The sequence below is a fragment of the Nyctereutes procyonoides genome, unplaced genomic scaffold, assembly GCF_905146905.1.
Source record: "Nyctereutes procyonoides isolate TBG_1078 unplaced genomic scaffold, NYPRO_anot_genome, whole genome shotgun sequence".
In the NCBI taxonomy this organism is placed as follows: Eukaryota; Metazoa; Chordata; class Mammalia; order Carnivora; family Canidae; genus Nyctereutes; species Nyctereutes procyonoides.
In genome coordinates, this window is record NW_026575146.1 from 81,366,111 (window position 1) to 81,438,183 (window position 72,073).

The 72,073-nt window shown below is 39.0% G+C and overlaps 1 protein-coding gene across 2 annotated transcripts; it reads left to right on the forward strand.

Moving 5' to 3' along the window:
* The first annotated feature begins 12,380 nt into the window (after positions 1-12,380).
* Positions 12,381-38,999, forward strand: ZNF527 (zinc finger protein 527). 2 transcript variants are annotated; one of them, XM_055310658.1, is made up of 5 exons: positions 12,381-12,548; positions 15,064-15,138; positions 20,177-20,303; positions 21,116-21,199; positions 36,817-38,999. In XM_055310658.1, the coding sequence occupies exons 2-5, from the start codon at positions 15,106-15,108 to the stop codon at positions 38,388-38,390; spliced, it is 1,818 nt and encodes a 605-aa protein (XP_055166633.1). In that variant the 5' UTR covers positions 12,381-12,548; positions 15,064-15,105; the 3' UTR covers positions 38,391-38,999. The 2 variants fall into 2 exon arrangements, with proteins under 2 accessions (XP_055166633.1, XP_055166634.1); XM_055310659.1 differs by lacking the exon at positions 21,116-21,199.
* Positions 39,000-72,073: the final 33,074 nt, after the last annotated feature.

Here is a 72,073-nt window from a genome sequence, read left to right on the forward strand (position 1 = left end):
CTAGCTACCATTGCCCCATATTTCATATCCTGAGATAATCGTTTTAGATGTTTAAAACAAACAGAAAAAAATGCCCAAACTCAACCACTGCCCATCCTACCACTCTTATGCTTTAAGTAATAGACTATATACTGCATGGAGAAAATTTTGAAAAGATGATGAACAGCATGAGACAATATCATGTCAAGTCCAGAAGCCTGTTATGGTCACCATTGAAATCTGTTTCAAAAGGGGGTAGCAGGGGTGCCAGGCTGGCTCAGTCAGGTAAAGCATGGGTCTCTTGATTCGGGATCATGAGTTTGAGCCCCATGTTGGATGTAGAGATTACTTAAGAAAAAAAAAAAAAAGAAAAGAGGTGGCAGTAAGTTTTAATATAACTATTATATTTTAACTTATTATGGATCAGTGTTTCTCTGAGTGTGGTTAGAGGATGTTTGGGAGCCCTTTCATGTGATCCACAAGGTCCAAAAAAAATTTCATTATAACACTAAGGCATAATTTGCTCTTTTCTGTTGTGCTGAAATTTGCACTGATTGTACAAAGGCAATGGTGGGTAAATCTGCTGGGCCTTTAGCTTGAATTGGGACAGTGTTATTAAACTGTTCTTGTGTCCTTTACCACCACACACTTGTAAAAACAGGCCAGTTCCCACTTACAAATGTTCTTCATAAAACAGTTAAAATTAGTTTTGTTAACTTGACCCTAAGTACAAGATTTTTAAATTATAGTTTTATTTTGAGATTATTTTATTTTATTTTATTTATTTATTTTTTAAAGAGTTTATTTATTTATTCATGAAAGCCACACGGAGAGAGAGGCAGAGACCTAGGCAGAGGGAGAAGCAGGCTCCCTGCAAGGAGCCCGATGTGGGACTTGATCCTGGATCCTGGGATCATGCTCTGAGGCAAAGGCAGACGGTCAACCACCGAGCCACTCAGGCGCCCCTTATTTTGAGATAATTTTAGATTCATCCATTTGTAAAAAAATTAGGTAGAGAGACCCCATGAGCTCTTTGCTCAATTTATCCCAATGGTAATGTCTTGCAGAACTATCATATTACAACCAGGATATTAAAATGCACATAAAGTTTTCCTTCATGTTGAAGTATCAAGTTGTTTCCAGGAAATGCGCTTTTATGATTGAGTGGTGAGCTGAATTAGCCCCCTTTTTATGGACACCAATTTTATTTGAAAGAATAACTGACACCTTTTGGATAAGAAGATAAAGACTTGTATGTTTAAAAAAAAAAGACTTGTATGTTTGGTAAACATTTTGTCAAGAATGAAGTGATTTATAAAAACTGACAGTAAAGAAAACTAGTAGTAATTTTTGTTAATTTGACTTTCAAACAAAAAATTAGCGTATTGAGAGGATCCCTGGGTGACTTGACAGTTTGACGCCTGCCTTCGGCCCAGGGCGTGATCCTGAAGTCCCGGGCTCGAGTTCCACATCGGGTTCCCTGCATGGATCCTGCTTCTCCCCTGCCTCCCTGCATGGATCCTGCTTCTCCCCTGCCTCTCTCTCTCTATGTCTCTCATGAATAATAAAATATTTTTAAAAATTAACATTGAGGGATCCCTGGGTGGCGCAGCGGTTTGGCGCTTGCCTTTGGCTCGGGGCGCGGTCCTGGAGACCCGGGATCGAATCCCATATCGGGCTCCCGGTGCATGGAGCCTGCTTCTCCCTCTGCCTGTGTCTCTGCCTCTCTCTCTCTCTCTCTCTGTGACTATCATAAAAATAAATAAATTAAAAAAAAATAAATAAAAATTAACATTGAAAAACAAGCATCTATCACCATGAACTTGACAGTTTTCTAATACTTAGTCTTTTGTGATGAGATTGCTGACGTTACTAATGAATGTGATTTTGTAATACCATCTAATGAAATATGTCAGTATTTGGAAGATCTGCCTAACTCATTGAACCAATATTTCCCAAATGATTACTGTGTGATGGTACAAAATCATCTGTTGCAATATTATAAAGTATAAGATAGACAAATGGATTTTAATTTAAGAGACTGAGGCTAGGGGTATCGGCTGGCTTATTTAGTCAGTGGAGCATGTGGCTCTTGATCTTGGAGTTGTGAGTTCAAGACCACTTTGTGGATAGAGGTTACTTAAAAAAATACAAAAAATTAAAATTAATACCAATCTTTAAAAAAAAGGACAGAGAGATAAAGGCCAGATTCCACATTACAGTAACCTTTAAGAAATTACCAATTGTTGATTTTTGGTGTGGTATTAAAGAATAATATTGACAAATATCTGAAAAGGCTATTAAATACTTCTTCATTTTTAAATTGTGCATGTATGAGGCCAGGTTTTCTTTATTTATCTCAGCAGATTAAATGCAAGAGCACATAGGGGCACCTGGGTGGTTCAGTTGGTTAAGTGTCCAACTCTTGATTCCAGCTCAGGTCATGACCTCAGGGTTGTGAGATCAAGCCCCAAGTCAGGCTCCAGCTGTGTGTGGAGTATGCTTGGGATTCTCTCTCCCTCTACCCTTTTCCCCACTCCCATAAATAAGTAAGTAAGTAAGTAAGTAAGTAAGTAAGTAAGTAAATAAATAAATAAATAAATGCAAGAGCACATATAAAATACCAGCTGTATTCTGTTACACTTAGGATGAAAGAGATTTTCAAAACTATAAAATAATGCCACTCTTCTCACTGATTTATGTAGTTATTTTTTGGTGGAAAATATTCAAACTCAAGTGAATGTGAAACACTTTACTTTTCATTTTAACTGCATCATTTCTGGATGTTTATGGTCTTGGGATGCCTGGCTGGCTCAGTCAATACAGCATGCAACTCTTGATCTGGGGGGTGTAAGGTTGAGCCCCATCTTGTGTGTAGAGATTACTTAAAAATGAAAATCTTGGGATCCCTGGGTGGCTCAGTGGTTTGGCGCCTGCCTTTGGCTCAGGGTGTGATCCTGGAGTCCCGGGATCGAGTCCCGTATCAGGCTTCCAGCATGGGGCGTGCTTCTCCGACTGTGTCTCTGCTCTCTCTCCTCTCTCTCTCTCTCTCTCTCTCTGTGTGTGTCTTTCATGAATAAATAAATAAAATCTTAAAAAAAAAGAAAGAAAATCTTCAGGGGTCCTTGGGTGGCTCAGTTGATTAAGTGTCCAACTCTTGGTTTTGGCTCAGGTCATGATTTCAGAGCCATAGGATTGACAGCCCCCCCCCCCCCATCAAGCTGCACACTGGGCTCCATACACTCAGTGCAGGGTTTGCCTGGGATTCTCTCTCCTTCTCCCTCTGTCCCTCCCCCTGCTCTACAAACAAACAAATAAATCATTTTTAAAAATTTAAATTTTTAAAAAGTTTAGGGATGCCTGGCTGGCTCAGTCCATACAGCATGTGACTCTTGATCTCAGGCTTGTGAGTTCAAGCCTCATGTTTAGTGTAGAGCCTGTTTACAAAAAAATAAATAAAAACTGTTTAGATGTTTATGGTCTATATCTCACAGCAAACAATACTTCACATACATTTAAACACCAGGAAAAAAAAGTCACACATCACAATATCTAACATACTATTAACATCTATGCTTTATATAATTTAAACTAGGTGTGGGGCACCTGGCTAGCTTAGTCATGGAGTATGTGATCTTGGGCTTGTGAGTTCAGGCCCCATGTTGGGTGTAGGGACTGAAAAAAACAAATTTAAACTAAACAAATTTAAACTAAACAAATTTAAACTAAACAAATTTAAACTACGTGTAGAAGAAAATTACCACATAAAACAAATGCAGAGAAAATGCTTGTTAATATCCACTGACAGATGTAAACCTACAATCTGAAGTATTCTGCTCTATCTAGACAAAACACAGAACTCTTGGGGAATATTTATTGCTAGAACTAAGTTATATAATTACTTAGTCTCCTCTGTGTCTATAGACATATTCTGAATAGTCTTGAGAATTATTTTTCTATTTTTTAATCAAAAAAGCTTTCTTTTAATCACCTTTTCAATGTATCTTTTTATATTTTGTTAATTTCTGTTAATATTTACTAATCTCTTGAAGCTTATTTTTATTTATTGCTCTTTAAAACTTATTTAATCTTATTTAAGGCTTTTTAACCTTTTCCTTTTTTCTTCTGAAAGTTAAGTCAGTTTGATGTATTCATTTTTACCATCACCTACTGTTTAGTTTTTTTTTTTTTAAGATTTTATTTATTTATTCATGAGAGACACAGAGAGAGAGGCAGAGACACAGGCAGTAGGAAGAAGCAGCCTCCCCATAGACAGCCCCACGCGGGACTCCCATCCCAGGACCCTGGAATCACGACCTGAGCTGAAGGCAGATCCTCAACCATTGAGCCACCCACATGCCCCGGTGTTTAGTTTTTAAAATTTTATTGCATTATAGTCAATATATTTTGTGATTTCTTCCATTTTATTTCATAAGGTTTAGTTTTAAATCTAATGAAGTTCTATGAATTTTCACATTACCTTAAAAAGCAAGTGTTTAACATATGTATATATATATTTTAACAATATTATACCAAAATTAAAAGGTTGCAAACTTTGATGTTTTTATATATATAGTTACCTCATCATTCTCCTGTTGTTTTTTTATTAATGATGTCTTTTACTTATTAATTTATATTATATGTTTAACACATGTAAAATTAGATTTGTAATGTAAATGTAGATATAAGTAATATTAATAGAACAAACACCATTGTATTCACCCCAGCAGAAGAAATAAGCCTTAATTATTTTTAAAAACTTAGCACTTCCATTTCTATAATAAATAAATTTATGATCTTGTTAAGAAGCTTTTATCCATGTATTTCCATCAAGCTTAGCTTTCAAATCTATCTTATTTAGGCCTATAGAAATTAATAACATTTCTTCTTGATGGATTTTCTTTTTTTTTTAAGATTTTATTTATTTATTCATGATAGTCACACACACACACACACAGAGGCAGAGACACTGGCAGAGGGAGAAGCAGGCTCCATGCAGGGAGCCCGACGTGGGATTCGATCCTGGGTCTCCAGGATCCCCCCCCCGGGCCAAAGGCAGGCGCCAAACCCCTGTGCCCCCCAGGGATCCCCCTGGATTTTCTTTTTTAAAACCATGGAGCAACCTCAGGTCCCATTCAGTACTTCTAATTAGTCTGTTTTTAATACTGTTTGCACTTGCCTTATTTGGTAGTATTTGCTTTACTCACTGTTTCATTTCATCTTGGTATTCTTGTTTTGTGAATAGTGTCCTATTCAAGTACTGGAAACCACAGTCAAAAGAAGTAGATAATAAAGAGAAATAAAAGACACTTCAATTGGAAAGAAATAAGTAAAACCATCTCTATTTGCAGACATTCTATATATGGAAAATCCAAGTGAACTTACAAAGAAACTACTAATAAATTGAGCAAAGTTATAGAGTACAAGATCAACAAACAAAAGTCAGTTGTATTTTCATACAACAGCAATGAACCATCTAAAAAGGAGAGTAGGGAAACCATGTCATTAACATTAAAGAGAATAAAATACCTAAGAATAAAGTTAATAAAGGAGGTAAAAGACTTGTACACTGAAAAACTACAAAATTAAAAAAAATAAACCTTTAAACCCACAAAATTTAAGAAGACCTTAGGGCACTTGTGATGAGCACTGGGTGTTATATTAGGTGATGGATCACTAAATTCTACTCCTGAAACTAATAAAACACTATCTGTTAACTAACTGGAATTTGAATGAAACTTGAAACTAAATAAATAAATATAAAGACATCCTTTGGTCATGCATTAGAAACCTTACGGGGCGCCTGGGTGACTGAGGTTAAGTGTCTACCTTCAGCTCAGGTCATGATCTCAAGGTCCTGGAATTGAGGCCCACATTGGGCTCCCTGCTCAGTGGGGAGCCTGCTTCTCCCTCTTCCTCTAATCCTCCTGCTTGTGCTCTTCCAAATAGTCATAATAATAAATATACCAATACTACCCAAAGAGATCTAAGATTAACTTCAATTCCTATCAACAGTGGCTTTTTTTTTTTTTTGGATGAAATGGAAAAATTAGTCCCTTTATTATTTATTTATTTAATTAATTAATTAATTTAATTAATTAATTAATTTTATTTACGATAGTCATACAGAGAGAGAGAGAGAGGCAGAGACACAGGCAGAGGGAGAAGCAGGCTCCATTCACCGGGAGCCCGACGTGGGATTCGATCCCGGGTCTCCAGGATCACGCCCTGGGCCAAAGGCAGGCGCCAAACCGCTGCGCCACCCAGGGATCCCCAGTCCCCATATTTATGGAATTCCAAGGCTCCTCTAGTAACCAAAACAATTTTGAAAAAAAGAGAAAGTTGGAGGACTCCCCTCCTGATGTCAATACTAACTAAAATCTATTAATGACTTTGTTGATCATTTCCTTTGCTAGTAATAATCCCCCAATTCCAGGGCTGATAGTCTTTTTTTTAGATTTATTTATTTTGCTGGGGACAGCCTTAAGCAGACTCTGCACTGAACATAGAGCCCAATGTGGGGCTCAGTTCCACAACCCTGAAATCATGGTCTGAGCGGAAACCAAGAGTGGGATGCTTAAATATGGGTTCCATTTTCCCCAATTCCAATATCTGTTGCTTCTTGTGTTGTTGATTTTAGCCATTCTGACAGATACGTATGTCTTCTTTGCAAAAATGTCTATGCATGACTTCTCATTTGTTAGTTGGATTATTTGGTTTTTGGGTGTTGAGTTTTATAAGTTTTTATATATTTTGGATACTAACCCTTTGTCAGATATGCCATTTACAAATATCATCTCCCATTCTGTTGGTTGCCTTTTAGTTTTGTTGATCATTTCCTTTGCTATGCAGAAACTTTATATTTTGATGTAGTCCCAATAGTTTATTTTTGCTTATCTTTCTCTTGCCTCAGGAGACATATCTAGAAAAATGTTGCTATGTCAGAGAGATTACTGCCTATGCTCTCTTCAAGGAATTTTATGGTTTCAAGTCTCACATTTAGGTATTTAATTCATTTTTAGCTTATTTTTGTTTATGGTGAAAGAAGGTGGTCCAGTTTCATTATTTTGCATATGGCTGTCCAGGTTTCCCAGCACCATTTGTTGAAGATAAAAGAAGATTGCTCAGATAAAAGAAGATTAGGTTTAGTAAATGATGTACCAAGGTGTACCATCACAGACATGTGATCCTAAAGAGAAGTAAGTTTGACTCCTATCTCATACCAGCTTCCTGAACTTTTATAAACTGTCACATTTCTGAGTCCCCCAACCGTAAAATTGAATAGGAATATTTATTTAGAGTATTGTGAAGAACAAATGAAATAACATACAGAAAGGAAATTATACAGTTCTTAGAAGTTAGCCATTAAATGTAAATTCTCTTCCCCACAAATTGGCCATGGTTTTTTTTATTTATCTGGATTTGACATTCATGAATTATGGTGTGAGGAGGTTCTTCACTAGCATTAATAGTGGGTTATGGACTCCTTCCAAATGCCTCAATAAGCAGTCCTGAGTAAGCCCTGGTAAAATTGTGCTTTATCCTTCCCTAGGCAAGGTTATAAAAGAACATTCTATTGTAAAGAATATGGGTGACCAATCAAAATAACTAAGACAAGAAATAATTCTTGGTTTCTTCATTCCCAATTTTATTTATTTTTAAACATTTTATTTATTTATTTTAGAGAGAGAGAGAGAGCATGTGTGCAGACATGCACTCAGAAGTGGGGAGAGGGGCAGAGGGAGAGAATCCTTAAGCTAACGGCACTGACACAGAGCCCGACACAGGGCTTGATCCCAGGACCCTGAGATCAGGACCTGAGCTGAAATCAAGAGCCAGACTCAACTGACTGAGGCAACCACATGTCCCCTCAATTTTATTTTATTCTTAATTCAGAATGACTGCCTTCAAATAAGAAACTAAAAAAGCTCACCAAAAGAGGGGCGCCTAGCTAGCTCATTTAGTACAGCATGGAACTCTTGGGGTTGTGAGTCAAGCACCACACTGGGCTTTGAAAAAAATTTCTTAAAAATTAAAAGTTAAAAAAAATCCCACATCAAAGATACAGAACAGATTGGTGGTTGCCAGAGGTGGGATAGGGGGTATAGGTGAAATAGGTGAAGAGGGTCAAAAGGTACAAACTTCCAATTATAAAATAAATCATGGAGGATCCCTGGGTGGCTCAGCGGTTTGGAGCCTGCCCTTGGCCCAGGGCATGATCCTGGGGTCCCAGGATTGAGTCCAGCATCGGGCTTTCTGCTTCTCCTCTGTCTGTGTCTCTGCCTCTCTCTCTCTCTCTCTCTCTCTCTCTCTCTCTGTCTCTCATGAATAAATAAATAAAATCTTTAAAAAAAATAAATCATGGGGATGTAATGTAAAGCATAGTGACTATAGTTAATAATACTATATTGCATATTTGAAAGTTGGTAAGAGTTAAAAGTTCTCATCACAAGAAAAAAAAAACTTTTTAAAAAAGATTTTATTTATTTATTCACGAGAGACACACACAGAGAGACAGGCAGAGACATACATAGGCAGAGGGAGAAGCAGGCTCCATGCAGGAAGCCCAATGTGGACGTTGATCCTAGGATTCTGGGATCGTGCCATGGGCCAAAGGCAGAGATGCTCAATGGCTGAGCCACCCAGGTGTCCTGAAAGAACTTTTATGATGTATAGTGATGGATGTTAATTAGATTAATTGGGGTGATCATTTCACAATATATCACAAGTATTGAATCATTATGTTGTACTCCTGAAAATAATATGTCAGGTATATCTCAATTTAAAAAAGAGATAATTAGGGGATCCCTGGGTGGCTCAGTGGTTTAGCGCCTGCCTTTGGCCCAGGGCGCGATCCTGGAGCACGGGATCGAGTCCCACATCGAGTCCCACATTGGGCTCCCGGCATGGAGCCTGCTTCTCCCTCCTCCTGTGTCTCTGCCCCTCTCTCTCTTTCTCATTAAATCAGTCAATCAATCAATCAATCAATAAACAAATCTTTAAAAAAAGAGATAATTAATATACCTAATAATTTATTTTAAAAAATCACATACCAAAAAAATAAATAAATAAAAAATCACATACCATGATTCTTATTCTTACACGTGTTAGGATAATGAGAACTGTTAAGTCATGGGTACAGTTAGTGATTCACCATGAAATATTTGCATTAGACAACACAAAGTTAGAAAATGTATAAATCTGGGCAGCCCCGGTGGCTTAGCGGTTTAGTGCCGCCTTCAGCCCAGGGCATGATCCTAAAGACCCGGGATCGAGTCCCATGTGGGGCTCCCTGCATGGAGCCTGCTTCTCCATCTGCCTGTGCCTCTGCCTCTCTCTCTAGCTGTGTCTCTATGAATAAATAAATAAAATCTTAAAAATAAAAAAAAGAAAATGTATAAATCTATATTTATTATCAAAGTTACAAGATAGGTAAAAAATGAGTTCCTCCAAATAACTACATATTAAACTAGATGATAGCTATTTCAGAATTTGAATTGCTTTTTTTATTAAGATGCTTTGTTATAAAATATGCACCATTTTTTGCTCATATAATAGGATTCTCTTGTAAGAATTGCTAACATTGTTAAAAAAGTTTCTTTTTTAAAAAATTTATTTATGATAGTCACAGAGAGAGAGAGAGGCAGAGACACAGGCAGAGGGAGAAGCAGGCTCCATGCACCGGAAGCCCGATGTGGGATTCGATCCCGGGTCTCCAGGATCGCGCCCTGGGCCAAAGGCAGGCGCCAAACCGCTGCGCCACCCAGGGATCCCTGTTAAAAAAGTTTCTGAGAAGAAAAATAAACTTGGAAAATTATATGAATTAACTTACTTTCCAGCAAATTGAAAAAGGATCATATATCAATCATTTCCCTCTCATTGTTTCAGTTTCAAACATGCCTTTCTCTATTCTGTGATACTGGAGCTAGGTCTCTGACAAAGACATTTCTCAGTCTCCATTGCCTCTTTTATAGTTTGCCAATGGAGGCATAAATGGGAGGGTGGAAGGAAGAAATGGAAAAGGAACTCACTTTCTATTTTCCAGTTCTTTCATTATCTCTAGCAGCAGAGGAGGGCTATGCTTGGCTGCAAAATCTTTTTGCTTTCCCAGCACCAGATGACTAAATCCAGTTAACAGCCAGGCTGAGACTACTTTTCAGAGCTCTTAAGTTCTAGTAAATCCATCGCTTCCCCTTTCTTCCTCAAGTCCTGTGGTGTAAGCTGTTTCTTGAAGTTACAAATCTGTCCCCTTTTTGCTCTTAATTCATTCAACAGTGTACAATTTCCTGTAATTAAATATTCTGTTTGGAAATGCCAGTGTAGTTCTGCCTTTTTGACTATATCCTGATGGACATAGTCCTACCAGAATTTGTTTTAGCGGCACAACCACTTACCCAATTGGCATGCTTTGAGGACCACTGTCCTGCTGTACGGGAGATGACTAGACTCAAAACAGTGTTGGACTTGGTGGCATGAGAGAAGGAGAATAAACAAAGGACAAAAATATTCCTATGATCAATTACTGACATATGAAGAGATAGTCGTACACATTCAAAGTTTCGCTGAAAGTGAACTATGCCAGTTACGAATGGACTGTCTTAAATTTCTAGCTTTTTAGTCCATGAAATGTCCAAGATGATCTCTAACCTTCACTGATAATCAAATCCAGGGAAGGGCTGTTTGATGTCAAGAAGAAAACCATAATTATCATCCAAAGAACACTTACCTAGTACATTTCCCCATTAAGCGACCCCACTTTTAAATGTTTGTAGAGCCTTAAAAAAAAAAAGTGTTTGCCTTATTCTGAAAGTAACAATGCCCAATTTCACAGAATAAACAGCAAATCACATCAGCCTTATTAGCCAGACTCCGTTTGTCTAAGACTCTCAGGCTTTAGCTATTAGACATCTCTTTGTGGGGAGGGGATTGGAGGGATTATTCTCCAAAGATTGGTTTTCATTTCAAGAACTTCCCCCTTGCATCCACATACCACTACCAAGATCCTGACTTCAGGGCACCTTTTATTTTTATTTTTTATTTTTTTCAGGGCACCTTTTAGATCTTCCAGGGTCTGGGGATAGGGAAGAATATTGCTTTGTTCAGAATTTTAACTGTTAAATACGTTCTCCTTGATCAAATTTTAGTTAGGCTCCTCTGCATCCTCTTCTCAACTAGGCGCTTCATCCTTGGGGTTTCAGTGTCTGTCTTTGCATTACCCAGTTTTAGCAAGAATTTTGTCAACTCAGTTTAGCCAGAGCCCTTGATAGCTGACCACTCTCAATATCTAATTAAATCCCTTATGCATCCAGGCCATATCTGATCTCCTTGGACTGCCCTCAGCAAGAATTCTGTTGGTCAGTCTAGCAAGAATTTCCCCCTACCCTTGAGTCTTAATTTTCTATCCATGGACTACCCCTCTCACCCCCACCGATTTGTTCCTTGCATGTAAACCCTACTAGTTTTTGCTGCATTTGGAACTGAACCCAATTCTTTGCTGAAGTTTCTTCTCCCCTATTGCAATTGTTCCCGAATAAAAAATATATATATTTCAACCTCTTTTAACTACTGTTCAGCTCTGGTTTTCTTTCACATCATTCAGGGGCTCACATGGCTGTCCTCCTGACGGTGGGTAGTTTTCTTGAAGCTGGGCACTAATTGAAGTTGTATAGAGAAAAGGTGGGAGCAACACCCAGAGAACCCCCAGAGCTCCAGCGGATTATCAATATTATGAAGAGCTTGGGGGCAAACGAGCGTCTTCCCAACAAACGGAATCTAATTACCCTTCTGCGGTATCACACTGGGTCCAAGTAGAGAAGGGATCTCAAAGCGAAGGTAACAGTGACCCGGCCCACTGCCGGGGGGGGAGGGATGGTGAAACCTCTCCCACCGGCTCCACACTGCGGGGAAGCCCAGAAACAAATACAGCCCCACCACGTGTCGTAGGTAAAATCCTTCGACCTCTGGGGAAAGAACACAAAGCATGGTTGCCCAAAGTCAGTCTAATACCTCTCGCAAACCCACAAACACTCTCACATCCTCGGCGTCACGCAACGACCCAGAATCACGGGACATGATCCTAAGTACAGAAGCTCACTGCACGGGACAGAAATCTTTGCCCGGTGGTGCGCAGCGCCGGTCACACACAGATCGTCACACCTGAGCATTCAGTAAGAGTCACGGACACGCGGAGCCTCACGGTTTGCTCACAACAGCCGCGCACGGCCACTTGAGCGCCCGAGACCTACTACGAGACCAGCCAGCTCGGTACTCACACGCCCCGGTCCCGGCCGCCTGCGCAGGCGCGGAGTCGAGGCGGGCCTTGAGGGTCCTCTGGGAAATGTAGTTCAGCAAAGAAGGCGGCGGCGCAAAGCACTCTGGGACTCGTGGTTCCCGGGGTCGGAAGGAAAACCTGAGCGGCTTCCAGTCCAGCTGGATGTTTCCCCAGCAGAATTCGGGGTCCCGCGCGCCTCAGTCCTTGCTCTGCTTCGCCCTGCGGGGGATTCTGGGGGAGGGGGGCGTCGCGGGTCTCGAGTGTCTGGGCGGCTTTCCAGAGCCCGGGGCGCCGGGAGGTGAGTTGGGCCTGGCTGCGCGCGGGCGCCAAAGGTCAGGGCCGGGCTTCGGGGGCACCGGCAGGGACAGGGATGGGACCAGGGTGGGTGCCTCGGGTTACGTGAGAGGCCGCCGTGTGACAGAATGTGATCTTGTGTGTCACCGCGTGTGTGCTTATGTGAGACTATATGTCTCGGCTATAAAACTGTTTCTCTGCAGGTACAACTGTGCTACTGTATATGCGTTTGACATTGCGTTTGACTGCGGGTGTGACATTGTGTGTGTCGCTGTATGAATGTGGGTGATTGCGTTTGACCACCTGTCTCTGTAGATAGTACAGTGTTTGAATGTGTGTGACAGCAGGTGTGCTTGTGTACCCGTGTCCATCTTATCTCAGCAGGTATACATTTGTATGAGTAATGATGACAGGGTGTGTGACTTTGTGTGGTTCACACTCTGTGACATTGTGTGGAACAATCTCCCTGTTGGAGTAATTGTGTGTCGTCATCTCTGTCTGCGTTACTGCCACTGCATAGATATTTGACATTACATGTGAATTTGTGGGACCATATACCATGTATGTGTGTGACCGCGTGAGAACTTTTATGTGTTTATGAGACCACAGGCTTGATTGTGTGTGACTGTGGGCATAGAAAGATTAAAATTACTTGCCCAAGTTCAGACAGTTAATTAGTGGTAGAATGGGGTCTCGAACCTAGGCGTTTTGGCTCCAGAGTCCTTGCTTTTAATTATTAAGCTTTCTTGATCTTTCCTATAGTGTGAGAGTGAAAAGTGGGGGCCCTGGGTTCTAAGGGTTTTGGAGAGAATTGTCCCTGGTCTTGGACTAGGAGCCTCCAGGATATGGGATCTTGATATGGGCCTCTTCCTTCATTGTCCTTGTGAGTGAGTCACAGGATCCAGGCTAAAGACATTCTAGTGAGACTGTCCTCAAATTGACTGCCTCTGGAGGAAAGCTTAATCTGAAAGCCCAAGGAGTTTGAGGTTTTAGCTTTGTCTTTATTAAAACTCATCATGTTTGGTGCTGAGAAAGGCTGATCCATGGCTCTTTTTTCTCACGTACCAAGTGAGCTAAATTTTGGTTCTGACTTTCTCCATTAATAAAGAAAAATACTCTCACTTCCTTTCCAAAAGTGTGTATAGAATGCAAATGGGAACAAAGGTAGCACTTCTCTCTGCCAGGAATTGACTCATGCAGTCTCGGCAATGAAGAAAGAAAGGTTCTGAGAGATGGAGTAACTTGCTCAAGGTCATGTAGCCAATGACTGAAGGAATGGAAAGTCATTGCCTGGGGGCATGTACCTGGGGGCTGTATAAAACTCAAGTCTTTAACATCACTTTCTTCAGAGACTGATGTTCATCTTAAACTTGGGAAGGTATTGCTCAAGTGATACACAGCTTTGCAAACAGAAATTTAAAAGACGTTTCTTTTATGCAGATGCTATGCAGGGTTTCCAGATGCAGAAAGACTTCATCGATTCTTCTCTCAGGTTGCAAAGGCTTTTATGGACAATTTCAAGCTGCATTGCACTAATGAAATAACTCTCTTAGACACTGAGTTGGCTCGTGCAGAGTAGCCCAGAATTAGGGGGTTGTAGATCCTAAATTCTAGGTCAAACACAACAATCTTCACTTTCAGAATGAAGAAATGTTGGCTCTGAGAGGACAAGGAGCAATATGTTATTGGTTTGTATTAAAATTTAGCAATGCCTGCCTCAAGCTGTATTTCTGTGAGATAATAAAGGTAACATCTGCCAGCTCTGAAGAGGTTTCGTTAGTAAATATGTGGCATTGGTTCCTCAGGTTATGTTAAATATTTCCCATTCAGACATTGTAGGCTCTTGAAAGGGGGCCAGTTTTTGAGTCTCATTGCATTTTGACTCTTATGACTTTGAGTTAGTTGTTTAAATTTTTTGCACTTTAGTTTTACTTGGTAAGATGGGGACAATAAGGGCAGCCTGGGTTATGCTCAGCAGTTTAGCGCCACCTTCAGCCCAGGATGTGATTCTGAAGACCCAGGATTGAGTCCCACGTCGGGCTATCTGCATGGAGCCTGCTTCTCCCTCTGCCTGTGTCTCTCTCTGTCTCTCGTGAATAAATAAATAAAATCTTTAAAAATTTTGAGCACAAATAGGAATGAAGAGAGGGAGTGAAGGCAACAGCCTTGAAGAAGGAGTGCACAGTGTTTGAGGAACTGTAAGGAAACCCTGTGTTCCTGGAGTAGGGTGAGCAAGGAGATTAAGGGTAGGGAATGAGAGACAGCTAGGGACCAGATCATAAACCACCTTGTTGGCCATTTAGATTATTATTGAGTTTAGGCTACATGTTCTTAATATAGGTCAGGACTTCAGGGCTAAAATTCAGCTTTGACCTTTTCTCAGATCTTGGAAGTGGTAGGGCTGGCCCATGTCAGGAGGCAGTAGAGACCTTATAGAATAAGAGTTCTATCTTTGTGAATCTCAGATCAGCAACATAGGCTGGTTTGCCATTTTTTCCCCTTTAATTGTCCCTTTTCAGGACATTGTTCTCCTAAAGAGAAGATTGAAGAAGGAAGGAAGAATGGCTGTTGGACTTTGTAAAGCCATGTCTCAAGTAAGTTGTTGTTTTCATCTTGTTTCCAGAAATTCCATCTTATTTTTTTGGACTTTCGGACCTCAGAGAGTCACAAGTAGCCCAATGAGCGGCTCTCACCATTTCTTTCAACTACTTCATATAATCTCTCTACAAATGATTTACTATCCTTTTTACTCAGTGCCATGCTCAAATATGTGACGGAAAAGAACTATTCTCTTAGATGGATCATGATATGTTGTGCTGGAGATCAGTGCAAGTGAAATAAAGGATAGAGGTGTGATTATTGAGTGCCCTTTTAAATAAGGAGATCCAGGATGGCCCTTCTGAGGAAGTGGCATTTAAGCAAAGAAAAGCCTCAAGTGAAAGTAGGTGAAAGTAGGAAGGAGGTTTTGTGAAGATCTGGAGAAGAGCTTTAAGAGGAGAAGGAATAGCAAATATGAAGTTACTGTGGTGGGAACGTGTCTGATGTGTTCTAGGAATATTGTTGAGTCAGTATCCTCAGAGGGAAATGAGCACTATGATGCGATCACAGGAGTAGCTGGGGAACAAGTTATCTGGGCCCTTGAAACTCATGACCAGAACTTTGAGTTTTATTCTAAGGGTGAAGAGTCATCTTTGGAGTGTTTGTGATGTAATCTTATTTATATTTTGAAAGGAAAATAGAAAGGAAGTAAGGGCGGAGCAGGGAAATCAGTCAGAAGACTACAGTAATCTAGGAGGAAAATGATAGCTGCTTGGGCCATGATGGTGGCATTGTTGCTGGTGGGATTTGGGGTGTGTTGGAGATAGAAAATAATGGAATTTGGCCAGGGACTGGTTGTGGAGTGTGAGAGAAATAAAGTCAAGGATAACTACAAAGATTTTTGACCTGGGCAACTGTACAAATGGCCTTGGCATTTACTGAGATGGAAAGACAAGGCAGAATAAGATGGGAACAAGAATTGAATTCTAGATCTACTAAGTCTGAGAAACCTGTTGGAAATCCAAGTGCAGTATTGATTATATACTGGGAGTCAGGATTGGAGCTGTGAATTTGAGAATCATTAGTGTATTTGAAACCATAGGACAGGATAGGATTATCTTGAGGGTGGGATTGTGATTGTAGATAGGAAAGATGCCCAAGGACTGCGTTTTGGGTATTCAATATCTAGAGGCTGACCAGAAGAGGAGGAACCAGCAAAAGAGACTGCACATGACTGATGTAGAAGGAAAGCCAGCAGTATGGGTCCTGGAAATCATGAGTACGCAGTCTTTCATGGAGGGTATGATTAACTGAATTAAATTCTTCTGAGAGAGAGTGAAGAAGATTAAGACTGAGAACTGACCATTGGAATTGGTAACATGGAAGCTACTGATATCTTTGACAAAAGCTACTTCATAGAGTAGTTGGGATGAAAGCATTGCAGTGGTTTCACGAGGGAATAGTAGGCCTAAAAGATGGGGAGAGAGATGAGTCTAGACCTGGGCTGTCCAGTAATGAAATGTACCCACTAGCTACATAAGACTGCTCTGAATGAAGATGTGCTGTAAGTATAAAATATATACCAGATTTTGAAGATTTGATACAAAAAATTAAAGCATCTCATTAATAATTTTTATATTGGGTACATGTTGAAATGATATTTTAGATGCAATGGGTTATATTAAATATATTACTAAATTTAATTATAGATATTTACTTTTTTTTTTCTTTTTGCAATATAACCTAGTGATTCAGCATGACATTTGGTCTTAAAAATTTGTAAAATGGGTTTCATCCTCTTTTTTTTTTTTTAACAAGTTTTACAATCAGATTAAGATAATATCTGTAAAATGTTTATTAGGATATCTGGCATGTAGTAATTGGTCAATAAATAGAGCAATTATTCTTATTTTGTTTTAATCATTAAATCTATTTTTTAAAGGTAGCTACTGGAAAATTTTAATATGTGGCTTACATTGTATTTCTATTGGACATTGCTGATTTATTTATTTATTTTTTTGTATTATATTATTTTTAATAAAATAATATTTAAATATTTTATTTGTTCATGAGAGACACACAGAGAGAGGCAGAAACATGGGTAGAGGGAGAAGCAGGCTCTCCTCAGGGAGCTCGATGTGGAACTCAGTCTCAAGACCCCGGGATCATGACCTGAGCCAAAGGCAGATGCTCAACCACTGAGCCACCAAGGCATCCCTACTGCATTTACTTTATTGTGCTTCACAAATACTGTGATTTTACAAGTTTTTAAAAAATATTTTATTTATTTATTCATTAGAAACACAGGGAGAGAGGCAAAGACAAAGGCGGAGGGAGAAGGGGCCGGATACAGGACTTAATCCCAGGATCCTGGGATCACGACCTGAGCTGAAGACAGACCCTCAACTGCTGAGCCACCCAGGTGTTCCTGGACATTGCTGATTTAAACAACTCTTTGAAAGAATTTTGTTTTGAGGAGTAGAAAAATAGGACAATAACTGCAGTGAGATTATGGAAGAGAATTTATCTGTCTGTTTAAAAGATGAAAGATATTGCATCAGTTTGTATACCGGTAGAAATAATCTAGGAGAGTGAGAAAATACTAATAACATAAGGGAGTTATATCTGATATCTCCCTGATAATTACAAGGGAGAGAGGTGACAATGTCTTTGTGTGAAACAAGTAGAGGGAATAGTCATAGATAGGAGCCTGGAGTTTTATCTGTAGCAACAGAAGGAAGACAATATATGAGTATGGATACAGATCAGCAAGGACATGTGGTGAACAAGAAGATGAGGAAGTTCAAAGGAGTTGGTGGTGTTTTGAGAGAGAGGCAGACTCTATGAAATAATCATGGGGGAATGGGAAAGTGAATTTATTGGGGAAGTGTGGTGCTTTTGTGGAATCTATGGTCATATCCCAGAAGTACATTGGTTCAACATGTTTATCAGTCAGGGTTCCAGTAAGAAAATCAAAAGGGGATTGTTTACAAGTTATAAATTGGCATATAGAGAAACTACAAAGGATAGTGCTATACCCTGGGACTCAAAGCAGTAAAACTTAGTCCTGAACCCAGAGACAAAGAGATCTGAGTGGAGAGAAGGCCTCTGACAGGCATTGTGACCAGGATTGAAGGACAGAGGTGACACAGGGTCTTGCTGCAAAGAGAGTCCCAGTGGAGTAAATATCCTTTACTTGCCTCCTTTTCATTTCTTGCATGTGGCTGAACCAACTGAAAATGGGGTCAAGTAAGGGAGTCTATTAATGCAGCCAATACAGGTCAGCCTCCCAGGACACAGAGAAGTATAGAGGCGCACAAGGGAATTACATAACAGTATGCAGTTGTGTAATCTCTTTTCTCTAGCCACATTCATCCATATTTCTGCTATGTAGAATAACCATATTTGTCTTTTTTTTTTTTTTTTTGCCATTTGACGAACAACAGTATACATTTAATTTGAAAGCACAAGCAGGGATCCCTGGGTGGCTCAGCAGTTTAGCGCCTGCCTTTGGCTCAGGGCGTGATCCTGGAGACCCGGGATCGAGTCCCACGTCAGGCTCCCTTCATGGAGCCTGCTTCTCCCTCTGCCTGTGTCTCTGCCTCTTTCTCTCTCTGTGTCTCTCTCATGAATAAATAAATAAAATCTTTAAAAGAAAAAAGAAGAAAGAAAGCACAAGCAAAATATTGTTTTCTAGGTAAAAATAAAATATAAAAACCAGCTCAAAAAGCAGAAAACTAAATAGACCAATGATCAAAAAAGAGTTAATATAGCAGGCCTGAAGCTGCTGTGTTTAGAACCCATTTGCAGGTTGATTTTTGGCTGGCATCTGAGATCTTGGCACTAGATCCATTCTCTGCACGATATTTCATGATTTTTAATTAAAAATAAGACCAGGGATCCCTGGGTGGCGCAGCGGTTTGGCGCCTGTCTTTGGCCCGGGGCACGATCCTGGAGACCCGGGATCGAATCCCACATCGGGCTCCCGGTGCATGGAGCCTGCTTCTCCCTCTGCCTGTGTCTCTGCCTCTCTCTCTCTGTGACTATCATAAGTAAATAAATAAATAAAAAAATTTTAAAAAAATAAAATAAAATAAAATAAAATAAAAATGAGACCATACTCTGCAAAATGGAACTCTGCCATTTTAAGCATTGAGTACTCTTCCTTCCTATGGATATATTACAGAAAAGTTTACTTTTATTTTTCACGGAGTGGCAAATATTTACTGTTTTACAATGTGACAGGTTTTATACTAGACACTTGATATTCACAAGCTTATAAAACAGTTATCCTTCCCCTCATACAGCTTATGGTTCAGTGGTGTGGGCCAAACTGTTATTTAATTTAATTTAATTTAATTAATTTAATTTAATTTTAAGATTTTATTTTGTCTACTTGAGAGAGCGAGCGAGTGAGCACACAAGCAGGGAGAAGAATAGGGAGAATGAGAGGGAGAGTAGTAGACTCCCACTGAGCGCAGAGCCCTATTCAGGGCTTGATCCTATGACCCTGAGATCATGACCTGAACCAAAATCAAGAGTCAGATGCTCAACCTACTGACCCACCCAGGTGCCCCTAAACTTACTTCTTGACATTAATGTTTTTTCCAGATTTTTCAAATAACCTTTCAATGAAAATTCTTTCTAAATGTCTAAGTTTCAGACCATAACCTTTTGTTAAAGCCAATTCAAGGCCTTCCTTCAGTTTTCTGACCCATCTGATATCCCAGTTTGGGGAATATAAAGAAATCATCTCCATAAGAATTTCTTGATACATAATATATGTAATATAAAATAGCCTTGCTCATGTACCTTCATGTTATAAACTCATGTTTCATGCCATAAGCTAATTTTTTCCCTGTTTATATATCTTTTTTTATTCACAAAAATGTGAAATTTTCAAGGGATGAGTCTTTCTAGTATTTCTTTTTCTCTTAAAATATTTGACAAACCTAGGCATGTACTTGCTCCCCAATAATTATTTCCCCTGAGCCACACAGAGCTTTGAACTCTGGCAGAATTTCATCTTTTCTGCTAGGACCATATGGGAGCACTTGGCAAATGAGAATTTTTTTTTTTTTTTTTTAATTTCAGGGTTTGGTGACCTTCAGAGATGTGGCTCTGGATTTTTCTCAAGAGGAATGGGAATGGCTGGATCCATCTCAGAAGGATTTATACAGAGACGTCATGTTGGAGAACTACAGGAACTTGGTATGGCTTGGTAAGGATGTCTCCCCCATAATTCAGAATCTTCCCTCCAGAATATTTTTGCTTCTTCCATTGGGAATATCTAGGTCATGTTAAGTGCTTAGCTGAATTTTTACTTCCAGTTCCCAGGAAATAATTTGAAGTAGCTTCAAGGAGTTAGAAATCAGTGTTCCCATTGCTGTAGAATGAGGTTTGAAATAGCATCAGTATAGCATAGGAATTTGTTACATTGCAAATTATGGGGTCTCTAGACCCTCTGATTCTCTAGACCCACAGAATCAGAAACTCTGGGAATAGGCCCAGTAGGCTGGGTTTTAAAAAGCCCTCCAAATGATTCTGACGCCTATTAAAGTTTGAGAACCACTATGGTTTCCGATTCAGTAAGTCTCTGTTGGGGCCTAAGAATTTGCATTTTTTTTAAGATTTTATTTATTTATTCATGAGACACACACAGAGAGAGGCAGAGACACAGGCAGAGGGAAGCAGGCTCCATGCAGGAAGCCCGATGTGGGACTCAATCCTGGGACCCCGGGATCAGGCCCTGAACCAAAGGCAGATGCTTAACTGCTGAGCCACCCAGGCATCCCAGAATTTGCATTTTTAATAAGTTCCTAGGTGGTGGTGCTTCTGCTCTAGCATTTTGAGAACCAGTGCTATGGAAGAAGTTTCATCTTCATCCTTCATACAAGCTTCATTCCATTCTCTGGCCTTTCCTCTAATTTCTCTTCTTGCCTAATAACCAAGAGATGGACTGAGTCCTAGAAAGCAAGTTGATTGTCTCCCTGTTTGTCTTTCTTGCTCTCATTTTTCTTCTCCTGTAAACAGGACTCTCCATTTCTAAGCCCAACATGATCTCCTTGTTGGAGCAAGGGAAGGAACCCTGGATGGTGGAGAAAGAGATGTCAGATGGTGAGTGATAGGCAACTGGGCAAGGATGGCTGTCATAAGGTGCCAGGCCAGGTGGCCATGAGGAGGCTACCCTGGGCTTGGCGGGGGTGGGTTTCTCCCTATTTCTATCAAATTACACACTCTGTGATTCTTCTGTGTATAACCTGAATCTTAGTCTTTTCCAACTCTTCTTTTCCTTTTAGGGCCAGAAATGTGTACATTTCCAGATTACAATTTAGAGTTTTTATTTTTATCAAAGTTATTATCAAAGTTGTGCATCCACATTGTTTAAAGAGTCAAGTAGTTTTACAAGGCTTATTCTCTTAAAAAAAGGCAGTTGCTTGTCTTCCTCTCCAATTTCCCTCTCCTTAGAAGGATTACCTTTCTTTATTATTGCAGCTTTTTTTTTTAACATTTCCTTCATTTCTATAACAAATATGTTCATGTTACTATTTCATAATTGTTTTTTCAGGTTTAGTCCTCATTTAGTATCTCTTAATAAGAATTTAGTACTTAACCTGAATCAAATATGTATGCACTTGTGTGCCCACACACACACTTCCCATCTGCCCATCTCATTCATGTTGTAATTTTGACTGAAACACTATTCAGTGTTTACAAATTATGTCTATTAAGTGCTAGTTGTAGCTGTGCTATGTATATGCCAAGATTACTTTTTCTATATGATTTTTTATTTTTCCTGGAGTTAATAGTTTTGAGGGGGGTTGTCTGTTTTTTTTCCTTAGTTTTCTATATACATATTAATAACTCAATTCCCAACTCCCATTAATTGTCTAAATCTCTTAGGACATTCAGGCACATTAGGTAATCTATTGATTTTATTGTCCTGGAGAAATCTCTCCCAGAGTCTTCAGATATGCTTCACTGTGATTTAATGTCTTATTACATCTGCTTACACCTAGTTTGGGTTTATCTGATGTTTTCTCATGATTAAATTGAAGTAATGCATTTTTGGAAAGAGTACCACAGGAATACTCTTATGTTCCGCTCACTGCAGCATACCAAAGGATTCATAATATTGATATGTCTTATTATTGATGATAACTTTGATCACTTGGTAAAGGTGGTATCTCTTTGGTTTCTCCATTGTAAAGTTACTATTTTTCTATTGCAATTAATAAATATCTTGCTTTGAGACTTTAATTTCTTCTGAAACTTTTGCATACTAATTTTAGGATCCTTTTTGGCCCAATGGGACTTGTCTGCAAAAGTTATTTTTTATTTGTTTTTAAAAGATTTTATTTATTTATTCATGAGAGAGACACAGAGAGATAAAGAGGCAGAGACACAGGAGAGGGAGAAGCAGGCTCCATGCAGGGAGCCCCACGTGGGACTCAATCCCAGGTCCCCAGGATCACGCCCCAGGCTGAAGGCGGTGCTAAACCGCTAAGCCACTGGGGCTGCCCTGTCAGTTTATTTTAATATCTTGATTCTAGTCCTACTCCACAGGGTTTTTCTTAGCCTTTCTCCTTTACTTAGTAGTTTCTTTTTCTGACAATGAGAAACAATGTATTTACTTATTTGCTCAGTTTTAGTATACACACAAAGTAATTTCAGAATTTCCAAGCTATTCCTCTGTGAGAAACAAATTTATTAACTGGATTACATTATTTATATATGGGTCTTTTTGTCTTTAGTCTTACAGTATTCAGTCAAAGTACTTTTCCAAAGTTACTTAGGTTAGTTCTTTAAGGTTCATTTGTTACTACTTGTATTCTGTTTTGGGTTCCTACCACATCCTGGTTGATTTTAATTATTTATTTATTAATTTTTCTGAAACATTACTATGCTTTTAAGAATGGAGCTTAGAAAAATATGTCTAAAAAAAAAGAATTGTGTTAGTCTCTCTTCATCCCCACTATCTGATTTGTGTTCCCTAAGATTTTTCTTTTTTTCTTTTTTTTTAAAGATTTTATTTGTTTATTCATGAGAGACATAGAGAGAGAGAGAGAGAGAGAGAGAGAGGGAGGCAGACTCCATGCCAGGAGCCCAATGTGGGAGTTGATCCCAGGACTCCAGGACCGCATCCTGGGCCAAAGGCGGCGCTAAACCGCTGAGCCACCCAGGGATCTCCCCTAAGGTCTTTCTACCCCTTTCTTACCCTCTTGTAAATTACCAATCTGTTTATTTTCAGGTTTGTCCCTTTTATGTTTCTTTTGTACAAACGAGCTGACATATCTGTAGTTTCTTGTATCTTCTTGTAGATACTCTTTGCATTTTGCTTTTTTCACTTAACTATATATACACTTCATATTAGTCATGGAGATCTTCATTTTTTTAACAGCTGCAAAATACTCCATTATGTGAATGTTATGGTAACATTTTCTTTGAAGAATGGATTTTTCTTTGACGTGTGGACTTTTAGGATGTTTACGCTATTTTACGATTAGAATCAGTGCTTTAGTAAATAAACTTGTATGTATATATTTTCACATTGTTGAGGCTGTATTTTCTTTTTTTTTAAGTTTATTTATTTATTCATGAGAGACACGGGGGGGGGTGAGAGAGAGAGAGAGAGAAAGACAGAGAGAGAGGCGCAAAGACATTGACAGAGGGAGAAGCTGGCTCCATGCAGGGACCCCAATGTGGGACTCTATCCTGGGGCTCCAGGATCATGCCCTGAACCTAAGGCAGATGCTTAACCACTGAGCCACCTAGACGTCCCAGGGCTGTATTTTCAAGATCAAGTCTTGGGTGAGGGATTGCTGAGTGAGTGCCTATGTAATTTTGTTAATTCCCTTCCAGAAAGGTTGTAGCGGACTACTTTCTATATGAAGTTTTTATTGCTGCTGTAACAAATTACCACAAAACAATAAAGATTGTTCCTTGTACATGTCACAGTCAAATGTGAGGTTATCTGGGGCTTCTTTTTTTTTTTTTTTTTTTTTTAGATTTTATTTATTTATTCATGAGAGACAGAGAGGCAGAGACACGTGTCGGGCAGAGGGAGAAGCAGGCTTCCTGCAGGGAGCCCAAGGCAGGACTTCATCCCAGGACCCTAGGATCATGACCCGAGTGAAAGGCAGATACCCAACCACTGAGCCACCCAGGTGCCCAGGTTATCTGGGGCTTCTCCTGCATGTTGTCATTCAGATATGCAGGCGTATTCATCTGTTGGCTGCATCATCTCTTAGGACTCACCATTGCCTTGAAATGCTGTGCTGAATCCTCTGAAACCAGCCAGTGAGAAAGAGAGGGAGGAGATAGAGAAGGACAAACAACACACACACACACACACACACACACACATACACGCACACACAAAGAAAAAATAGATGGAGATCTCTCAGGACATTTTTAATGGACTATCCTGGAAGTACTATTTGTGAAATCTGTCACTTCTGATTGGCCAGAATTCAGTTACTTCACTGCAAGGGAGGCTGGGAGATGTAGTTTCCTGTGTACCTATGCGAAAAAGGCAAAATATTTGCTGAATGTAGTGACCTCTCCAGTATTTATGTTCCCTCTTACCTTTTCTTATTTACATTTCTACTTTATCAACCACAATTTCCCTATCTGTGTTGAAAAATTGATGTATTTTTTTCTTTCTGATATCACAGTACATTTTCAGCTGTTTTACACTACATATGCCTATATATTTTTTCTATTCCTAGCTCTGTGTATTATATCTATGAATGTTGTATATATTTTAAGCATGAGAGGCTTTTGGATCCTATATTTATTCAGCATTATTCAAGCATTATTCAATTATTTTTTCTTCCATAGAATTTATAGAAGATTCTATAAGAATTTATAGTAAAGATTTCCTATTGCTGAACTATTTTTGTATTTCTTGATTATATACACATATATAAAAATGCTCTATTTTACAATCAGAAAATTGCAAATTATAAAATAATAAGGTACTCTTTACTTATAGGGGCAAAAATTTTAGAATGATACTAGTCAGTATAGAGGAGTTTGAAGACATGTACCTTGTGTTCTGGTAGGAATGTAAATTGATAAAAATTACCTTGGCAGGCAATTTGACAATGGATATTGATATTTAGAATATGTACATTTATAGTTTTATTTAACATTTCTTTTAGAAATGTACTTTATAAAATTATGTGCACCTGGGTGACTCAGTCCATTGAGCATCCAACTCTTGGCTTGGTTCAGGTCATGAGCTTGGGGTTCTGAGATTGAGCCTGGTGTGGGGCTCCTTGCTGAGTGTGAAATCTGCTTGAGATTTTCTCTCTGCCCCTTCTCTTCTACCCTTCCCTCTCCCCTGCTCATGCATGCATGCACATGCTCTTTCTCAAATAAGTAAATAAAATCTTAAAAAAAAGAAATATTATATATATAATATATATAATATAATTAATATATATAACATATATAATATAATATAATAATGCCAAACATGCTGCTTATTTGATTTATAAGTGATTACTTTTTTTTTTAAAGATTTTATTTATTTATTCATGAGAGAGACAGAGAGAGAGGCAGAGACGTAGGCAGAGGGAGAAGCAGGCTCCATGCAAAGTGCCCGAAGTGAGACTCGATTCCAGGTCTCCAGGATCACGCCCTAGGCTGAAGGCAGTGCTAAACCGCTAAACCAGGCTGCCCAAGTGATTACATTTTTAAAAGGTGATCATGAGGGTTCATTAAAAAATACATGTGAGACATTTTATTTTACCTTTATAACATATATATGAATATCCATTAATTTTTTGATATAGTACTAAAGCCTTTATTTGAATATGATCTGTTGGAGTTTAGCATTGTCCTTCTTACATAAGCCACACTCATAGTACACTATTTACAATATCCATTGCTAAATTTTTCTGTAGTGAAGCAAAGCATTTGCAAACCAATCTGAAGGTAGAAACTTTGTAGAGATTTTCTTTCTTTCTTTCTTTCTTTCTTTCTTTCTTTCTTTCTTTCTTTCTTTCTTTCTCTCTCTCTCTCTCTCTCTCTCTCTCTCTCTCTCTCTCTTTCTTTCTTTCTTTCTTTCTTTTTTTTTTTTTTTTTGTAAGATTTTATTTATTTACTCTTGAGAGACCGAGGGAGAAGCAGGCTCACTGCAGGGAGCCTGATGCAGGATTCCATCCCAGGATCCCAGAACCTCAGGATCACGACCTGAGCCAAAGGCAGATGCTCAAACACTGAGCCACCCAGGAGTCCCAGATTTTCTGTTTTTTTTTTTTTAATTTATTTTTTATTTTATTTATTTTTATTTATTTATGATAGTCACAGAGAGACAGAGAGAGAGAGAGAGAGAGAGAGGCAGAGACACAGGCAGATGGAGAAGCAGGCTCCATGCACCGGGAGCCCGACGTGGGATTCGATCCTGGGTCTCCAGGATCGCGCCCTGGGCCAAAGGCAGGCGCTAAACCGCTGCACCACCCAGGGATCCCTAGATTTTCTGTTTTTAATAGAAATTAAAATTCTCTTCCAAATACAAAAAACAGGTTTTTAAGTAATGCACTTTTAGTCTAATTTTCTAAAACTATTGACCTAATTTTTCATTAAAAAACAACTTTCTTAGTTTTTCTTAGTCTGACTTATTTTACTTAGCATAATTCACTTTAGGTCTGTATGATTTCACTCGTGGAATAAAAAAAATGAATAAACAAACACAAAGTAGAATCATACCTATAAATATGGAGAACAAACTGACAGTTGCTGGAGGGAAGGAAGTGGAGGGATGCGCAAAATGGGTGAAGGGGAATGGGAGATACAGGCTTCCAGTTATGGAATGAGTAAGTCATGGGAATAAAAGGCATAGATAGCATAGAGAATATAGTCAATATTATAATAGCACTGTATGGTGACAGATGGTAGTTACTCTTATGCCGAGGATAGCATAAGGAATACAGACTTTGAATTGCTATCTTGACAGCTGAAACTAATGTAACATTGTGCGTCAACTATACTGAAAATTTTTTTATTTAAATATTTTTTTGTGTTTTTTTCCTAATTTTTATTTAAATTCCACTTAATTAACATACAGTGTAATAATAGTTTCAGGTATAGAATTTAGTGATTCAACACGTACATGCAACCCTTAGTGTGCATCACAAGTGCCCTCCTTAATACCCATCACCTATTTAACCCTACCCACCTCCCTTCCAGTTACCATCAGTTTTTTCTCTAAAGTTAAGAGTCTGCTTTTTGGTTTGCCACTCTCTTATCTGCCATCCCCCTCCATTTTGTTTCTTAAATTCCACATATGACTGAAAATCATGTGGTATTTATTTTTCTCTGACTGACTTCACTTAGCATAATATACTGTAACTCCATCTACATTGCTGCAAATGGCAAGATTTCATTCTCTTTTTATGGCTAATATTCCATTGTGTGTGTATAAGCACTACATCTTCTTTTTTATTTTTTAAGATTTATTTATTTATTTATGATAGACATAGAGAGAGAGAGGCAGAGACACAGGAGGAGGGAGAAGCAGGCTCCATGCTGGGAGCCCAACGCGGGCAGGATCGCGCCCTGGGCCAAAGGCAGGCGTTAAACCGCTGAACCACCCAGGGATCCCCAGCACTACATCTTCTTTATCCATTCATCAGTCGATGGACATTTGGACTATTTCCATAATTTGGCTATTGTTGATAATGCTGCTGTAAACATTGGGGTTCATGTATCCCTTCAAATCAATATTTTTGTATCTTTTGGGTAAATGCCTAGTAATGCAATTGCTGGATCATAGGCTAGTTTTATTTTTAACTTTTTGGGGAACCTTCCAGAGTGGTTGTACCAGTTTACATTCCGCCAGGAGTGTAAGAGGGTTTTCCTTTCTCTGCACCCTTGCCAAAGGTTTGTTTCCAGAATTTTAGCCATTCTGATGGTATGAGGTGATATCTCATTGTAATTTTGATTTGTATTTCCCTTATGATGATTGATGTTGAGCATCTTTTCATGTGTCTATTGGCCATCCAGATGTCTTCTTTGGAAAAATGTCAATCTCTGTCTTCTGCCCATTTCTTAATTGGATTATTTGTTTTTTGGGTGTTTTTTGGATACTAACTCTTTATTGGATATGTCATCTGCAAAAATCTTTTCCCATTTCATAGGTACCTTTTAGTTTTGTTGATTGTTTCCTCTGCCGTGCAGAAGCTTTTTAGTTTGATGAGGTCCCATTTATTTTCACTTTTGTCTCCCTTGTCTCAGGAAGGACATATCTAGAAGAATATTGCTATGACCAATGTCAAAGAGCACTGCCTGTGCTCTCTAGGATTTTGATGGTTTCCTGTCTCAGATTTAAGTCTTTCATCCATTTTGAATTTATTTTTTGTGTATGGCATAAGAAAGTGGTCCAGTTTCATTTTTTTCAATGTTGCTATCCAGTTTTCCCAACACCATTTGTTAAGCTTTTCTTTCTTTCCTTTTTCCCTCCCTCCCTCCCTCTTTCTTTCTTTCTTTCTTTCTTTCTTTCTTTCTTTCTTTCTTTCTTTCTTTCTTTCTTTCTTTTTCTTTTTCTTTCTTTCTTTCTTTCTTTCTTTCTTTCTTTCTTTCTTTCTTTCTTTCTTTTGATTCTATTTATTTATTTGAGAGAGAGAGAGAGAAAAAAAAAAGTGTGAGCATGAGCTGGGGGAGGGACAGAAGGAGAGGAAGAAGCAGACTCTCTACTGAGCAGAGAGCTCCATGCAGGGCCTGATCTTGGGTCTCCAGGACCGTGACCTGAGGAGAAGGCAGACACTTAACGGACTGGGTCACACAGGTGCCCCATTTTTTTAAGCCCCCCCCCCTTTTTTTAAGATTTTATTTATTTATTTATTTGAGAGAAAGTGAGCCAACACTGTTTGTTGAAGAGACTTTTTAACCTTGGATATTCTTTCCTGCTTTGTTGAAGGTTAATTGACCATATGGTTGTGGGTTCATTTCTGGGTTCTCTATTCTGTTTCATTGATCTATGTGTTTTTTTTCTAGTGCCATACTGTCTTGCTCACTACAGCTTTGTAATATAACTTAAAGTCCAGAGTTATGATGCCTCCAGCTTTGCTTTTCTTTTTCAGGATTGCTTTGGCTATTTGGGACAAATTTCAGGATTGTTTATTCTAGCTCTGTGAAAAATGCTATTGGTGTTTTGATAAGGATTGCATTAAAAGTGTAGATTGCTTTAGATAATGTAGGCATTTTAACAGTATTTGTTATTCTCCTGGGCTCCTATAATATGAATATTATGTTTGATGGAGTTACTGAGTTTCCTAAGTCTGTTCTTGTGATCCACAATTCTTCTTTCTCTCTTTTTTCAGCCTCATTATTTTCCATTATTCTATCTTCTTGTGATCCACAATTCTTCTTTCTCTCTTTTTTCAGCCTCATTATTTTCCATTATTCTATCTTCTATATTACTTATTTGTACCTCTTCTTTTTCCATCCTTGTGGTCATTACATCCAGTCTGTTTCAGATCTCAGTTATTTTTTATTTGACTGTTCTTTAACTCTTTTATCTCTGTGGTAAGGGCCTTCCTGAAGTCTTCCATTTTTTTCTCAAGCCCAGTCCTTAGGATTGTTGCTTTGAATTCTTCATCAGGCATATTACTTAGATCTGTTTTGATTAGATCTCTGTTCATGACCTTTTCTTGTTCTTTCTTTTGGGATGAATTCCTGTGCCTTGGCATTTTAAAGCTCTGTCTTTTTCTAAATTAGAAAAACCTGTTATGTTTCTTGCTCCTGAGAGTAATGACTTTCTGAAGAAGAGGTCACATAGTATCTGGGGCCTGGCACTTCACGGAGTGTCTCTGGTGTGTGCTACGTGCACTTTGCTGTTGTGTTTTGGCTACTTTATCCTTCAGGCCAGTGACCTGCAGAGGCTCTCCTTGCCTGCAGTGGGCAGTATTTGATCCTTGACCAGAAGTACAGGTGTGCTGTACTGTTTAACTAGGTGTGCTCTGGTGTGCACCTGAAACTAATGTAACATTGTCAACTATAGCAAAACAAGACAAAATTTTTTAAATTTCTCTTCAGCATGCATTTAATTAACTAAATATTTAATTAAAGTGTGTGGTTCTAAACACCAGCTGAACTAAAGAGGTTGCGAACACAACTGAATTTTGGCAAGCAAGTAACTCAGCTTTTGGGATATGAGTGCAATAATCTATTAAGATGCCTAGTTACCTAAATTATGGTTCATCCATTCTGTGAATAGAGTAGCTTTATTTGTACTGACATGGGAAAATGTCTACAGTATTTTAAGTTTTATTTATTTATTTTAGAGAGAGATTGAGAGCAAGAGAGTGCAAGTGGGGGGTAGGGGCAGAGGGAGAGGGAGAAACCGACTCCCCACTGAGTGGGGAGCCTGACTCAGGGCTCAGTCCCAGGATCCCAAGATCATGACCCAAGCCAAAGGCGTACACATAACTGACTGAGCCACCCAAGTGCCCCTAAGTTTTTTTAATATATATATATATATATATATATATAATTTTTTTGGGGGGGGGTAAACTCCATCATCCTGAACACACCTAGTTGAAGGGAATCTCATTGAAAAAACACATGGAAATGTGCAGTTAAGGATTAGCATTAGGGCTGCTCTGTAACATTTTTCCTTTTTTCTTTCCTTCTTTCTTTTTTTTTTAAGTTATCTCTGCACCCAGTGTGGGGCTTAAACTCATGACCCCGAGATCCAGAGTCTTATGGTCTACAGACTGAGCCAGCCAGGCACCCCTTTCCTTTTTCTTTGAAATAGAAATAATATTTATTAGAAAACATTCAAGCAATTAAAAAGTGTATAAAGTAGGAAAGATACTTTTTTTTTAAGTTATCACCCAAACACCACTACTGTTCATAGTTGGATCTGTATCTTTCTAGAATTTCCCTTGCACAGATAAACACACACACACAATTTTTATATGCATCTATTTACAACTTGCTTTTTAAAATAATTTTAAACTTAAAACATTGTACTGATTAGGATGTGGAGGCAGAAGGAACCGTAGTGTACTGTCAGTGGGAATGTAAACTGGTACAACTACTGTGGAAAACAGTATAGATTCCTCAAAAAATTAAAAATAGAAATACCGTATGATCCACTAATTCCACCAGTGAATATATACCTGAAGGAAACAGAAGTGCTAATTCAAAAAGATGTATGCACCCATATGTTTATTGCAGCATTATTTATAATAGCCAAGATATGGAAGCAACCTAAGTATCCATCAATAGACAAGTTGAGAAGTAAGATGTGTATATATATATATACACACAATGAAATATTATGCAGCTATCAAAGGATGAGATCTTGCCATTTATAATAATAGTGATAGACCTGAGAGGGTACTATGTTAAGTGAAATAAGACTGAGAAAGACAAATACCATATGATTTTACTCATGTAGAATCTAAATAAACAAAACAAATGAGTAAACAAAAAAGCGGAATCAGACCTATAAATATGGAGAACAAACTGATGGTTGTGAGAGGGAAGGGGGTAGGGGATGAACTACAGAGCTCTTTGCTCTCTTTTCCTCTGCATCCCATAAATTTGTATGCTTCAGGTGGGGTTCTCTTGACATTTCCCTACCATTATAGAGAATTTTACAAATCACCTTGGTTGAGTCCTTTCATAGGAATTTTAATGAAAGGAAGGTAGAAAATGCAATGCTTAGGTCATATTATTGGTCCTAGAAACTTTTTTTCTTCAGAATTTTCTTTTATATTACTCATCTTTTGCCATGCATCCTTTAAAATAATTTCATAAGTTCAAAGATAAAATCCTTGTGGGATTCTGATTGGAACTGACTTGATACAAATTAAGTTGGGGTAAGCAAGCATGTAAATATGATGTATTTTCTTTTTGTACAGTTATATCTTCCATTTTTATTTACTTAAATCTTCCTTGAAAAAAAACTTTTTGAAATAATTTCATATCATTTCATAGGACCTTTTCAGTGTTTCTGTACACCATACTACCTTCTCTCTTCCAGTTACTTATGCACCAATTATAATCTCCACTCATTGCCTTTACTTCAGATTCTCTTACATTGTCTTACCCATTACCAGTCTGGCCGTATTCCCTCTAACTTGGCTAAATCCAGGTGCCTTTCTTTATTTTTCTGTTCATCAGCTTACTGAGATTTGTAAGATAGTTCTGACCACTATCCTTATTTTCTGTTCAAAACTTTATTCTGTTTCTCTCTCCCTTTAACTGACAGATGCACCTATTTTTCTATCTTCTCATTCAACCATAAGATCTTTGTCATATTACTTTGGATCTCTATTCAATGCTGTCTAGTAGAACATTCTGTGATGATGGATATATTTTGTCTGTACTTTTCAGTATTGTAGCCATTAGCCACATTTGGCTATTGAACATTTGGAATGTGGCTACTTATTGAGAAATTGAATTACATTTTTTTTATTTTAATGAATTCAAGTTGCCATATGTGGTTAGTGGCTGCCATATTGGCATAGTTCTTTTTTTTTTTTTCATATTGGCATAGTTCTATACAACTTTTATAACTTTGTTTTGTTTTTGTTTTGTTTTAAATATTTTATTTATTTCAGGGAGAGCACAAGCACAAGTAGGGGAAGGGGCAGAGGGAGAAGCAGACTCCCTGCAAAGCAGGGAGCCTGATGTGGAGCTCGATCCCGGGATGCTGGAATCATGACCCAAGCTGAAGGCAGACACTTCACTGACTGAACCACCCAGGAGCCCCTCTATATAGTTCTTTAAAGATGGAGATCCAGTCTATAAGTCTATGGGTCATTGGTCAGGCTCTTCATGGGAACATGAATTCTGGGCTTTAGCAGTAAACTTTCTCCTTCTTAAAATTTCTCCTTAGGTCCTGTCCTTTTTTCCCAGACTTTCCACTAGAATCTTCTGGGTTTCATGCTAGGAGATTATTTACTTCATCAGGATATCTACCAGTTTGTATACTACTCATTAGTTCAACATGTGGGAGACTCTACAGTCTAGTAAGACATTTCTTCTTCCAACTCATAATGACTATGCTTACTACTTTCTGTGCAGTTCTGATTGGATTCCAGAGCTGATCATAACTTTGATTTTTAACTTCTACTCATTTATAGATTATAATAAGTTGGAAATTACACATCTTTAATTGTCTGGATATATTTTAACCCCAAAGGGTTTATATCTCCCATTCTTTGTCTTGCCATTTGACTATCAATCTATTTAATAATCTCTTTTTCGACATAACTATAATATCTGGGACTACTAATGATGTAGTAGGTATAAAATAACTTAATGAATACATATTAGTTTGTTTCATTTTATGATATATCACTAAATACATATAATAAACCAGATACTCCTAGATACTTTCTAAATTTATTATTCTTTGTTCTTATACCATATTTGTAAGGCCACCTCATTTTGCCTATTAAGAAACTGAGGATCAAGAGGTGGGTTAATCAATTTGTTAATTTGTTAAAGGTAGAATAACTAGCTAGCTAGATGAAGAAGTAGGATTTAAACTCACCTATGACCTCAAGCTCTGTGTTGTTTTCACTGTGACACATGGATGACCATTCAACTCTCTTCCACTTTGTCTGAATCCCTAACTTCCCTTTTCCCTTCAATCACTGCTGTGGGTGAATTGTCTTATTATTTTTGCTGAATGCCACCATAATACCTTAATACCATTGACTTCTAAGTATTTCTGTACTCCAATCATAATGAATATGTCTTCAATGTGTATAATACTTCCTGCTCTGTACTTTCCCAGGCTATACTCTATACTTTCCCCTGGAGTATCCTATATAGAGTTGTTTCCCTTGTAGTATTCATTTGCATAAGTACAGAAATCTTTTTTTGCTTTTTTTCAAAGAGAGTTGTTGGAGCTCCAGGCATCTCAGAATACCTGATGTTGGAAAATATCTGTAGTCTTGTCCCATCAGTCTTCTTTTACTCAGCATTACAATAGATATTGTATAAAGCTGCCATTTGCCTGGAGTAGAGAAAAGATTTATTCTTGGTAAGAGGGAATATAGTGGCTGTGGGTGATGAATATAGGAAAGGAGGTTCTAAGAGAGTTGGTTAGGGAACAGAATAAATTTCTGCCAAGAAAAAAAAAAGAACAACAGTGTAGAGCTAATGAGGATAAGTGAACAAATCCCTCTCAGGCCTTGGTTGAGATAGAACCTGAAGTAAGAGAAAATCCACGGCTGTGCATAGGAGGGATAGGTAGGGATGAGGCTTTCCTTGGATAGAGGATGTATTGGAAAGAAGATACAGATGCATAATGTGTTCTTTGCTTTTCAGTTTGTGCTGACCTGGCCTGGAGGCAGCTTTTCTTTCAACAGATGAGATGCTGTTATGGAAAAAAACTATCTAGGGCAGCCCAGGTGGCTCAGCGGTTTAGTGCCACCTTCAGCCTAGGGTGTGATCCTGGGGTCCTGGGATTGAGTCCCACATCAGGCTCCCTGCATGGAGCCTGCTTCTCCCTCTGCCTATGTCTCTGCCTCTCTCTGTCTCTCTCTGTGTCTCATGAATAAATAAATAAAATCTTTAAAAAAACCTATATCTAATTAATTGAAAAATGCTAACATGTGCAGTTCTAAAATAATCTCTATGCTTATCAAAACATGAAGACGAGGAGCTCCTGGGTGGCTGTCGGTTAAATGTCTGACTCTTGATTTCGGCTCAGGCATGATCTCAGGGTCATGAGATTGAGCCTTGAGTCAAGCTTCACACTGGGCATGGAACCTGCCTAAAATTTTCCTTCTCCCTGTCCCTCTCCCCTCACCTCATGCTCTCTCTCTCTGAAAACAAAACATGAAATTGTTACTAGAATAATCACTGTATTTTGAAAGTGTGATCATAGCCCTGACAATCAAGCTCAGTTTCTCCAGGAATTATTCCTTAACTAAACTAGTAGTTTTGATCTCTGTTTTTCTGACACTTAAACTACTAATAATCTATATCATATTAACTAATCCTTCATTATGTGTTATAGTGAATTTTTGTATGTACAAGTTTTATTTCCTTAAAGTTTAAAAAAGAAAGAAGTGGGTACCTGGGTGGCTCAGTCGGTTAAGCATCTGACTCTTTTTAAAAAATTTTATTTATTCATGAGAGACACAGAGAGAGTGAGACAGAGACAGAGACATAGGCAGAGGGAGAAGCAGGCTCCCTCTGGGGAGCCCGATTAAGCATCTGACTCTTGCTCTCAGCTTAGGTCTTATCTCAGAGTTGAGAGTTTGAGCCCTGCATTGGCCTCCATGCTGGGGGTGGAGCCTACTTAAAAACAATTTTTAAAAAAAAAATTTATAAAAGGAGAGAGAAGGACTTGTATCTCAGACTTTTTTCCTTCTGCTAGATGCTGGACACATAGTAGTAGATTCTGTATAGTTGAATATATGGGCTGATTATTTCCTCTTTTTTTTTTTTTTTTTAAAGATTTTGTTTTTCAGTGAATTCTGTACCCAGTGTGGGGCTCAAACTTATAACTCCAAGATCAAGAGTTGCATGCTCCACCATCTGAGTCAGCCTGGTGCCCCTCATTTTCCTTTTTGAGATCATTTTTTAAAAAGATTTATTTATTTATTTGAGAGAGAGAAAAAGAGAATGTGTGGGGAGGGGCAAAGGGGGAAAGAGAGAGACAAGCAGATTCTGTGCAGAGCCCAATGCAGGGCTTGATCCCAAGGCCTTGAGATAAAGACCTGAGCCGAAATCAAGAGTCAGATGCTTAACCCACTGAGCCACCCAGGTGCCCCTTTGGGATCATGTTTTATTTTTTATTTTTTTATTTTTTTTGGGGGGGGTCATGTTTTAAACTTTTTTTTTTTTTTTATTCATGATAGTCACACAGAGAGAGACAGAGAGGCAGAGACATAGGCAGAGGGAGAAGCAGGCTCCATGGACCGGGAGCCCGACGTGGGATTCGATCCTGGGTCTCCAGGATGGCGCCCTGGGCCAAAGGCAGGCGCCAAACCGCTGCGCCACCCAGGGATCCCGGGGGTCATGTTTTAAAAAATAGTTTTCTTTCCATCTTATCTCAACCAATATCCTCTCTTGAAAGTATCAAGTATTTATTTTGTAGGTAGCATTTTTTCCTCAGGGGTAAGCAAAGCTGACCTTCAAATTTCTTCTAGATACTTAAATATATATATATATATATATATATTTTATCCTGGTCCCTGATAAAATCTTAGAAATTGTTGAGCTTTCTGTCAGCATTCATTCATTTAACAAAGTGCTACCATTATCCTAGGCACTAAATGCAACAGTAAGAAGAAAAAGAAGTAAACATTAATCTCTGCCTTCATGGGGCTTTTAGTCTTAAGAATAGGACTGGAGAGTGCAGAGTGGACTTGAGACTTTAAAGACTAGAGGCAGGGAAACTGTGATTATGATCTGGTCATTCGTTCTTAATTCCTTATCTTCCCAGCATTTAGCTTTGACAGCATCTTGATACCCACCCTATATTTTACCTATCTATAAACGTGCTTCATGCCTTATATTTCCCCTATCACCTCCTCCCCATCACCAACACATGTGTCTTCCTTTATCAGCTCCTATCATTCTTTGTTCTTTCTTTGTATTTTTTCATATGTACTTGGCCATATTTGAAAGGTGTCAAAACCATATACTTTCTCCCCTCCTTTCCCCAATTAAACCATATAGTTTCTAATATAACAGTTTTTTCCTTACAAAGGAAAAAAGGACACATTTGCTTTCTTGATATTTTTCAGACTGGGAGTCTTGGTATGAAATCAAGGAATTATCTCCAAAATGGTACATTGATGAAGAGGAAATATCCCAGGGGATGGTAATGGAAAGACTTACAAGTATTGACCTTGAATATTCCAGTTTCAGAGAAGCTTGGAAATATGAGGGTGAATTTGAGCAGCATCAACGAAATCAGGAGAGGCATTTCAGGCAAGTTACAGCTCTTAAGGAAATCTCTACTGTGAAAAGAGACAATAAATATAATAATTTTGAGAGAAGTGTTCTGTTGAAATCAGTACTTTCAACACAAGAGAGAGTTCCCACAGTAGAGCAATTACATAAATTTGATATTTATGATAAAGTGTTTCTTCCCAATTCCATGCTAATTGAGCATAAAAGATTATCTGCTGAGAAGGAATGTTTGATAGATAATGAATGTGAAGAATTCAACCAGAATACATACCTTAGTAAAGATACTGGAATTCCTCCTGGGGAGAAGTCTTACAAAAGTAATGATTTTTCAAATCTCTTAAGTTTCCACTCATTACTTACTCAACATCAAACAACTCATTTTGGAAAATTTCCGCACAGACTCAGTGAATGTGATGATGCCTTTAGCTGTTATTCATTCTTTACTCAACCTCAGACAATTCACAATGGAGAGAAACCATATGCATGCAATGACTGTGGAAAAGCCTTTAGCCATGACTGCTTTCTCAGTGAACATCAAAGAACTCATATTGGAGAGAAACCATATGAATGTAAGGAATGTAATAAAGCCTTCAGACAGAGTGCGCACCTTGCTCAACATCAGAGAATCCACACTGGAGAGAAACCCTTTGCATGCAGTGAATGTGGGAAGGCCTTTAGCCGTTATGCCTTCCTTGTTGAACATCAGAGAATCCACACAGGAGAGAAACCATATGAATGTAAAGAATGTAACAAAGCCTTCAGACAGAGTGCACACCTCAATCAACATCAGAGAATTCACACTGGAGAAAAACCCTATGAATGTAATCAATGTGGAAAAGCCTTCAGCAGACGCATTGCCCTTACTCTGCATCAAAGGATTCATACAGGAGAGAAACCCTTTAAATGTAATGAATGTGGGAAGACTTTTGGCTATCGCTCACACCTAAATCAGCATCAGAGAATTCATACAGGTGAAAAGCCTTATGAATGCATCAAATGTGGGAAGTTTTTTAGGACTGACTCACAACTTAATCGACATCACAGAATACATACCGGAGAGAGACCCTTTGAATGCAGTAAATGTGGGAAAGCCTTCAGTGATGCTTTAGTTCTAATTCATCATAAGAGAAGTCATGCAGGAGAGAAACCCTATGAATGTAACAAATGTGGGAAGGCCTTCAGTTGTGGCTCATACCTTAATCAACACCAGAGAATTCATACTGGAGAGAAACCCTATGAATGTAATGAATGTGGGAAGGCTTTCCATCAGATCTTGTCCCTTAGGCTACACCAGAGAATTCATGCTGGAGACAAACCCTATAACTGTAATGAGTGTGGGAATAATTTTAGCTGTGCCTCCGCCCTAAGACGACATCAGAAAATTCATAATAGAGAAACTCTCTGATTATAACAACTATAAGAAAGAAAACAATTAGTCACCACTCAGTCCTTATTAAATATATATCAGTGAATTCTTTGGTTAATGATTCTATGAATGTAGTAAATAAGGAAAAGCCTTCAGTTTATGAGCACCCTTTATTTGAAATAGTTTGAATAGTAGACATCAGTTACTTTTGGATCTGTTCTGTGCCCCATTTGAAACTTATCTTACCTTCAGTGCATATCATTCTGATGACACTTAATCAGGGAGCAGTGGATTGGTCATAGCCTGGCCACCATCTGGTTAATAAGGGATTGGCAAATGGCCCTATTTGAGCAACTAGAACTCTAAGGGGGTATTGTTATGGATAGTAAAAGAAGATCTTTTTTTTTCCTGGAATTGCAAGTTTCAAGGATTTAAAGGATTTTTCAAGGTTAAAAACTCACCAGTAGCTTTTTGCCACCACTTAAGGAAAGCCTTCCCAAGATCAGTCTAACACAGAGGAAAATGCAAATAAGATATAGAAATCTGATGACATTGTTTGATCTTCTGAATTCAATCAAGCCTGAAGTCTATACCATCTTTTACTTTTTAATTTTTGTGATCCAATAAATTTTGTTTGCTTAATTTGAATTGGATTTTTGCCTCATGGAATTACAGTCCTGATTCATACACCCTATGTTCCCTATATAAGAAAGCCTTAATCTTTTATATGGCACAATTATCCTGAGAAACCTTTTGCTAAAACAAGTATATGGAAATTGAATACATAGACTTCATAAAGCTGAGAGAATTACTACATTTTATTTGTTGATAAAAATTAATTTGGTATTTATTAGACTCATAATAAGGATAAATTTTTTAAAAATTCACCTAGTAAAACTCCTTAACAAGCTTTCCCATAAGGAATTAAAATCATTTGTGGTGGTGACTCACCATAGGCCTTTAAAGAAAGAGTGGCAAGCTAAAAGAATAATGGATCTGTCACATTAATGAATGGTTCTTCATCTTAAAGGAATTATTTGATTTTCTGTTTTCAGTATGTGTTTAAATATACTGGATAATAGAATGAAATAGAATTGTAAATGAGGTCTTCTTTTGTAGGTAGATTGTAAACTTGGCTTAAGAAGTTTATGGGTAACTTCTTTGGAACTAGAGATTCAGACAAAGACATTACTAGCAGATAGAAAGGATGGCATATTTTCTATTCATTGTAGAAGTAAGAGAGTTAGAGCCTAAAATTTTTAGGTTATAAGTTATTACCATTCTTCAAAGGAGTATGAGTGTATAGAGCAGTATAATCCTATTTTATCTGAGTGAATGTAGAAAGGGAAACTGATGATATGGTAATTGGGCCACCTTGAGTAGTTAGAACTGTTAAAATCTTGGACATTGACTGGAAAGCATCTATAAAAACAACAGAACAAATGAATTAGGAAAGAATAAAGGATTTATATATGTGCATCGAGTGAAATAATTACTATTATAATTTATTAGTCAATTTATACTTCTATCTAATACAAATCTAAAAATTTCCTAAATATTAAGACAGATTCCCTTAAACAACTTAAACTGCAAATTTAGTAAGACTTAATACTTCAAACCTTGAGCAGAAAAAAATGTAATGATTATAAAACATTGCCACACATATTACATCTAAACTAAAAAGTCAATATTATACGCTGGAAATCCATTTCATTTCTTTATTATTTCTTATGTTTCCTAAAGGTCTAGAAATGCTTATTTTAATACTTTTTAAGAGTTGAATAGTAACTTATTTTGGAAAGCTCCCCAAGGTTACAGTAAACTTACTAGGCCTAAAGAAAAAGAGTAATGACTCAGACCAGTGAAGAGTTCGAGTTATTCACTAATTGATTCTAAGTATGGCACCTGATTTCTTCCTCTAAGGTGACATAAACCCAAGCCACTGATCCATGCTCTAGTTTTTTTTTTTTTTCAGTTAAACTTTACTTGTAATGTTAGCAAAATCTTTTACACATGCCTTTAGCATGGGAGTTTGTACTTTACAATCTGGTGTTTCTCCTCAATAAGGTATTAAATTTTATTTATCAAAAAAAAAAATAAATAAATTTTATTTATCTGCAACTATACAATCTATTGTCTTATTGCAGTATAGTGATTTGATCTTTTAGCATTATTAAAAACTTATGCTTAATAGTATCTTATAGTTATTAGGGTCATCTAGAAGTTTCTTGTCCTAAAGAGATGAGGGTTTGAGTTTGTTCAGTTAATTCTCTTTAGGACATGGACTAATTCATTTAGAACACTGGCAAAACCCTTTCCACTTGGTTATTGGGTATGCCAGTGGTGATGGAACTGTTGGGTTCCTTTTTTAATCTGGTTATTATGCTAAACATATCTTTCTGCCATGTTAGTTGCAGTTTTTGCTTGTATATGTAAAAATTTTCTTTTATATACTCTTAATTAAGCAGGTGTGTGTGTGTTTTATTGAAAAATTTTATATAGAGTACCTACTGTGTTCCAAGCTTTGTTCTAATCTAGGCATTGGAGATACGGTAGTGAACTACACAGAAAAATCACTGCTTTTTTATAGAGCTAATTTCTAGTAAAGAAGACCAACAATAAATATATATATACATATATATATATGAAAAAAATATAATATGTAAGAGAATAAATTCTAAGGAGAAGAAAATGAAGGAAGAGGTAGGGGACAAGATTGATATTTTAGATTGTATGGCCAGGGAAGGAAGCCTCTTTTGAAGTTGACTTTTGATTAAAGAGATTAAAGACCTAGGAAAGGTAAGAAATTTAACTATACTATGTATATACACACACACATTTATATGCCTATTGGAAAGGTAATCCATGTATATGAATGTTACATATATATGTGTGTATATGTATATTAAATATTTTTATATATACATATGTGTGTAATTCATACATGTACATATTACATTTTGAACTAAGTTCATTCTTACATGTATCATTCTATATTTGTGTATTTCATTTTAACATTTTTCTTTTTAGTTTCATGAATTCATGGCCTTTTACAATCTTAACACATTTCAATTAATTATAATGGAATTATTTGTGATGCTCAAATTGTCAGAATGAGCCACTGGGGGCCAATTTAGGCTGACTCTTTGCTTCCTTCATCACTGCATTGATCTTTGTAAGCATCTTTACTTCCTGGCAATATAGGATGTTCCAGACCAATCCTCAGTGTTTCTTGCCCAAAGCTATGAAGTTAGCTACCTTGCAAAGAATTTAGGGAGAAAAAAAAAACAAGCATATGTATTAAAAAGGGGATATGAGGGATCCCTGGGTGGCGCAGCGGTTTGGCACCTGCCTCGGCCCAGGGCGCGATCCTGGAGACCCCGGATCGAATCCCACGTCGGGCTCCTGGTGCATGGAGCCTGCTTCTCTCTCTGCCTGTGTCTCTGCCTCTCTCTCTCTCTGTGTGTGACTATCATAAATAAATAAAAATTTTAAAAAAGGGGGATATGAAACCAGAAATGGAAGTTTCCCTCTTAATAAAAAATAATTTCTCTCAGGTAAAGATCTTGCTAGCCTAACAAAGAGTCTAGTAAGATTGGATTTTCCCATTTACACTGTATTTTTTGTTTTCTAACATTCCTGTTACCCAAGAAGAAAAAGACTGCCCAACTCCATGGTAGTTTACTTTGGTAGGTATATATTAAGCTCACACTAATAAGAACCATATATTAATTACTGTTTATAAAACGAAGTTGTTTCAGGATTTTTGAAACACTATTTTAATAAGTTAAAAATAGCTAGTTGAAAAATAATGATAATTTAAAATTCCCTCAACTGATGTAAATGAGTCAGAAGGAAATGCTGCTGAGCTTCTAAAGATGTATTATGATTCCAGGTGTTCTTTTACCTACAGAAGATTTTCTTCCTTTTTGTTTTTTTAAGATTTTATTTTTTCATGAGACACACACACACACACAGAGAGAGAGAGAGAGAGAGAGAGAGAGAGAGAGGCAGACTACACAGGCAGAGGGAGAAGCAGGCTCCATGCAGGGAGCCTGATGTGGGACTTGATCCTGGGACTCCAGGATCATGCCCTGAGCTGAAGGCAGACGCTCAACCATTGAGCCATCCAGGCATTCCCCAGATTTTCTTCCTTTTAAAAAGTTTTTTATATCTCTTTCTGAGCTTTAAGCTTTGTGTAATATATAAATAAGTTTCTCACAGAGTTCTGTACCCTTTTAGTGGTTACTATATTTGGGTGCTAGGACTTTGGATGAATTTTGGGCAAAATTGCTGACATTATGATTGGGCTCCTTTTAGAGACACCTGGAAAAAAATGTTTCCTTTTTTCATTATGATTTCACATTGATTTTGAGTTCTTAATTATCATATTAATTTGCTGTACCCTACTAAGATCTTCTACTTTGTCCACAAAGCTCAAGACAGACAATGGTATGTCCCCTGTGGTAGAGAAAAGCAGATACCTTGAAGTCATGAGGTGAGGATACTTTAGAGACATGGAAATGACTCATCTTCCTTGTCAGCTTTCTTAAAGGCATTTGCATGGTAATTCATCACATAGTCTTCCAGAAAGAGTAGTGAAAGTATCTGTTATTTTGATTATTGGCACAAGTAGAGGTGTTGGAATTAGACCTTCATACGGATGTCAACCCTTAGGAGAAACTGAAAAGTGATTATACTTCTTTCAAGCTTAGTTATCTATAAAACTGAAGTAATAATTCCAGCCTTTTTGTTTTCATAAGGATTACTTAACAGAATGTAATATATATAACATTTAATGTGGCATTTTTTTTAAAAAGATTTTATTTGTTTATTCATAGACACACGGAGAGAGAGGCAGAGACACAGGCAGGGACAGAAGCAGGCTCCCTGCGGGGAGCCCAATGCGGGACTCAATCCTGGATCACCAGGATCACACCCCAGGCCGCTGCGCCACCGGGGCTGCCTAATGTGGCATTTTTTAATCATGAAATCAAGCAGGAAATGAATTGCCTGCCCGAAAGCCAGCCTCTCATGTAAGACAGAATTGTAAATTCAGCCCCTGTGAATTTGCAGCTTCAGAGTCGCAGAGCTTCCTCTGTCTGGACATTTGAGGCTGTTAGACTCTGCCTTCTATTACGAAAGAGATCAGAAGATATGGCTTTTGGTTTTATTTATTTATTTATTTAGATTTTATTTATTTATTTTTTAAGTATTTTATTTTTATTTTTTTATTTATGACAGTCACAGAGTCACAGAGAGAGAGAGAGAGAGAGAGAGAGAGAGAGAGAGAGAGACACAGGCAGAGGGAGAAGCAGGCTCCATGCAGGAAGCCCGATGTGGGACTCGATCCCGGGTCTCCTGGATCAGGCCCTGGGCTGAAGGCAGCGCTAAACCGCTGAGTCACCCGGGCCACCCCTGGCTTTTGGTTTTTTAAATCTCCATTTATATTTTTGGACTTCAGTTAATACTATGTAATCAACATTGTTTAGTCCAACACTCATTTATTGGTTTATTTTTCCCCAAATAATTCCCAATTCCTGTTCTTCCCCATAGGCATGCACACAGGTATGCATCCTTTAATGTATATATATCTCATAAAATCAGTCATATGTTGTATGTTTGAAATTTATATCAGTGATATTATGCTATAAAAGTGCCATTTTTCCTACTTAGCACTTTTTATTCGTGTATGTATGTTTTAAGGTTTTTCACTTTAATTCCAGTATAGTTAACATGCAATATTAATTAGTTTCAGATGCTCAATACAGTGATTCAACAATGCTATACATTACTCAGTGCTCATCATGATTAAGTATACTCTTTAATACCCATCACCTATTTCACTCATTCTCCATCCCCCACCTCCCCTCTGGTAATCATCAGTTTCTTCTATATAGTTAAGAGTCTGGCTCTTGGTTTGTCTCTCTCTCTTTTTCCTTGGCTCATTTGTTCTGTTTCTTAATTTCTACTTAGGAGTGAAACCATATAGTATTTATCTCTCTGATTGACTTACTTCGGTTAACATTATACTCCCTAGCTCTGTTCGTGTTTTTGCAAACGGCAATATTTCACTCATTTTATGGCTGAATAATATTCTAAATACCAAAATACCACATTTTTATCCATTCATCTATCAATGGACACTTGGGCTGGTTCCATATTTTGGCCATTTTAAATAGTGCTGCAATAATCATAGGGGTGCATGTATCCCTCTGAATTAGTGGTTTTGTATTTCGGGGGTAAATACCTAGTAGTGTGATTACTGGATCATAGGGTAGTTCTATTTTTAATTTTTTGGAGAATCTCCACATTGTTTTCCCAGTGGCTGTACCAGTTTATGTTCCCACCAACAGTGCATGAAGGTGCCTTTTTCTCCACATCCTTGCCTACACTTATTTTTGTGTTATTTATTTTAGCCATTTTGACAGGTGTGAGGTGATACCTCATTGGTCTTTTGTGGTTTTCTAAAATCTTTTTAGAAATTTTATTTTTTTTTGAGAGAGAGAGTGTGAGAGCATGAGTGGAGGAGAGAGGCCGAGGGAGAAGTAGACTCCCCACTGAGCAGGGCTTGATCCCAGGGCCCCAGGATCATGACTTTGGCTGAAGGCAGATGCTTAACTGACTGAGCCACCCAACCGTCCCTTATTGGTGTTTTGATATGCATTTCCCTGGTGATGAGTAGTGTTGAATATCTTTTCATGTGTCTTTTGGCCATCTGCATATCTTTGGAGAAATGTCTGTTCATGTCTTCTGCCCATTTTTAATTATATTATTTGTCTTTTGGGTGTTGAGTTGTATTAATTCTTTATATATTTTGGATACTAATCCTTAATTGGATAGTCATTTGCAAATATCTTCTCCCAGTTTGTTTTTTAACTTTAAGTAGTGCCATGCTCAATGTGAGGCTTGAACTCGTAACCCTGAGATCAAGAGTCACATACTCTATCAACTGAGGCAGCCAGGCTTTCCTTCTCCCACTCAGTAGATTGCTTTTCAGTTTTTGTAGATTTTTTTTTCTGTGCAGAAGCTTTTTATTTTGATGTAGTCCCAATAGTTTATCTTTGCTTTTATTTCCCTTGCTTCAGGAGACACATCTAGAAACATGCTATGGCTGATGTCAGGGAAATTGCTGCTTGTGTTCTCTTACAGGATTTTTATTGTTTCAGTTTCAAGTCTTGCATTTAGGTCTTTAATCCATTTTGAGTTTTATTTTTGTGTATGGTGTAAGAAGGTGGTCCATTTTCATTCTTTTCTATTAGCTGTCCAGTTTTCCTAACACTATTTGTTGCAGAGACCTTTCCCCATTGCATATTCTTGCCTCCATTGTTGAAGATTGACCATATAATTGTGGGTTTATTTCTGGGTTTTCTATTCAATTCTGTTGATCTATATATCTGTTTTTATGACAGTACCATACTGTGGTGTACTGCAGCTTTGTAATATAACTTGGAGTCTGGAATTGTGGTATGTCTAGCTTTGTTTTTTTTTCAGGATTGCTTTGGCTGTTCAGGGTCTTTTTTGGTTCTATACACATTTTAGGATTGTTTCTTCTAGCTCTGTGAAAAATGTGAATATTTTGATAGGGATTGTGTTAAATCTGTAGATTGCTTTGGGTAGTATAGACATTTTAACAATATTTGTTCTTCCAATCCATGAGCATGGAATATCTTTCCATTTCTTTGTGTCATCTTGAATTTCTTTCACCAGTGTTTTATAGTTTTCAGAGTACAGGTCTTTAACCTCTTTGGTTAAGTTTATTTCTGGATATTTTATTATTTTTGGTGTAATTGTAAATAGAATTGTTAATTTCTCCTGCTGCTGCTTTGTTATTAGTGTATAGAAATGCAACAGATTTCTTTTTTTAAAAAAGGGTTACATATTAGAGAGAGAGTATGAGTAGGGGAAGGGCAGATGGAGAGAAACTCAAGCAGACTCTATGCTGAATGTGGAGCCTGGTGCAGGGTTTGATCTTATGGCCCTGAGATCATTACCTGAGCTGAAATGAAAAGTCAGATGCTCAACCAACTGAGCCACCAGGTTCCCCAGAAATTACTGGGAAATTGATTACAGAATCAATTATACATTGATTTTGTATCCTGTGACTTTCCTGAATTCATTTATCAGTTTTAGTAGTTAATTTTTGATACATTTATTAGAGTTTTCTATATGTAGTATCTTGTTATCTGCAAATAGTGAATGTTTGACTTCTTCCTTACCAGCTTGGGTACTTTTTATTCCTTTTTGTTGTCTGATTTCTGTGGCTAGGACTTCTAGTACTATGTTGAATAAAAGTGGTGAGAGAGGATAATCTTGTCTTGTTCTTGTCCTTAGGGGAAAAGCTCTAAATTCCCCCCCCCCATTGAGTATGATGTTTACTGTGGGATTTTCATTTTCACATTTTCATGTGTTCCTGCCTCTTTCTCTCTCTGTCTCTGTCTCTCATGAATAAATAAATAAAATCTTTAAAAAAATTTCAACTTCTTCCTGCTTCAGTTTTGGTACATTAGATGTTTCTAGGACTTTATCCATTTCTTCTAGGTTGCCCAATTTGTTGGCATATCATTTTTCATAATATTCTCTTACAAGTTGCTTGTGTTTTCTGTAGGGTTGGTTGTTATTTCTCCTCTTTCATTAGTGATTTTGTTTATTTTCATACCTTCCTCCCCCCCCCCACCCTGATGAGTCTGGCTAGAGGTTTATCAATTTTGTTGATCTTTTCAAAGATCCAGCTCCTGGTTTCATTGATCTATTGTGTTTTTTTTTAAGATTTTATTTATTTATTCATGAGAGACAGAGAGAGAGAGAGAGAGAGAGGCAGAGACACAGGCAGAGGAAGAAGCAGGCTCCATGCAGTGGGCCCAGCGTGGGACTCGATCCCGGGTCTCCAGGATCAGGCCCTGGGCTGAAGGCAGTGCCAAACCGCTGAGCCACCCAGGCTGCCCTATTCTATTGTTTTTTTTTAAATTTCTATATCATTTACTTCTGCTTTAATCTTTATTTATTCCTTCTGCTAGGGTTGGGTTTTGTTTTTCTTTTCTAGGTCTTTTAGTGTAAGATTAGGTTGTTTGAGATTTTTCTTGCTTCTTGAGGTAGACCTATATTGCTATAAACTCCAACTGAGAACCACTTTTGCTGAACCTGAAATATTTTGGACCATTGTATTTTCATTTTCATTTGTTGCAATGTAATATTTAATTTCTTTTTTGACTTCTTGGTTGACTCATTTATTGTTTAGTTATATGTTATTTAGCTTCCATGAATTTGTGCTATTTCCACATTTTTTCTTGTGGTTGATTTCAAGTTTCATAGCAATGTGATCAGAAAAGACACATGGTATGACTTCAGTGTTTTTGAATTTTTTGAGAATGTTTTGTGGCCTAACATATAATCTATTCTGGAGAATATTCTATGTGCATGTGAAAAGAATGTGTAGGGATGTCTGGGTGGCTCAGTTGGTTAAGCATCTGCCTTCAGCTCAGTCATGATCCCAGAGTCGTAGGATTGAGGCCCATGTTAGGCTCCCCACTTAGAGGGAGACCTGCATCTCCCTATCCCTATGCTTACTGCTCCCCTGATTCTGTTCTCTCTGTGTCAAATAAATAAAATCTTTAAGAGAAAAAGAAAAGAATGTGTATTCTGCTGTTTTAGGATGAGATGTTCTGAATATATCTGTTAACTCCATCGGGTCCCATGTGTCATTCAGAGCCACTATTTCCTTTTTGATTTTTCTGTTTGGATGATCTGTTCAGTGTAAGTGGGATGTTAAAGTCCTCTATTATTATTGTATTACACTATCAATTATTTCCCTTATGTTTGTTATGTTATGTATTTGGGTGCTCCCATGTTAGGTGCATAAATATTTACAATTGTTATATCTTCTTGTTGGATTGTCCCCTTTATGATTACATAGTGTCCTTTTCTCTTGTTACATATAGTCTTTGTTTTTTTTATTTTTAAAAGATTTTATTTATTTATTCATGAGAGACAGAGAGAGATAGGCAGAGACACAGGCAAGAGAAAAGTAGGCTCCACACGGGGAGCTCGATGTGGGACTCGATCTTGGACCTCAGGATCACACCCTGGGCCGAAGGCAGGTGCTAAACTGCTGAGCCACCCAGGCATCCCTAGTCATTGTATTAAAGTCCATTTTGTTTGATATATGTAATGCTACCCTGGCTTTGTTTTGACATTCATTTAGTCTACATGGTTTTTAGATCTATCTTGTTCCTCTGTGCAGTCACCTAAGGTTATTCATCACTTCTAACACTTGCATAGTAATTAATAGTATATATTTACTATGTATTATTTATTTATTTTTTGTCTGAAATGATGGATACAACTCCTGGCTGTCACAAAGAACATCCTAGTATGTATCCCCTTGCAGACCAGAACTAGATTAGAAAACTTACCCTGGAAGGCAGCCTGGGTGGCTCAGCAATTTAGTGCCTGGCTTCAGCCCAGGTTGTGATCTGGAGTCCTGGAGTCCCACATCGGGCTCCCTGCATGGAGCCTGCTTCTCCCTCTGCCTGTGTCTCTGCCTCTCTCTCTCTCTCATGAATAAATAAAATCTTAAAAAAAACTTACCCTGGAATATTGTAATTGTGTTTTTGCACAACTTTACTAGGTACAACCAGTTTACTTTCTAGAGTGGCTGCATCTGTTTACATTCTCACTAGCAGAACCTCTTTCTATGTGCTGGTAAACACCTGATATTATCTTCCTTGGATTTTTTTGGTTTGTATTGTTATTATAGACTACTAGTGAGTTAGAGCATATCTCCATATACTTCTCAGTCATTTGGACTCTATCAAGTTTTTTTTTTTTCTTACCTTGTTTGTCTCCTCAAATTGTCATCAATCCATTCATAAAAGTTTGGTTAAAATTTACTTGTGGGGACGCCTGGGTGGCACAGCAATGGACTGTCTGCCTTTGGCTCCGGGCATGATCCTGGGATCGAGTCTGGCATCCGGCTCTCTGCATGGAGTCTGCTTCTCCTCCTCCTTCCCCCTTCCTTCCTTCCTTCCTTCCTTCCTTCCTTCCTTCCTTCCTTCCTTCCTTCCTTCCTTCCTCCTCCTCCCTCTTCTTTTTTTTTAGATTTTATTTATTCATAAGAGAGAGAGAGCTTCTTCTTCTTCTTCTTTTTTTAGATTTTATTTGTTTATGAGAGAGAGAGAGAGACAGAGACAGAGACACAGACAGAGGAGAAGCAGGCTCCATGCAGAAAGGCTGGTGTGGGACTCGATTCTGGGACTCCAGGATCACACCCTGGGCCAAAGGCAGGTGCCAAACCGCTGAGCCACCCAGGGATTCCGCTGCCCCCCCTTCCTATGTCTCTCTGCCTCTCTCTGTGTCTCATGAATAAATAAATAAAATCTTTTAAAAAAATTTACTTGTGAATCCATCTAGGCTTTAGGCATTGTTTCTTGAGGATATGTTTCTATACCATTTCAACTTATTGGGTTTTATTAAATTTTTCTGTTTCTTATGCTAATTTTGTGGGATATTTTTTAAGAAATATGTTCATTTGTCTAGGTTGTTAAATTGCAAATAGTCATTCATAAGATTCTTTTTTTTTTAAATTTTGTTATTTATTTATCTATGATAGTCACAGAGAGAGAAAGAGAGAGAGGCAGAGACACAGACATAGGGAGAAGCAGGCTCCATGCACCGGGAGCCCGATGCGGGACTCGATCCCGGGTCTCCAGGATCGCGCCCCGGGCCAAAGGCAGGCGCCAAACCGCTGCACCACCCAGGGATCCCCATAAGATTCTTTTATTATTCTAACTTCATTTGGTTTCTTACTCATTTTCTTATTTGCATCTTTGTACATTATCAGCCTTGACAGAGGTTTATATAGCTAATTGATCATTGATCTTTAAAACCTATCTTTTGATTTTGCTATCCTTTTATCTCTTAATTCTGTAATGATTTCTGTCTTTTATTCTTTATAATTTAATTCTTTGAGTGTGCTCTGTCCCTACATTTTGAGTTGACAATTTAGTTTTTGTTTTTCTTAATAAATATATTCGAAGCTGCATGTTTCCCTCTAATATGTAAGTTGTGTTCTACAATTTTGCCAGTTAGTGGTTTCATTGTTATTCATTTCCATGTCTTGTAACTTTAGGTGTTTTCTTTTTTTTTTTCCTTTTTTAACAGCAAAACTAGATTTATTTGGGAATAATAGAGAATTGCAAGTCAGGACAAGCAAGCCATGGTAAAACCACAGGCAAGTCCTAGGTGTTTCTCCCTAACTCAGAAGTCTTGGCTTTTTGTTATATGTTTCTGATGCTATTACATTATAGTCAGACATTGTATTGCTTCTCTAGAATTGAATGAGGCTTCCTTTATAGCCTCATATATAATCAATTTTTATAACTGTTACAGGTATATTCAAAAAGTATGTTTTCTGAACTTTTTGAGTGTAAATTTCAAGTCACTGAGGTCAAGCTATCAATCTAGTGGATGTTTATCAATCTGATAGGTGGAAAATGATAACCCAGCGTAGTTTTAATTTGCTTTTTTCTTATTGTGAGTGACTTTGGGTTTCTTTTCTGTGAACTCTATCTTTTGCTCAATATTCAATTGGATGTACTTTTTACTTATATGGTAAGGAAATCACCTTATGATTTACAAATTTTTTTCACAACTTTTTTTAAAATTTGTTTAGGGTCCTCTTTTGCCATGCAAAATGATTTTTATGTTATCTAATTTATGAGTATTTTCTTTTAAGCCTTCTGAATTTTGATTCATGTTAAAAAGGCCCTCTGCATCTTGAGATAATTTTTAAATGTCCCCATGATTTCTCCTATTACTTTTGTCTTCATTTTTTTGTCTTCATTTTTTTACATTAAAATTTTTTGTGTAAGAATCTACTTTTGCCCCAATGTTATACTCCATTTCTTGCACCATTTACAAATAATCCATCTTTTCCTACTTAGTTGAAATGTTACCTTTAGCATATACTGAATTACCACATGTATTTGGGTACATTCATGTATTTCCTATTCTGTTGCATTAATTTGTTTGTTAAGTCTACCATCTCTAATTGTTTTGACATTGCTAGGTATAATTGTGGATTTGTCTATTTCTTTTTTTTTAGTTCTAGCAGTTTTCACTTTATGTGTCTCGAAGCTCTTGCAGGAAATGCAAATATTTGGGATTGTTACATACTGTTTTTTTTCTTAATTACATTGCTATCTATCTATCTATCTATCTATCTATCTATCTATCTATCATCTATCATCACCTCTCTATTATGATCAAATAGGGTTTACTATAAAAATTCAAGCCTAGGTCAATCAATATCTGGAATTTGTCAACACTTAGCAATATGATTCATAATAATAGGGAGCTTGTAACAGAAATTAAAAGAGAAACTCTACAGGATTATCTAAATAGAAACCACAATTTTGATAACATCTGGCAGTTCTAATACACTTCTTTTTTTTTAAATTTTTAAAGTAGGCTCTAGGCCCTGACATGGAGCTTAAACTCATGACTCCAAGATCAAGAGTTGCATGCTTCACTGACTGATCCAGGCAGGCACCCCAATATACTTCTTTAAAAAAAATTTTTTTTTTCTCTGTGTGTGTTGTATGTGTGTGTTTGGTTAGTTGGTTGGTTGTTTTCGTTTTTTTTTTTTTTCCAGGAGATATTGTTGACATATAATGTGTTTTTTTTAAATTTTTATTAATTTATGATAGAGAGAGAGAGAGAGAGAGAGAGAGAGAGAGAGAGAGAGAGAGGCAGAGACACAGGCAGAGGGAGAAGCAGACTCCATGCACCGGGAGCCCGACGTGGGATTCAATCCCGGGTCTCCAGGATCGCGCCCCGGGCCAAAGGCAGGGGCCAAACCGCTGCGCCACCCAGGGATCCCTGTTGACATATAATGTTACGTTAGTTTCGGGTATATAAACATAGTGAGTCAACAGGTTTATACATTATATTCAACAGGTTTTTGCATTCACCACAAGTGTAGCTACTATCTGTCTCCACACATTGCAGTGTCATTGACTATATTCCTTATGCTGTGTCTATTTTTAAAAATTTATTTATTCATGACAGACACACACACACACACACACACACACACACACACACACACAGAGGCAGAGACACAGGCAGAGGGAGAAGCAGGCTCCATGCAGGGAGCCCGACATGGGACTTGATCCCAGGTCCCCAGGATCACACCCCAGGCCGAAGGTGGCACTAAACCGCTGGGCCACCGGGGCTGCCCTGCTGTGTCTTTTATTCTTGTGATTTATTCATTCCAACCTGGAAGCCTGTATCTTTCTCACTCCCCTTCACCTATTTTTCCTCTCCCCTCTTCCCCTCTGGTAACCATTAATTCTCTGTATTTGTGAGTCTGATTCTGCTTTTTGTTTGTTTATTCATTTGTTTTTGTTGATGTTATGTACTTTTAATTGATCCTTTTATCATTATAAAACAACCTACTTTGTCTCTGGTAATATTTTTGCTCCCAAATCTATTTTGTCTGATATTAATATGCCCACTTTAGCTTTCTTTTAATTAGTTAATACTAATTATCTTTCCCCATCTTTTTACTTTAGACTTACTTGTGTCTTTCCATTTGTTTCTTTTTTCAAGTAGGCTCTACACCCAACATGGTGCTTGAATTTACAACCCAAGACCAAGAGTAACATGCTCTATTGACTAAGCCAACCAGGCATTACTGTGTCTATTTACTAGGTTTTTCATTGGCAGTATATAGTTTTTAAAAATTGTTTTTTTTTTATTTATTTTTTTTAATTTTTATTTGTTTATGATAGTTACAGAGAGAGAGAGAGAGGCAGAGACACAGGCAGAGGGAGAAGCAGGCTCCATGCACCGGAAGCCCGATGTGGGATTCGATCCCGGGTCTCCAGGATCGCGCCCTGGGCCAAAGGCAGGCGCCAAACCGCTGCGCCACCCAGGGATCCCTAAAAATTGTTTTTAAAATGCAGTCTGAAAAATCTCTGCTGTTTAATTGGGGTGTTTAGAACATTCACATTTTAAGAATAATTTACTGAGGCAAAATTCACATAATATGAACTTAGCCATTTTTAAGTGGACATTTGGTAGCATTTAGTACATTTACAATGTTGTGCAACCACCATTTCTCTCTAGACCCAAAACATTTCTATCATTCCAAAGTAAAATTCCTTACCCATTCAGCAGTTTCTCCCCATTCTCTTCTCTCCTCATACCCTGTCAACCACTAAACTGTGTTCTATCTCTATCGATTTATCTATTTTGGATATTCTATATAGTTGGAACCATATATGATCTTTTGTATTTGGTTTCTTTAGCATAATGGTTCACTCGTGTAAGCATTATTTGTACTTAATTCATTTTTCTGGTTGAATAATATTCCCCTGTATGTAAATACCACATTTTGTTTATCTGTTAATATGTTGGTGGAGATTTGGAATAGTTACACCTTTAGGCTACTTTTTTTTAAATTTATTTATGATAGTCACAGAGAGAGAGAGAGAGAGAGAGAGAGAGAGAGAGAGAGAGAGAGAGGCAGAGACACAGGCAGAGGGAGAAGCAGGCTCCATGCATCGGGAGCCCGACGTGGGATTAGATTCCGGGTCGCCAGGATCGCGCCCTGGGCCAAAGGCAGGCGCTAAACCGCTGCGCCACCCAGGGATCCCCTAGGCTACTTTAAGTAGCATAGTAGTGCTGCTATGAACATGCATGTACCTGTCCTTTCAGTTCTTTAGGCCATATGCCTAGGAGAATCATTGAGTCATATGGTTATTTTGTTCTTAACTTTTTGAGAAACTGCTGTTTTCTACAGTAGCTGAAGCATTTTAGATTCCCAGCAACACTGTGTAAGGTTTTCAGTTTCTCCACACTCTCACTAATGCTTAATTTCCTTTTTAAAATTTTTTTAATTTTTTAATTTTTTCCTTTTTTAAATTAAGCCATCCTAATAGATGTGAAGTGGTACCTCATGTGGTTTTGATTTGCATTTCCTTAATGACTAATGAATCTTTTCCTATATTTGTTGGCCATTTGAATATCTTTTTTGGAGAAACGGCTATTCAAGTCCTTGCCCAAATTGGGCTGTTTATCTTTTTGTTGTTGAGTCTTAAAGAGTTCTTTATATATATTAGATACTAGACTGTATTGTATACAAAATTTGCAAAGATTTTCTGCCATTGTATAGGTTATCTTTTCGTTTTCTTGATAATGTCCTTTAATGCACAAAGTAATTAATTTTTAGCAAGTCCAATTTACTTGACCAATGAGATGTAAACAAAAGGGGGTAATTGTTATTTCTGTGCTTGCTTTTTCTGACCTACAGGGTTGGAGATACTGAGAACTATAACATCCTCTTTTACCCCAAAGATGGAAATTTCTTGTTCAGGAAAGCAGAGCTATTCCACCAGTCTTGGACTGCTCCTACCTATACTCTCATATGAGGGAGAAATAAATATATGATATTTAGATCACTGTGTTTATTATTAATCAGCTTAATCTACACCCTAACTTATATGACCCTGTTGTGCCATACAAATATTACCATTTTCTGTTTGTGCCATGATGAAGGTTGGGAATTGCCATGACTTGGACCATTTCTTCTTTGTCCTTTTTGCTAGTGTCCTCCTCTTCAGTGTAACCAAAGGGGATATCCTTTCTCTCCTACCCATCGAGGTATGTAGCTTATTCGGATTCTTACAGAAAAATTGAGCATATGGTGGTTGTTGGCCATAGGAAGGTGCCTTGCTTTAGGTGACACCTGGGGTAAAGCTTGGTCAACCTCAGTGGTGGAAGTCTCCAGGATGTCCCCGTTCACAACCCCCCAGGAGCCCAGCACCCATAAAAGACTGTACCTGCATCACGGGTTGCCCTGGCATAGTGTGTTTCCTTAACGGTTCCTTTTCTAGCTGGGAGACCGGGGTTCTGGCTCCCCCAACACAGACACTTTTCATTGTTTCCGCAGCTCTCACGGATCTTTTTCCTACTCTGTCTGGTCAGAGATGAACCAGGAAAACTGAGCCTCTCAAAGGTTATCTCCGTGTCTCTGGGCTAGGTTATAAGGCAAGGGGCTTCCAAAATTAATGTGAACTGCAGGCTCCTCGACTTACTAGTAGTACCTTTGAACGACAATCAATAGAGCGCCCCTCTCCCAAGAGGAGCCTCCTCCCCCACTCTCTCCCCCCGGGCTTCCTGACAACAGCACCTCTGGGCTGCGCTGGTGGGCAGGGGTCCATAGATCTGTTCCTCTTCTACCCTTTTGGGGCTGGTTTCTTTCCACTTCTGACTTCGGTGCCCCTCATCTCTTCCCTCTCCGCCTGTCGTCCTCTTTCTCTTGTGTAAAGACCCGGTTTGAGGTCCCAGCCCTAGCTCGGCAGGTTGCAGACGGAAGCAGAGGGATTTGGCTCTGGGGCTCTCCCTGCCCACCACCCGCGCGAGTTAGAACACTTGGAGCAGCTGCTTCTCCTCCTGAACTAGGAGCCCCAGGGTCCTTCGCGCCGTACGTTTCCAATCTTCCCCTTCCCCCAAACTACATTTCCCAGAGTCCACCAGGGCCGGATTGGGTCTGTGACGCGCGCGGCAGCGTCCGTGCGTCGCCTTCCTTAGGGTAGGAGGAGGATGCGTGTTTCTGTGGGATTCCCGCGAGGGCGGTCGGTGCTGCTTCTCTCCGCGGCGCCCTAGGTGCCGGGGCACAGTGCCCCCCCGCACCCCGGTTCAGGAAAGTTGTGAACTCAGTCTCCCAGAGCCTAAGGCAAGTTCTGTGGGAAAATGCAGCCATTTTGACAGTGATGTTAGTTAGGCTGTTTGGTTTTCTGAGGGACTCAACCCCAGCATTTGGGGCTGAAGAATCTTGTGTATGATGAACAGAGAAGGAAGCAAGACTGAGTTTCAAATCAGGTGTGTTTGGAAGCTGCAAGTCTTCTGTCTCCTTTGTCTTTCTCCAGACCTATAAAACTCTACCCCTCACCAGAAGAGCCTGAGGAAAGAAGTTTGCGCCATTTAAGCCTTAAAGTCATGGCCCAGATGAATTGTCTTCCTTCTTTCCTAAAACGCCTTCTTGCTTTTCATGACTTATGCTCAATATATTGCCTAAAGTTCGCTATCCTAACAGGCGTCTCTGGGCAATTCTTCCCTTCTTCCTATTGCAGGGGGTGAGAGGGCTAAAGATATGCTTTCAAATAGCCCACTTCCCGCTCTTTTCATCTCTCCCCTCCCCACTCCTCATGTATTTACTCAGGAAATTATTCCACACATCCCAAGAACTCAGTGCTCTGCACAGCGCCAATGGTGCAGAAATGCGTGCCCCGGAGGAAATTGGAAAGCTTTGCAACTTGTGGTGTCATCTGGAATATTGATCAGCCTATGAGGCATAGGTACTGCCAGCCAGAAGGACATAGGTCGGGAAAGAAAGCAAGGCCTTGGAAGCCACATAGTAGATCTGATATTAACCCTTAGTTTCAAAATTGAGGGAAATGGGGAGAAGGATTTGAGTAGTTCAGTTTGGAGGGTGATTGGTGTTGGAGCTGTTTACCAACCATTTTATCAATCTGTAAGGCTCTAAGACCAACACATTCTCTTTGCATTTTAACGTTTCTGAAATTGAGATGCCTTTTTTTTTTTCAACCAATGGTATATTCAACGTGATGAAATACACTAATATTGCCTATAGCATAGGCAGTAGTTTTTAAGGCCAGAGGGGAGATAGTCCTGATACCTCACAGGAGGCACCTGCTATAGGAGGAATTTAAAAGGTTTGTGATTGAAGCCTTTAGCACAGAGATGTCGGTCAACAAGGTAGGAGTTTGGGCAGGGAGTTGATGGGAAATGAAGCACAAGGTTCATTGTTATTCCTAAAGAGTCCAGTTTATTTATTTTTATTTTTATTTTTTTAGGGTCTAGTTTAAAGTTGAAACAGTTCAGGTAATGAAGATGTATGTGCAACTCTGGGTCAGCCTTCCCAGCTCTGTTCATCAGGGTGTGGTGTGGCCCACAAGAAAGGAGCTGATCTTCTTAACCTGAAGTTTGGGGACTCCCTGGACAAGTTCCTGGAGGTCCATGAGCCCTCAATGTATGCTCAGTGAGTTGTATGTACAGTGTTGGATATTGGGGCCTAGCTGTATTTTTCTAGGGAACAGGTCCGAAATTTGGCTTCGGTCCCTAAAGAGATATATAACTCCTGTCTTAGCTCAGGCTGCTATAACAAAATGCCATACACTTTGCAACAAACATTGTTTCACACAGTTCTGGGGTCTGGAAGCCAGATTCAGGATGCTAGCATGTTTGGGTTCTGGTAAGGACCCTTTTCTAGGCTGCAGACTGGCAGCTTCTTGTATCCTCACGTGGCCCAAAGAGAGTGCTCTGGTTCCTTTGTTGTCTTATAAAAGCACCAGTCACATTCATGAGGGCTCTACACTCATGGCCTAATTGTCTTGCAGAGGCTCCACCTCCAAATACTGTCATATTGGGCATTAGATTTCAACATGTGATTTTGGGAAGACACAAACAATAACCCCCCAAAGTGTTAAAAACTCCTAGATGATGCTGTTAAGAACTGGCAAGGGTGTTTGAAATAATCTTGCCCTAAATTGGTATCCTACAATGAATACATAACTAAGTAATTCATGGTTTGTATATACCATAGACCTCGGTACAGGCATAAATCATATTTAATTGTTCACAATTACTTACAGTTGAATATAGACTGGATATTTGATAATGTTAAGGACTTATTGTTAATTTTCTTAGGTTGTGGGTGGCCAGCCACGGACTAGATAGAGTAATTAAACCAAACCAGGCTCGGACTTGCGCCCCTCATTCACTCAAAGGGCTTGGGAGCCCAAAGGGTGAATAGTTGGTTGACGCTTGAGAAAGGGCTTGAGCAATGGTTTTCAGAACTCGCTTTTATGTGATTGCCAACATAATACCATAGATAAATCTATTCTGGCCTGGTCATAAATTTAAGTAGGGGTCTGTGCTGTTTGGTGGTCTGTTAACCATACATAATAATGTTCCTTTGAAGTATATACATCTGGAGCAACAAGCTTATCTATTAACCAAGGTCTTCTGGCGCCAGTGGGTCTGTCTTGCATGCTGATAAAGGGGAAGCTGGGAGGGTTTCACAAACATGCTAAGAATAGATACTTCCTTATCTTTGTTTTGCTTATGCTATATAATGTTGTAGAACCCTGAATAAAGCTGACACTGCTTGGACATCATCCACTGTGTCCCTTCTGTCCTCATTTCTTTACTTTACTTTTATTTCCCCATCCCCTTTCCCTCAGTACCCTGATCATGTTGCTGCAGAGCGAGCAACATTAGGTGTGGTGCCATTTTGTTAGGTACCATTCTTTTTTTTTTATATATAAATTAATTTTTATTGGTGTTCAATTTACCAACATACAGAATAACACCCAGTGCTCATCCCGTCAAGTGTCCTCCTCCGTGCCCGTCACCCATTCACCCCCACCCCCCGCCCTCCTCCCCTTCCACCACCCCTAGTTCATTTCCCAGAGTTAGAAGTCTTTATGTTCTGTGTCCCTTTCTGATATCTCCCACACATTTCTTCTCCCTTCCCCCTTCACTATTATTCATATTCCCCAAATGAGTGAGAACATACACTGTTTGTCCTTCTCCGATTGACTTACTTCACTCAGCATAATACCCTCCAGTTCCATCCACGTTGAAGCAAATGGTGGGTATTTGTCGTTTCTAATGGCTGAGTAATATTCCATTGTATACATAAACCACATCTTCTTTATCCATTCATCTTTCGATGGGCACCGAGGCTCCTTCCACAGTTTGGCTATTGTGGACATGGCTGCTAGAAACATCGGGGTGCAGGTGCCCCGGCGTTTCATTGCATCTGAATCTTCGGGGTAAATCCCTAACAGTGCAATTGCTGGGTCGTAGGGCAGGTCTATTTTTAATTCTTTGAGGAACCTCCACACAGTTTTCCAGAGTGGCTGCACCAGTTCACATTCCCACCAACAGTGTAAGAGTGTTCCCTTTTCTCCGCATCCTCTCCAACATTTGTTGTTTCCTGCCTTATTAATTTTCCCCATTCTCACTGGTGTGAGGTGGTATCTCATTGTGGTTTTGATTTGTATTTCCCTGATGGCAAGTGATGCAGAGCATTTTCTCATGTGCATGTTGGCCATGTCTATGTCTTCCTCTGTGAGATTTCTCTTCATGTCTTTTGCCCATTTCATGATTGGATTGTTTGTTTCTTTGGTGTAGAGTTTAAGAAGTTCTTTATAGATTTTGGAAACTAGCCCTTTATCTGATATGTTATTTGCAAATATCTTCTCCCATTCTGTAGGTTGTCTTTGAGTTTTGTTGACTGTTTCTTTCGCTGTGCAGAAGCTTCTTATCTTGATGAAGTCCCAATAGTTCATTTTTGCTTTTGTTTCTTTTGTTTTCGTGGATGTATCTTGCAAGAAGTTACTGTGGCCAAGTTCAAAAAGGGTGTTGCCTGTGTTCTCCTCTAGGATTTTGATGGAGTCTTGTCTCACATTTAAATCTTTCATCCATTTTGAGTTTATCTTTGTGTATGGTGCAAGAGAGTAGTCTAGTTTCATTCTTCTGCATGTGGATGACCACTTTTCCCAGCACCATTTATTGAAGAGACTGTCTTTCTTCCAGTGGATCGTCTTTCCTCCTTTGTCGAATATTAGTTGACCATAAAGTTCAGGGTCCATTTCTGGGTTCTCTATTCTGTTCCATTGGTCTATGTGTCTGTTTTTGTGCCAGTACCACACTGTCTTGATGACCACAGCTTTGTAGTACAACCTGAAATCTGGCATTGTGATGCCCCCAGCTATGGTTTTCTTTTTTAAAATTCCCCTGGCTATTCGGGGTCTTTTCTGATTCCACACAAATCTTAAAATAATTTGTTCTAAGTCTCTGAAGAAAGTCCATGGTATTTTGATAGGGATTGCATTGAACGTGTAAATTGCCCTGGGTAGCATTGACATTTTCACAATATTAATTCTGCCAATCCATGAGCATGGAATATTTTTCCATCTCTTTGTGTCTTCCTCAATTTCTTTCAGAAGTGTTCTATAGTTTTTAGGGTATAGATCCTTTACCTCTTTGGTTAGGTTTATTCCTAGGTATCTTATGCTTTGGGGTGCAATTGTAAATGGGATTGACTCCTTAATTTCTCTTTCTTCAGTCTCATTGTTAGTGTATAGGAATGCCATTGATTTCTGGGCATTGATTTTGTATCCTGCCACGCTACCAAACTGCTGTATGAGTTCTAGCAATCTTGGGGTGGAGGCTTTTGGGTTTTCTATGTGGAGTATCATGTCATCGGCGAAGAGGGAGAGTTTGACTTCTTCTTTGCCAATTTGAATGCCTTTAATGTCTTTTTGTTGTCTGATTGCTGAGGCTAGGACTTCCAATACTATGTTGAATAGCAGTGGTGAGAGTGGACATCCCTGTCTGGTTCCTGATCTTAGGGGAAAGGCTCCCAGTGCTTCCCCATTGAGAATGATATTTGCTGTGGGCTTTTCGTAGATGGCTTTTAAGATATCGAGGAAAGTTCCCTCTATCCCTACACTCTGAAGAGTTTTGATCAGGAATGGATGCTGTATTTTGTCAAATGCTTTCTCTGCATCTAATGAGAGGATCATATGGTTCTTGGTTTTTCTCTTGCTGATATGATGAATCACATTGATTGTTTTACGAGTGTTGAACCAGCCTTGTGTCCCGGGGATAAATCCTACTTGGTCATGGTGAATAATTTTCTTAATGTGTTGTTGGATCCTATTGGCTAGTATCTTGTTGAGAATTTTTGCATCCATGTTCATCAGGGATATTGGTCTGTAATTCTCCTTTTTGGTGGGGTCTTTGTCTGGTTTTGGAATTAAGGTGATGCTGGCCTCATAGAATGAATTTGGAAGTACTCCATCTCTTTCTATCTTTCCAAACAGCTTTAGTAGAATAGGTATGATTTCTTCTTTAAACGTTTGATAGAATTCCCCTGGGAAGCCATCTGGCCCTGGACTCTTGTGTCTTGGGAGGTTTTTGATGACTTCTTCAATTTCCTCCCTGGTTATTGGCCTGTTCAGGTTTTCTATTTCTTCCTGCTCCAGTTTTGGTAGTTTGTGGCTTTCCAGGAATGCGTCCATTTCTTCTAGATTGCCTAATTTATTGGCGTAGAGCTGTTCATAATATGTTTTTAAAATCGTTTGTATTTCCTTGGTGTTGGTAGTGATCTCTCCTTTCTCATTCATGATTTTATTAATTTGAGTCTTCTCTCTCTTCTTTTTAATAAGGTTGGCTAATGGTTTATCTATCTTATTAATTCTTTCAAAGAACCAACTCCTGGTTCTATTGATCTGTTCCACAGTTCTTCTGGTCTCAATTTCGTTGATTTCTGCTCGAATTTTAATTAACTCTCTTCTTCTGCTGGGCGTCGGGTCGATTTGCTGCTTCTTCTCTAGCTCCTTTATGTGTAAGGTTAGCTTTTGTATTTGAGTTCTTTCCAGTTTTTGAATGGATGCTTGTATTGCGATGTATTTCCCCCTCAGGACTGCTTTTGCTGCATCCCAAAGATTTTGAACAGTTGTATCTTCATTCTCATTAGTTTCCATGAATCTTTTTAATTCTTCCTTAATTTCCTGGTTGACCCTTTTATCTTTTAGCAGGATGGTCCTTAACCTCCACGTGTTTGAAGTCCTTCCAAACTTCTTCTTGTGATTGAGTTCTAATTTCAAGGCGTTATGGTCTGAGAATATGCAGGGGACGATCCCAATCTTTTGGTATCGGTTCAGACCCGATTTGTGACCCAGTATGTGGTCTATTCTGGAAAAAGTTCCATGTGCACTTGAGAAGAATGTGTATTCAGTTGAGTTTGGATGTAAAGTTCTGTAGATATCTGTGAAATCTATCTGGTCCAGTGTATCATTTAAAGCTCTCGTTTCTTTGGAGATGTTGTGTTTAGAAGACCTATCAAGGGTAGAGAGAGCTAGATTGAAGTCACCAAGTATAAGTGTATTATTATCTAAGTATTTCTTTACTTTGGTTAATAATTCGTTTAAGTATTTGGCAGCTCCCACATTCGGGGCATATATATTGAGGATTGTTAAGTCCTCTTGTTGGATAGATCCTTTAAGTATGATATAGTGTCCCTCTTCGTCTCTCACTACTGTCTTCGGAGTGAATTTTAGTTTATCTGATATAAGGATGGCTACCCCTGCTTTCTTTTGAGAACCATTTGAATGGTAAATGGTTCTCCAACCTTTTATTTTCAGGTTGTAGGTGTCCTTCTGTCTAAAATGAGTCTCTTGTAGACAGCAAATAGATGGGTCCTGCTTTTTTATCCAGTCTGAAACCCTGCGCCTTTTGATGGGGTCATTAAGCCCGTTCACGTTCAGAGTTACTATTGACAGATAGGAGTTTAGTGTCATCATGATATCTATTTAGTCCTTGTTTTTGTGGATTGTTCCACTGAACTTCTTCTTAAAGGGGAATTTTAAGAGTCCCCCTTAAAATTTCTTGCAGAGCTGGTTTGGAGGTCACATATTCTTTCAGTTCCTGCCTGTCTTGGAAGCTCTTTATCTCTCCTTCCATTTTGAATGAGAGCCTTGCTGGATAAAGTATTCTTGGTTGCATGTTCTTCTCATTTAGGACCCTGAATATATCCTGCCAGCCCTTTCTGGCCTGCCACGTCTCTGTGGAGAGGTCTGCTGTTACCCTAATATTCCTCCCCATGAAAGTCAGGGACTTCTTGTCTCTTGCTGCTTTAAGGATCTTCTCTTTATCTTTGGAATTTGCAAGCTTCACTATTAGATGTCGAGGTGTTGAACGGTTTTTATTGATTTTAGGGGGGGGAAATCTCTCTATTTCCTGGATCTGAATGCCTGTTTCCCTTCCCAGATTGGGAAAGTTTTCAGCTAGGATTTGTTCAAATACATATTCTGGCCCTCTGTCCCTTTCGGCGCCCTCGGGAACCCCAATTAAACGTATGTTTTTCTTCCTTAGGGTGTCATTTAATTCCCTTAATCTGTCTTCATGGTCCTTTAATTGTTTGTCTCTTTTTTCCTCAGTTTCCCTCTTTGCCATTAACTTGTCTTCTATGTCACTCACTCGTTCTTCCACCTCGTTAACCCTCGTCGTTAGGACTTCTAGTTTGGATTGCATCTCATTCAGTTGATTTTTAATTTCTGCCTGATTGGATCTAAATTCTGCAGTCATGAAGTCTCGTGAGTCCTTAATGCTCTTTTCTAGAGCCACCAGTAGCTGTATAATAGTGCTTCTGAATTGGCTTTCTGACATTGAATTGTAATCCAGATTTTGTAGCTCTGTGGGAGAGAGGGCTGTTTCTGATTCTTTTGAGGTGAGGTTTTCCTTCTAGTCATTTTGCTCAGTGCGGAGTGGCCAAAAACAAGTTGTATTGGGAAAAGGAGAGAAAGAGAAGGAAAGAAAAGAGAAAAAGAAAAAAGAAAAAGAAAAGAAAAAGGAAAGAAGAGAAGAAAAAGGGAAAGAAAAAGAAAGAAAGGTGAAAAAAAAGGGGGTGGGGGAAGCAATCAGAAATCAAAAAGAAAAGAAAAAAGAAAAAAAAGAAAAAAAAAAACACGGGGGAGTATTTCTGTAGACTTTAAGTCCCTTGACTTCCCCTGGAACTGGTCCGTCCAGCTGGTCTTCTGGGGGAGGGGCCTGTTGCGCTGATTTTCAGGTGTTAGCACTTGGGGGAGCTGCTCTGCCCCTGCCTGCTGCAGGGCTCAGCGCGGGTTGTTTACCGTTGTTTACCCCGTGAGGTCTCAGGAGGAACAGTTGCAGTTGCTATGGCAACTCTGGAAGCCTGGATTCAGCCTCCGCAGGAACTACGGGGCTCGGGGCTCTCGGCTTTCTGTCTGCAGGGCCTGGAGGCTCCGGGGCGGGGCCGCTGATCTGCTCAGCTCGGGGCAGGAGCGTCCTTGCTGTCCTGGGCCCTCCCGGCCTCTGCCTGTCCCGGGGGAGGCCGGATCCTGGGCTGTGTCCCGGCGCCCTGTGCTCCGGGGCCTGCGTTGTTGGATTTGCGCTCCCGCCCCGCAGCTCCCTCCCTGGAGCCGCTCCCGAGCCCCTGCGAACTGCTCCGGTGCGTGCTGCAGCCCTTAGGGAGCTCGGAGCACTCCCCTGCGCTCGCAGGTGTCTGTTAGTGTCCCCGGGAGCCCGAGGGCATCCCCGCCCTCCTGGGTCCTGCTCCAACTCCCTGCGAGCCCCTTTCCGCCCGTCCGGGAAGGTTGGTGCAGCTCCTGCTCCTCCGGGACGGGGCTCTCCTGTCCTGGGGACACTCGCCCCGGCCTCAGCCCGGCTCCTCGCGGGGCCCCTCCCCCTCGGAGGCCTTTTGTTTCTTTATTTCTTTTTCCCCGTCTTCCTACCTTGATAGAAGCGCGGACTCTTCTCACTGTAGCATTCCAGCTGGTCTCTCTTTAAATCTCAGGCCGAATTCGTAGATTTTCAGGATGATTTAAAGGTTATCTAGGTAATTTGTTGGGGACAGGTGATTTGGGGACCCTACTCTTCCGCCATCTTGCCCCTCCTCCTCGGTACCATTCTTTAAAGAGGTAACCCAAACTATTTAGAGCTGAAATGTCATCATATCTAATTTAAAGTAGTTCAGGAATATACCTAAATCACATATAGTACTCATTAAATATGAACAGTCATTAAATATAGGTGATGATTATGTGCTTGTTCGTTGCTTTCCTTTGTATGTTTCAAAACGTTCACAAAACATTTTTAAAATCATAGGTGCATTAAAAATGATTTTATATTTTAGAACAGTTTTAGGTACATAGCAAAATTAAGAGGAAGGTCCAGAGATTTCATATATATTCCCTGCCCCACACATGCACAGCTTCCCTTCTTATCAACATCACCCACCAGAGTGATACATAGTTGATGAACCTGCATTGCTATATCATATACTCAAAATCTAGTTTACATTAGAGTTCACTCTGTGTTGTACACTTGTTTAGACAAGTGTATAGACATGTATCCATTATTATAGAATCATACAGAGTATTTTCACTTCCCTAAAAATATCTTCTATGCTCCACCTGTTCTTCCCTCCTCCCCCACCCCTAACCCCTGCCAATCACTGATCTTTCTACTGTCTCTATAGTTTTGTTTTTTCCACAATGTCATATGGTTGGAATCATACTGTATGTAGCCTTTTAAGAATCACTTAGTAAATGTGCATTTAAGTTTCCTGCATGTCTTTTCATGGCTTGACAGTACATTTCTTTTTAGTGCTGAATGATATTCTGTTGTCTGGATGTATCAGTTTATTCATTTACCTACCAAGTTTTTTTTTTTAAGATTTTATTTATTCATTCATGAGAGATACAGAGAGAGAGGCAGAGACATAGGCAGAGGGAGAAGCAGGCTCCATTCAGGGAGCCCGACATGGGTCTCAATCCTGGGTCTCCAGGATCACACCCTGGGCCGAAGGCGGCGCTAAACCGCTGGGCCGCCAGGGCTGCTTACAAGCTTCTTTCTTGTAGACACTGCTGACCTGCAGTGGGGCAGAGGGGAGGGCAGGAACTGGCACCCACCAGCCTTCTTGATCTTTGGAGAGGATTGACCCCTAGATGTGGGTTTAATCAGAAGCCTGACTTTTAGGCCACAGCTATGAAGATGAGCTATTAGGCCTCTTTCACAGAAAGACTGGAAGGTTTAGTCTGTTTCCTATCTGGATGTGCCCTGGATAGGGAATAGCTCCTTAAGATCTCTTTCTCTATTTGTTACAGTTCTGTGGGATTCCTCGATACAAGCCCTACTGGCCACCAGAGTGTCGGTGTTCTCTGGTGGCACCCACAAAAGGTGTGCCCAAGCTCCTTTCCAGGAGATAGCAGATACCCTGATGAAAGCAGAGGGAACAGATGAAGATGGTACCTGCTGGCCTCCATAGTCTTGGTGTTACTGAACAATCTATCACAGCTACTAATTCAGGAAATAAATGGTAAGTCTTGGTTCACTGCCTCAGCCAACTGCTCCATTCTGGGGAATCCCCAAGAGGATGGATAAATTGAAAGCATAGCTCCTTGCTGGGTTTGCCAGCACTGTTGTTGAACAAACTTGGATAGAGTCATTGCAAGAGAAGCCAGTAACTCAAGAGATGAGGGTTTGGAAAAGAGAGAGAAATTTATTCTGCTTGCCAGCAGCTGGGGGAGGTGGCAGGCTCAAGCATTAGCACCCAACCTCTCTGCCTGCAATACTGACATCTAGATTTTTATAAGGAGAGGTTGGGAGGATATGTGCAAGAGAGCAGATGGTGATCATGGGTAGGGGTTGGTAAGTGATCATGGGCATAGAAAGGGACGTGTGAGGTGTGCTCTTCTAGGCATTCCAGTTGCTGTTAGGATTTTTCAGGCCTGGTGGTGGGAATGTGCCAGTCATTGTCAATGCCTCAAGAAGGGGCGATAAGAAAGATCTGTTGAGGTCTAGTTTAGCAAAAGTCCTCACTGACTTTTGGAGAGTAACCGGTAGGCCTCTAAACATGTGTAAAATACCTGCCCCTAAACATGTGTAAAATACTTGCCCCATAGGCTAAAGCTTTCAGTTTTCTTTCACAGAAAGAAAGCAAACTGTTTTCTTTCACAGAAAGATAGGGTGCATTTCAGTCATCTGCTTTTGTGCTGGGCTCTGTGAAGGTAAATAGTACAGCTTTCCAAGCCCTTGAAGAACTGTTTCTCTTACAGCCTCATGAGTCTCATGGATGAAAGCCCTGTTGGCTTTCAAAACTTTTGGGGGCTTGTTTCTTAGGTGCAGGTCTTAAAATTTGGGATACCAGGTATGAAGTTAAAATCCTTTGCTCCTCAGGAAGAAGCTTGGAGTTGTGGGTTCCTTCCTTATTTTGGTTGTTGGGCTGGGCATGAGGTGTATGGTGAGATTGTGTCTCAGACTCTCCTACCTACTCCAATGTAGGTTCTTTCTTTTTCACCCAATGTGTGGGAATTGCTTAGCTATATTTTGAGTTTCTTTCAAAGATGTTACCATCCTGAACTGGAACCTCATTCTCTTTTCTTTAAGGGTAGTGCATGTTCAAAGCCAGAGAGCTCTATTTCCTTGTCCTATAGAATCTCAGAAGTCCAACATATTTCCTTCATTCCATTCCATTTTCTCTGTCCCATTTAGGGCCAACTGGCAGTGCTTCCACTGGTGTAATCCCATCTCTAGTCCTGACTTCACCTGAGAAGCCGGATTAAAGCCATTGGTGGGGGGGGGGGAGCAAAAAAAAAAAAAAGGAAAAAAAAATAAAGCCATTGGTAATCTCTTTATGTAGTGATTGTTGAGCTACACACTCTTGGTGTTCTCTCTAGAACATACTTTCTCACTTTTTGGCAATATGGATAGGCTGGGAATTTTCCAGATCTTCAAGTTCTATTCATTTTTGCTTAACAATTTCAATTTATCTCTTTTTTTCTTGCATTTTACAATAAGCAGTAAGAAACCAGGCTGCACCTTCAACACTTAGCTTAGAAATCTCCTTAGCTAAATATCCAAGTTCTACCACAGAGCACTAATTCAGCTATTTGTCACTTTATAACAAGGATCACCTTTCATCCAGTTTCCTAGAGCATGTTCATAATTTCCATCTGAGAGCTCACCAGAATCACCTTTAATATGTATCTTTCTACCTACCAATAGTCTCCTTAATGCAATCTAGGCTTTTTCTAACATGCATCTCAAAATTCTTCCAACTTCTGCCCATCACCCAGTTTTAAGTATTTGTTACAGAAGCACTCCCAGTTCATAGTACCAAAATCTGTCTGTAATAGTCACTGTCCTGCATAATCTGTCATCATTTCCCATTGCTTACTGGATGATGCCTGAACTTTGCTGTGCTTTCCACACCAACTACTTCATCATCTGGCTGCTGATTATCTAAGCATATCTCTCCAGACTTCATGTGATTTTCTTGTTCTGCACAATCCCCATTCATTCTGCCACTTTTCTGACACACTATTTGCGTTTCTTTTTACCTAAAATTAAAATATCTGTTACTCTACTCCCAATTCACATGGGATTTATTTAATTTTTTTTTTTAAATTTATGATAGGCACACAGTGAGAGAGAGAGGCAGAGACACAGGCAGAGGGAGAAGCAGGCTCCATGCACCGGGAGCCGGAGTGGGACTCGATCCCGGGTCTCCAGGATCGCGCCCTGGGCCAAAGGCAGGCGCCAAACTGCTGCGCCACCCAGGGATCCCCGGGATTTATTTAATTTGTCTATATTTACTTAGAGAAGTCTTCATGCCCTCCCCAGAGATAGGTCAGGTACTTTTTCTCTCTCTCAAAGCCTTCTACTGCATTAAAAAAATTTATTGTAATGACTTTTCCCCTTTAAAATGATTTCTTTGAGATTATACATGGTTTTTGTAACATATTTAAAAATACAGAGATGTGGGGGGCCTGGGTGGCTTACTCCGTTAAGCATCCCACTCTTGGTTTTGGCTTAGGTCATGGTCTCAGGGTCGTTGGATCAAGCCCATGTTCGGCTCAGTGGGAAGTCTGCCTGAGATTCCCCATCCCCACCACCCTCACTTCTCTCCCAGCTCATGGGTTTAAGCATTCTCTCTTTCTCAAAGAAATAAAATCTCAAAAAATACAGAGATTTAACTTTTATTAAAACTCAAGTGCAAAAAAAAAAAAAAAAACTTCAAGTGCAGATTCCCTTGTTATCCCTATCTATAAACCCTTCAAGTTTACATTATTCTTTTTTTTTAAAGATTCATTTATTTATGATAGACACACACACACACACACACACACACACACACACACACACACAGAGGCAGAGACACAGGCAGAGGGAGAAGCAGGCTCCATGCCGGGAGCCCAATACGGAACTCAATCCCGGGACTCCAAGATTGGGCCCTGGGCCAAAGGCAGGCGCCAAACCGCTGAGCCACCCAGGGATCCCCAAGTTTACATTATTCTTAAGTTTAAGTGTCTCCATGTAAAAAATAAAACACAAACGGTCTTGGTTTTTGTTGCTTTCATTTTAAATTTACATAAGAATATTGCATAATAGACATTTTAAACTTTTGAAACATTTTTTATTTTTATTCATCTAAGTTTTTATGCATACATCCTGTCTCCCTATTTAGATTATTAGCTTCTTGCCAGTATAAACTCTTGCATATAGTAATATTATTATTTTATTTTTTGTACCTCTGAAATATATAATATATATTATTGGAGTTTGATTTGCCAACATATAGTATAACACTCAGTGCTCATCCCGTCAAGTGCCCCCCCTCAGTGCCTGTCATCCAGTCACCTCATCCCCCCCCTACCTCCCCTTCCACTACACCTTGTTCATTTCCCAGAGTTAGGAGTCTTTCATGTTTTGTCACCCTCTCTAATTTTTCCCACTCATTTTCTCTTCTTTAAATTCTTTATTAAATTCCCATTGCTTCTTGACAATGTGAATAATATAACTTTCCCCTTTGAAATTAGCACTATGTGCTTTTTTATTTTTAATTGAAGTGTAGTTGACATATATTAGTTTCAGGTGTACAACATAGTGATTTGACAATAATGTACATTATGAAATACCACAATAATTGGTTACCATCTGTCACCATACAAAGTTATTTTAATGTTACTGACTATATTCTCTGTGCTGTACTTTTCATTTCTGTGACTTATTTATTTTATAACTGGAAGTTTGTACCTCTTAATCTCCTTTATCTATTTTGCCTGTCCACCCCCTCTTGCCCTTCTGGCAACCACCATTTTATTCTCTGTATTTATTTATAAGTCTGCTTCTGTTTTTTTGTTGGTTTTGTTTTTTAGATTCCACATATCAGTGAAATTATATGGTATTTATCTTTCTTTCTCTGACTTATTTCACTTAACATGATGTTGTCAAGTCTATCCATGTTATTGCAAATGGCAAGACATCGTTCTTTTTTTATGGCTGAGTAACATTCCATTGTGTATATATGCCACATCTTTTTTTTAAAGTTTTTATTTAAATTCTAATTTGTTAACATATAGTGTAATATTAGTTTCAGGTGTACAGTTTAGTGATTTAACACTTACATACAACATCTGATGCTCACCAAAACAAGTGCATGCCTTAATCCCCATCACCTATTTCACCTATCCCACCACCCACCTCCATTCTGGTAACCATCAGTTCTCTGTAGTTAAGAGTCTGTTTCTTGGTTTGCTTCTCTTTTTTTTTTCTCCTTGCTCATTTGTTTTATTTCTTAAATTCCACATATGTGTGAAATCATATGGTATTTGTTTTTCTCTTACTGACATATTTCACTTAGCATAATACTCTAGCTCCATCCATATTGTTGCAAATGGCAAGATTTCATTCTTTTATATGGATGAGTAATATTCCACTGTGTATGTGTATGTGTGTGTATACACATCAATTGCATCTTTTAAAAAAGTTTTTACTTAGGGATCCCTGGGTGGCGCAGCGGTTTAGTGCCTGCCTTTGGCTCAGGGCGCGATCCTGGAGACCCGGGATCGAATCCCACGTTGGGCTCCCGGTGCATGGAGCCTGCTTCTCCCTCTGCCTGTGTCTCTGCCTCTCTCTCTCTCTCTCTGTGTGTGACTATCATAAATTAAAAAAAAAAAAGTTTTTACTTAAATTCTAGTTAGTTAACATATAGCATAATATTGGTTTTAGAAATAGAATTTAGTGATTCATCACTTATGTATAATACCCAGTGCTCATCACAACTGCCCTCTTTAATACCTATTATCCATTTAGCCTCTCCCCTGCCCACCTTCCCTCCAGCAATGCTCAGTTTGTTCTCTATTGTTAGGAGTCTCTTAATTTTTTTTTTATTTATTTATGATAGTCACACACAGAGAGAGAGAGAGGCAGAGACACAGGCAGAGGGAGAAGCAGGCTCCATGCACCGGGAGCCCGACGTGGTATTCGATCCCGGGTCTCCAGGATCGCGCCCCGGGCCAAAGGCAGGCGCCAAACCGCTGCGCCACCCAGGGATCCCTGTTAGGAGTCTCTTATGACTTGTTTCCCTCTCTCCTTTTTTTCCCTCTTCCCATATGTTCATCTGTTTTGTTTCTTAAATTCCACATGAGTGATATCATACAGTATTTATCTGTCTGACTTATTTCACTTAGCATAACACATCTAGCTTCATCCACATCATTGCAGATGGCAAGATTTCATTCTTTTTGATGGTTGAGTAATATTCCATTCTATATATAAACCACATCTTCTTTATCCATTCATCAGTCAGTGGACATTTAGGTTCTCACCATAGTTTGGCTATTGTTGATAGTGCTGCTATAAACTTTGGGGTGCATGTACCTCTTCAAATCTGTATTTCTGTATCCTTTGGGTAAATACCTCATAGTGCAATTGCTAGATTGTAGGGTAGTTCTATTTTTAACTTTTTGAGGAACTTCCATACTGTTTTCCAGAATGATTGTACTAGTTTACATTCCCACCAGGAATGTAAGAAGTTCTACTTTCTCCACATCTTTGCCAACACCTGTTGTGTTGTTAATTTTAGCCATTCTGACAGGTTTGAAGTAGTATCTCATCATGGTTTTGATTTGTATTTCCCTGATGATGAGTGATGTTGAGCATCTTTTCATGTGTCTGTTAGCCATCCACCGATTGTCTTTTTTGGAAAAATGTTAATTCATGTCTTTTGCCCATTTCTTAACTGGATTATTTGTTTTTTGGGTATTGAGTTTGATAAGTTCTTCATAGATTCTAGATACTAACCCTTTATCAGATAT

What these genes read in the sequence shown, in the direction of transcription:
- ZNF527 (XM_055310658.1), top strand. Translation starts at nt 15,106, where the DNA reads ATGGCTGTTGGACTTTGTAAAGCCATGTCTCAA. An exon ending in TTTGTAAAGCCATGTCTCAA is followed by an intron (nt 15,139 to 20,176) that starts GTAAGTTGTTGT and finishes TTTTAATTTCAG; the next exon opens with GGTTTGGTGACCTTCAGAGA. An exon ending in CAGGAACTTGGTATGGCTTG is followed by an intron (nt 20,304 to 21,115) that starts GTAAGGATGTCT and finishes TCCTGTAAACAG; the next exon opens with GACTCTCCATTTCTAAGCCC.